This window comes from Dipodomys merriami, unplaced genomic scaffold (assembly GCF_024711535.1).
Source record: "Dipodomys merriami isolate MVZ:Mamm:240054 unplaced genomic scaffold, mDipMer1.0.p SCAF_699, whole genome shotgun sequence".
NCBI classification, from domain to species: Eukaryota; Metazoa; Chordata; class Mammalia; order Rodentia; family Heteromyidae; genus Dipodomys; species Dipodomys merriami.
In genome coordinates, this window is record NW_027206289.1 from 208,960 (window position 1) to 272,335 (window position 63,376).

The window sequence follows — 63,376 nt, forward strand, 5'->3', positions numbered from 1 at the left end:
GGGGCGACAGGGAGAAGCAGAGCAAGGAGTTGGAAAGAGGTGCCAAAAGGAAACCTGGAGCCAGGGCGCTATGGTTTACAACTGTTAGCTTCCTGCTAGGCAGGAAGAGGCTGAGATTTGAGGATCCCAAGCCAGCAGGGGGCAGAAAACTCCATGAAACTCTCATCTCCAATTAAGGAGGAAGTGGAGGTGTGGTTTGATTCCTAGATCTCTGGCCTTGAGTAGAAAAAGCCAAGCAAGAGTACAAAGACCTGAGTTCAAGCCCCAGTCAGTATCAACAGAGAGGGCTAGGAAGGTGGCTCAGTGGTAGAGTGCTTGCCTAGCATGCATGAAGCCCTGAGTTCGATTCCTCAGTACCACATAAACAGAAAAAGCCAGAAATGGCCCTGTGGCTCAAGTGGTAGAGTGCTAGCCTTGAGCAAAAGCAGCTCAGGGACAGTGCCCAGGCCCTGAGTTCAAGCTCCAGGACTGAAGGTGGGGGGCAGAGAGGGGGGAGGAATTCAGGAAAGCAAAGGGCTGTGATGGAATGGGACTTTGCCCAGTTCTGCCTAATCTCCAAAATCTATGATTCATGCCCTGAAGCAGCAAAGTTGTGTTCCTAAATTTGGGGGGAAGGGAGGGCTAATCATGGCCTAACTTCAGCCCTTTGTTCTTCAGGTTTAGAAAGTATCTCTATACACTGAGGTTCATCCCTTCTTCTCTGGACTGGGGATCCACCTCAGTCTCTAGGTCCCTGCATCTCAGATCCTTCCTGCCTTCCCCAGGTGCTGCTTCACTCTGAGCTTCTATGGCCACAGTAGAGCTCTGCTCCTTCTAAACATGTGCAGAAAACCAAGCAGGGTTTGCTTGGGTTTTGTTTCTCCAACCCTCCCCCCCCAAAAAAAAAAAAAAAAACTGGAAAGCAGAATGAAGCTTAGGGCTGGTGATCAGCTCTCTCCTTCTCTGGCCATGACAAATAGACTTCAATAGGGTTGTGGGTGGGAGGGTAAGAGATCAGATCCCATGTCAACCAAAACCTGCTGGTGCTAATATGGTAGAGCACTAGCCGGGATTAGACAAGAAGCCTCTGAGCCTTCCCCCAATAGCTCTGCCCTCCACACCCCACGGCCAGGGCGGCCATCTGCTCCTACTCACTCCCTTGTCGGCAGCTTTGATGCAAGGCTCCGTTATTTGCCCAGGAATTTATAGTCGAAAGGCAGGACAGCAGCTAAATCCCCCAGCCACCAAGTTAAATCAGCCGCTGCGATGGGCCGGAACGAGGGAGCTGTCGGGCTGCAAGCCTACACAGCAGAGCTGGAGAGGAAAACACTTGTCCCCACTCCCTAGGGGAAGTTGCCAATAAATTCCCTCAGGCAGCGATTAGGGCTGGCGGTCTGACCGGATCTTAGTGCTGGTGACAGAGATGACACCACAGTCAGGCAGTGCCCACAGAAGCAGGCAGTGGCCAACAGCTGGGGATGGACCATAAAGAATGGCTCAAAGCACCAGGCTAGGAACAATGGAAAGGAATTGCTTTCCTAAGCTAGAGCTGTAGGAAGCAGCCTGTGTGATGAAGGGGCATGCTCAGCAGAGCCAAAATGCCCAAGTTCTGATTCTGGCTCTGCCACTTCTTTGTGGCCCCAGGCCAGTTACTTGACCTCCCTGTGTAAGATGGTGAGAAGAGCAGTCACCATTCCAGTTATTGTGATGGTTAAATACAATTATGTGCATCAAATATCTAGATCTGTACCTTGACATTATTTTGTTGAGGTTAAGACAGAGAAAGGAAAGCCGGGTACTGGTGGCTCACGCCTGTAAGCCTAGCTACTGAGATCTGAGGATCATGGTTCAAAGCCAGCCCGGGCAGGAAAGTCCATGAGACTCTTATCTCCAATAAACCACCAGAAAACTGTAAGTGGTGCTGTGGCTCAAGTGGTAGAGTGCTCATCTTGAGCTGAAGGAGCTGAGGAACAGTGCCCAGGCCCAGAGTTCAAGCCCCACTACCAATAATAATAATAATAATAAAGATAGAGAAAGGAAAAGGGACCAAATGATCTCTGGGAGAACTGGGGTGGAGTAAGGGGTTGTCAGATGATGTTTTTGTTGTTTATTTTGTGTTGGCATTGAGGCATGAACTCAGGGCCTGGGCATTCTCCCTTAGCCCTTTTCACTCAAGGCTGGTGCTCTACCACCGGAGCCACACCTCTGCTTCCAGATATTTCCTAGTTAATTGGAGAGGGGTTTCATGGACTTTCCTGCCAAGGCTGACTTTGAAACTTCAGTCTTCAGATCTCAACCTCCATAGAAGCCAGGATCATAGGTAAGAGTCACCAACACCAGTCTCTAGATAATGTTTTTAAAGAAAGAGGGAGGGGCTGGGAATGTGGCTTAGTGATAGAGTGCTTGCTTAGCATGCAGGAAGCTCTGGGTTTGATTTTCAGTATCACATAAGGAGAAAAACCAGAGGTAGTGCTGTGTGTGGCTCAAGTGGTAGAGTCCTAGCCTTGAGCAAAAGAAGGAAAGAGGCTCAGGGATATTGCCCAGGCCCTGAGTTCAAGCCCCAGGACAAAAGGGAGGGAGGAAGGAAGGAAGGAAGGAAGGAAGGAAGGAAGGAAGGAAGGAAGGAAGGAAGGAAGGAAGGAAGGAAGGAAGGAAGGAAGGAAGGGAGAGAGGGAGGGAGGGAGGGAGGGAAGGAGGGAGGGAGGGAGGGAGGGAGAAATGGATAATAGTCCCCTACATTTTCTTGTCCCAAGGTAGATTTATGCTAAAGCATTCAGAAAGTTAATTTCTCTAAGCCTTAATCACCTCATCTGTAAAATGGTCCTAGTAAAACGCACCTTATGGCTGTTGAGAGAACTGTAGGAGACTCCACACAGATAAAGTGGGTGGTTCCTCTTCTATAGCTGGTAACTGAGACATTTCAGTCCTGCTATTAGTACTAAGCCCTCTGAATCCCAGCAATGTGGCCAATGGGGAGGGTAGCAGGGTCTGCCATTGCCAAAGGCAAGAAGCTAGAGAAGGGGAGGCAGCAAGGGTGAAGGCCATGTGGAGCAGCAGAGAGAATGCACAAGGAGAAAGAGAGCCAAGGAAAAAAACCTAAAAGGAAGATAGAAGCAGTCAGAAAGAGAAGGGAGACTTGTAGCCTGAAAGAGAGAAAAGGAGATGGAGCAGAGAGAAGGGAAGGGGAGGAGAGAGGGGAGAAATAAAGGAGGAACCCTCAGGGATGGCAAAGAAGGGGAGATACAAATCGAGGGGGGAACAAGAGGAGGAAAGAAAGGTGGAACAGGAATCAGGGAGGAAATGGGAAGGGAGAAGGAAACCCAGGAGGGCCTTGGGGAATGTGCTAGGAAGTGGCTAGGAGAGGAAGGGGTACGGATGGGAAGACGAAGGAGGAAAAGCAGTGAGCAGAGTGGAATGCCTCCACTGCCCCCTTTCCCAGGGTTTGTCTTCAGCTTTGCTTCCCCCTGGCCTCCCTCCTGCCAGCCTCCACCTCCACATCGTGACTGCCCAAGGGGATAGAAGGCAGCAGGAACAGCGAGGGGCCTGGACTGCATTTCCCAGAGGATGATAGAGGAGGAAGGAAATCGTCCCCAAAGCAGAACAGAACCCTGGGGTCTCGGCCATCCCCCTCCACCCACCGCCAGCCTCAGAACAGCTTCCATTTCTTTCCTTAGTATGAAGACAGGACCGTGGCTGAAAGGGCTCCAAGAGAAGAATCTTCACAGCAGCTGAAACAGCATGGCGCAGCCCACAGCGGGTTCCATTAGCCCCAGCCTCACAGCAACACTTGTAAAATGCATAGTCTCAACCCTATTTATCAGTTATCATCAAACAGTACAGGATGCTACTATAGGGTCTGTGGGTAGGACAGGAGGGGGAAACTGGGAGAGAGCAAGGGAAGTGGTGACATTGTCCAAAAAGGCATGTACTCTACCTGACTTATGTAAGTGCAACCCCGCTGTACATCATCTTTGTAATAACAAAATTAAAAAAAAATTACACGATGCCTATTCCCTGCCAAGCACTGCGCATGGAGTAAGTCTCCAGTTCTTGACAACAGTCCTTTTATCCCCACTGAATAGATGACAGAGGCCTAGGGTGGCACATATGTTAGATCTCATGCCCTTTCCTTTCAGCTTCTTCTCTCTAGTCTCACCTTATCTTGTTTTGGCCCTCTACCTACTGTTGAGTCTTCTTGTGTGCTCCCTTCTTATCATGCCCCTGACCAAACTTCAAGTTGGCTTTTTGTTACCTTCCCAGGCTTCCTACTGCATGTGAACAGCAGCTCCCTTACGCTCCGGGGTCAACAAGAAGGTGGCAGCCTGTTGCAGTGTGCTATGGTAGTATCTTCAGAGCTGCTGTCTTTCCCACTTTCCTCCCTAAAAGATACATAAGACACTGAGAAAATGACCCATTAAAACACCCATGAAAAACCAAATGCTGATGGTTCATACCTGTAATTCAACCTACTCAGGAGGCCGAAGTCTGAGGCTAAGATTTGAAGTCAGTCAGGGCTGAAAAAGTCTGTGAGAATCTAAATCCAATTAACCAGAAAAAAAAAACAAAAAACAAAAAACAAAAAACCTGGAGTGGGGTATGATTCAAGTGGTAGAATGCTAGCTGTGATGAAAAAAGGGTAAGCAATGGGCTGGGAATGTAGCCTAGTGGTAGAGTGCTTGCCTAGCATGCATGAAGCCCTGGGTTCAATTCCTCGGTACCACATAAACAGAAAAGGCCAGAAGTGGCACTGTGGCTTAAGTGGTAGAGCATTAGCCTTGAGCAAAAAAAGAAGCTCAGTGGGCCCAGTAGCTCACGCCTGTAATCCTAGCTACTCAGGAAGCTGAGATCTGAGGATCACGGTTCAAAGCCAGCCCAGGCAGGAAACTCTGTGAGACTCTTATCTCCAATAAACCACTAGAAAACGGGAAGTGGCGCTGTGGCTCAAGCGGTAGAGCGCTCGTCTTGAGCTGAAGAGCGCAGGGTCAGCACCCAAGCCCAGAGTTCAAGCCCCACGACTGACAAAAAAAAAACAGGGACAGTACCCAGACCCTGAGTTCAAGCCCCAGGACTGGCAAAAAAAAAGAAGAGAAAAAGGGTAAGCAAGAGCATGAGGCCCTAAATTCAATCCACAGTACCAGCACTAGAAAAGAGGAATAAAGAAGGAAGAAGAAATGATTTGCTGGAGCTGGAGGACAGCCCCAGGCAGAGTTAGCTAGTCTCTGTCTCAAAAACAAGAGTTAGGGGTGTGGCTCAAGTAACAGAGCTCTGGCTTTATCTAGTGCTAGGCCCAGGGTTCATTCCAGAAAGGGAAAGTGGGGAGGAGGGGAATGAGAAACCTAATCAACAACAAGACATATAGTCTTTTCACTCTAAATAAGCTCAAGATTTTTTTTTTTTTTTTTTTGGGTCCGGTCGTGGGGCCTGAACTCTGGGCCTGGGCGCTGTCCCTCAGCTCTTCAACTCAAGGCTAGAGCTCTACCTCTTGAGCCACAGCGCCACTTCCGGCTTTTTTTCTTTTTGCTTATGTGGTGCTGGCGAATTGAACCCAGGGCCTCATGCATGCAAGGCAAGCGCTCTACCACTGAGCCACCTTCCCAGCCCCCAAGCTCAAGATTTTGCCTGAGATGTGCAGAGCTCCTTTGCTGCAGAATTGGAAGGCCACTGATTTAAAAGAACTTCAAAGCAGTAAAAACTGTAAAGAGGCAGAAGTCAGAAGACCTGGGAGAGAAAAGTCCTCTACAAATTTCCCCAGCCCCAGGTTCCTCTCTGAACCTAGGGACCGAATCTAAGGTGTCAGGATCCATTATCAGGATCCGTTTCTTGTCCCCAAGTCATTCATCCCTCATCCCACTCCTGAATGGCCTCTTTGGGACTTGCCTCTGCATGCCAGTCAGCACATCCACCTCCTCCTTGCTACTCCTGGCTGCTTCTGCTCATTAGCACATCAGCATAGGGATCAGCAGCAACCAACATAAATCAAATGAAAATAATAATCCCATGCCTTCCCACAGAAACAAAATCTGCCTTCCCTGTTGGCACAATTCAGGCCTGCAGGAGAAATGAGGACCAGCAAGCGTGATCTCAGGCACAGGGAAGAGGGAACACACTGGAAGTCAGGCAATAGGGCCTTATCAGGAAAAACCACAGACTTCCAAGCCAGCCTTCCTCCTACAAGGGCCCTTTTGCTGGGTGCCTGTAGCTTACACCTATAATACTACCTAGGAGGCTGAGATATGAGGATCCAGGTTCAAAGCCAGCCTGGATAGGAAAATCCATCAAATTCTTATCTGCAATTAACTAGTAAAGACTGCTTCCTCCAACTAGCATTCAAATACCTTAATCTGGCCGGGCGCTGGTGGCTCATGCCTGTAATCCTAGCTACTCAGGAGGCTGAGATCTGAGGATCGAAGTTCAAAGCCAGCCGGGGCAAGAGAGACCGTGAGACTCCTATTTCCAATAAACCACCAGAAAACCGGAAGTGGCACTGTAGCTCAAGTGGTAGAGCGCTGGCCTTGAGCTGAAGAGCTGAGGGACAGCGCCCAAGCCCAGAGTTCAAGCCCCACAACCGACCAAAAAAAAAAAAAAAAAAAAAACACCTTAATCTGGACCCATGATGGCTCTCACAAGTTCTTCTCTCCCTTTGGCTAAAAGAACAGGCCCTCAACTTCCCTGCCTCCTGTCCACTTTGCCTCACATGCCCTTCCCCTGTTTCCAGAACCCCACATACTTGGTGCTTTCTCAGCCTCCTCCAAGTCCACAGTTAAGTCCCTGCTTCTCACAAGCAAGTTGTCTCCCTCTCCGTTAGAAAGACCTCCCGGCTCCTGTTCACCTTGGTACCTGGTACTGAAAGCTAATCCAGGGAATTCTTATGGAATTGAATAAAAACCCCAAACCTGCTCTCTGCCAGGCTTTCTCTTTGTGAGTCACAGGGTTTCTGGGAGTAAAGAGGCCAGTTAGGGGCAGACCTAGAGCCCTAGGGAGGGAGGCTGCCAGGAGAGAAGCTGTACTTCTAAGCTTCCTAAGATCAAGCTGGGGGCTTTTGGGAGTCTTTGGTGGCCTCCTTGGACCTGCTTTTTCCTTTGATTCCTCTTTTCCAGTTTTAGATTGCCATTACTACTTCCTGGGAGACACTGCCTCTTAGAGCCTTGTTCCTCAAAATGTAATAAGAACCAGTAGCTTGGGCATCTGTTACAAATGCAAATTCTCAGACACATCCCAGACCTATTCAACCCAACCCCCAGTTTAACTAGAACCCCGGGTGACTTGTGAACACATTAATGTTGAAGGCAGTAACCTAAAGAGCCAGACAGGCTGACCAGGAACCCAAGAGGAAAGCTGAATGCCTAAGAGATTGATGGACTGACTGACTGATTGATTGATGACTGATTGATTTTTGTTGTTGGTTGTCAGGAGGCTTGAACTCAGGTCCTGGGTGCTGTCACTGAGTTCTTGAGCTCAAGGCTAGTTCTCTACTACTTTAAGCCACAGCACCACTTCCAGTTTTCTGGTGGTTAAGTGGAGATATGAGTCTCACGGACTTTCCTACTCAGGCTGGCTTTGAACGGCAATCCTCAAATCTCAGCCTTCTGATTGTAGGTGTGAGCCTGTGCCCGGCTTTATTCTTTTATTCATTTGATAACTATTGAATAATCACTTCATAGGTACATAATAATGAATGTTGGAGATTAAATGATGAACACTTTGGACCAAGTGGTCCAGGTTAGAAAGGATAAGATCACTGTTCCCATCTGGTAGTCCAACCCAGCCTAGCAACCCAGAGTAAGAGAGAAGGGCTAAGAACAAGTTTGTTTGGCTGGAGAAACTCTCAAGGCCCTCAGGCTGGTAAGAGATCCCAGCACCCAGCTAGTGGTTCACACTTGTAAGCCAGCTACTCAGGAGGCAGAAATAGAACAATCATGAATTCTAAGCCAACATTGGCAAACATATGGGCAAGACCCTATCTCAAAAACAAATAGACAAAAAGGGCTGACATAATTCAAATGGTTATGTGCAAGATCCTGAGTCCATACAATCCCTGGTTATGTTGTTGTTTTTAAACATCTCATAGAATCAGTGGAAAGATACTCCACCACTTGAGTCACATCTACACTTCTGGCTTCCTTCTGGTTAATTGGAGGTTTTTTTTTTTTTTTTTAATCTCTTGGTTTTGTCCCCCTAGGCTAGCTTTGAACCTCAGATCTCAGCCTCCTGAGTAGCTAGGATTACAGGCATAAACCACCAGGGACCCAGCTTTAGTCTTATTTTTGATTCCTCTGTTTCACATTTCCATCTGAACTACTGGGCCAGACATAATGGTATAGACCTTAAATCTCGGCACTGAGAAGATTGAGGCAGAAGAATTTCCAATTCGAGGCCAACCTGGACTACATAGCAACATCCTGCCTAAAAATTAATTAATTAAAAGATTTAGAACCTCAGCAAGACCTTTGACTGTCTCTGTAAGGAATATACATCCACAGTGTTTAATGACCACATCTTCCATTTCCACTGCAGCCAGGGGCCCAAGCCCCCATCATCTTTTACCTGCTGCAGCAACAGGCCCCTAGCTAGTCTCTCTTCTTTGCCCTCTCAGTACAGCAGTAAGAATCTTCTGTGAAAATACAAGGCAGATTACATCACCCCTGCTCTAACCCTCCCATGACTCCCTGCTATACTCAGACTAGAAGCGAAAGCTTTACTGTGACTTTTTAATCTCTCTGTGATCACTTACTCTTCCCTATTCTGTCCACTCCAGCCATATCAGCCTCACTGCTATTCTCCCCCCCATACACACACACACACACACACACACACACACACACACACACACACACACACACACACACACACACACACGCTCAGCCTTTGCCCTTGCTGATCTCACTGCTGGGAAAGCTTTTTCCCCTAAATCTGCAAGAGCATGCAGCATCTGGTGAATAGCAGACTCCATATGTTGGGGGTCTGAGCTGGGAGGAGAAAGGATAAGGAGACAATGGAGTCAAGTCCCACACAAGACACAAAATGGACCCAGGCACCAGTGGCTAGCAACTCAGGAGGCTGAGATCTGAGGATCAAGGATTGAAGCCAGCCCAAACACTCCATGAGACTCACCTTCAATTCACTAGCAAAAAGCTTGAAGTGGAGGTGGTATAGTGCCAGCCTTGAACAGAAGAGCCAAGCAAGAATGTGAAGCCTCAGAACCAGCACACAACAAAATGAAAAAACACAAAAAGGCCAATGTTTGCTTCTGCCTTCCTCAGGCACTGGCTTCAGGTGTTCTGAGGGTCTCCTTGTGGGGACTTGGCCTGTTGTGGTTCTTTGGGAAATGCCAGTATCCTATCCTCCTAACTCCAGAAGAGCCTCCACCCTATAGGATTACATCCTAATATCCTCAAGACCTCCAGACAGGAACCACCTCACTCCCTTGATGCTGGACCCAGAAGGGAAGACAGGGTTTTTTCCATCATCCACTCATGACATATTTATCTCCTCTGATCCTGAGTCCATCTGGAGATGGTGATAGTGATAAGTCTACCTCCTTAGTCTATGTCTGTGCCCTCTCCTTCCTCAGCCTTTCCCTGCGGTGCCCACTCTGAAGGCCTGGGCCCCTGATGCAGGGATGCAGGGAGGGGAAGGCTAAGCATGGAGAGCTGCTAGTGGATGATAGAGCTTTTATGAGGGGCAGAGTTTAAGAGTGGAGGATGCAGAAGGCCAGAGATGGAGAAACTGCAGCACCAGAAAGAAAAGAGAAGAAAAGAAGGAAGGCAGGCAGGCAGGAAGGCAGGAAGGAAGGCAGGAAGGAAGGAAGGAAGGAAGGAAGGAAGGAAGGGAGGAAGGAAGGAAGGGAGGAAGGAGTCTTGATGACACGGTGATCCAGATGGAAACTAGGATGGCATGGATCAGAAGAAAAAGAGGGGGTAGGGGGAAGGAGGGAGGGAGTCAAAGTCTGAATGAGGCCCCAACAGCAGGAGAGAAGCAAAGGCCGACAGATGGCAGGAGCCAGAGATGTGCACCGCAAGAGAGTTGGACACCCAGGGAGGGAGACAGACAGACAGATGGACAGACAGAAGGACAGAAAGACCCAAAGACGGAAGCAAAGAGAGACATCGAAGCAGGCCTTCCCCCGCCCCCCGCCCCCCTCCCACACACACCCCTAGAGGGAGGGAGGGAGGGAGGGAAGGACAGGGAGGGAGAAACCCAGAGGCAGAGCGGGCGCTGGCACCGCGGAGCAGAAGGCAGCGGAGGGGCGGGGAGCGCGGGGAGCCGGGCGGGCGGGCGGGCGCAGCGGAGCGGGCGGGCACCGGGAGCGGGCGGGCTCGTAAAAGCCGCGCCGAGCGGGGAGGAAAATTGCCGCCGGAATCGCTGAGCTCCACAAAACGCCGCCCGCGCGGGCCGCCGCCGCGCCCGCCGCAATCTCCAGCCTCATCGCCGCGCGGGCTGGTTATGCATTTAAATGTTATTTAATTGGATTGCGGAGGAGCTGGGGGCCAGAGCGGCCCCCGCCCCCGCCCCGCACACGCTCCCCACGCACGTCTGTTTTCCAAGTCACAGATTGCAGCAACCTCCCCCCCAACACCCTCCCCCTCCACACCCCCACGGCTCCCCCCCTCCCTTCCACTCGTCCTCCCTCCCCAGCGGGGCCAGAGGACACTCGAAAAGACAAAACAATCCTCCGCCAAGAGGGCCCCAACTCACAGGCCACAGAATAACGCCACCCCCACACAAAGACCCAGCGCACACACTCACACAAGGTTACACTCAATTACACAATGTCCATCTGGAAGACTACAAACCGCAGACCAAAAAGATCCCGTGGATCGCAGAAGCGCACAAACGCAGCTCACACACTGCGGGGCCCTAGGTGGTCCGCCACCCTCACCGCGGGAGTGGTTCTTACCCAGTGCACCTGCCAAGCCCCTACAAAACCAGGCTGACTCCAGGGCTGCTGACTTGGTGACCTTCCTAAGGTCATGCCTTCCCCAAAGCTAGGTCAGGCGCAAAGCCCACATTCGTGCCCTTCACCACAGTCCCTCTGCTCTGAGGTTTCCCCGGGGCCTGAGGGCAAGACCTTTTGGTTCAGTGACATCTCAGTCTTCCTTCTCCCAGGCCACAAGAAAAGTAGCACCATGGATAAACAAGTTCCCAAAAACGGGAGAAACAAAACTTAGGCAACCGGTAGGTTTGGGGGTAGACACCAGAAAGGCCTTCCTAAGAAGACAGAAAGCCCGAGATCCAGAGGGCTTCTCCCCCCCCCCCCCCCCATCAATGGCAACAGGAGACTTTTTTTTTTTCAACCTGTATGAGGAGTTAGCATCATCAAGGTAGGTGGAAGGACAGAATGACCTGGCGAAGCACATCCTGCACTCATTCCTCCTAGTAGGCAGGAAACTGCTGGCCTGATGATTAGGGTCAAGCTTCTTCAATTAATGAAAATGGAAATGGCAGCCCAGCTTGGCACAGGCCACCACCAAGGACTGTTCTGGGCTCTGGGCCATTCCCTATGCAAGCAGGGACCAGAGACTGACGTCAGGCCTCGGATCTTGCAGCAGGACACAGAAGCAGCAGAATAGGAAAGCAGATGTGCAGGAAACTTTGATTGCAGTTTGTTTTTGTGACCCCAAATACATGATCATTCAGTAAACTTGGGTGTGGGCAAGGCTGGCATTCAGGGGGGGAAAGCCAAGCCAGGCATTGGTGGCACACACCTGTCTAATCCTAGCTACTCAGGAGGCTGAGATTGGAGGGTCACAGTTGAAAGCCAGCCCAGGCAGGAAAAGTCCAGAAGTGGAGGTGTGGCTCAAGTGGTAGAGCACCAGCCTTGAGCAAAAGAGGCTCCGAGCTCAAGCCCTAGTACTCATACCAGAGACCACCCAACGATTAATTCAAGACTCTATCTTCCTTCAGAGATGAGGAACCTTTTTTCTGCTAAGGGCTATTTGGCCATATGAAACTATCAGTACAGGCAGACAACACAAGGCGGCCTAGAATGTAACAATCTCATCATGTACCAAATGGGCCTCATATACCCTTAGGCCAAACATTCCCCACCCCTGCTGAGCCATCACTACCCTCTACCTCTCAGAATGTCAGAAGCTCCACCATCCCAAGCACTGCCTTGCTGGCATCTACTCTGTGTGTGTGTGTGTGTGTGTGTGTGTGTTTGTGTGTTCAGGTGGGACTTTTAAATCCCCATCACTCTAAACAAGAACCTGAATCATTATCACATGGAAAAAGCTGTAAGCTTTGGAGAAACACATGTTCCTAGACAAGCACATGGGTGATGCTCTCCCAAAGCAGATTTGTGTGTTGCTGGTATGTTCCTGATGAACAGCTGCTTTGCACCAGGTGAAATGTTATGTACACAGTAAGGAAAGGAAAATAATAGCGCTTTCCTGGCCTCAGGGCCCTCTGAGTAGGGAAGGCTTAACCTTGGCTACACAATGTAGCAGAGAGTCAGTGAAGACAAACCAGGAACTATATCAGACCTCTCATCGAAGTCTCTAGAAGTGAGCAGAGACTGATGCATTTACCTAGACCTCCCAGGTGAACTCTGATTCCATACAAGGTTGCGAGCCACTGACCTCTGAACTGTGCTGGCTCACAGAGATTCAGCAATAACAGCAGCATTCCACCACTATGTTCCCCCAGGAGCCTCTAGCCCTGTGTGGCTAGTGAACTGAGGGACTGGATTTTACTTCATTTTAACTGACTTACATGACCACACACATGACCAGTGGCTACTGTATTGAACAATAAAATTCTATTCCCAGCCTGGCACTGGTGGCTCATAACTGTAATCTCAGCTACTTAAGAGGCCGAGATCTGAGGATCGTGGTTTGAATCCAGCCGAGGCAGGAAAGTCCATGAGACTCTTATCTACAGTTAAGCACCAAAAAAAGCCAGAAGTGTAATAGTGACTCAACTGGAAGAGTGCTCAGAGGACAGTGCCTAGGCCCTAAGTTCAAACCCCAGGACCAACAAAAATAAATGAGTAAAATTGTATTCCCAATTTGCATCACTCTCACAACACTAGTCGTGGTGGAAGCGCCTATCCTTTGGCTCAGGAAGAAACAATGAGCCTCTTCTCCTAAGGCCACTCTGGTTTGCTAGAAGAAACCACTCCAGAAAGAACTGGTGAAAGCCAGTCTGCTGAGACTCAGTCTGGTTAGTCAGTGAAGTTGCTACATCAGCTCCCAACTCTGCAGACTAGGGAAAAAGGCACCTTAAGTCCCCTATCTTGTTAATGCTGGTAATGGGGGAAGAACAGAAGAAGAAAAAAGCTGTGAGACATGACTTTAAAAGCTTGTTATAAACTGAATTATGTCTCCCAAAATTCATATGTTTAAGTGCCAATTATGACTATTTGGAGAACAGGCCTTTAAAGAGCCAATTAAGATGAAATGAGGTCATCAGGGTGGGGCTGGGATCCAATGGCTGGTGTCCTTCTAAGAATGGAGAGGGACGCCAGGGAGCTGCCCAAGGAGAAAAAGCAGCTGGAGACACACAGAGAAAGCAGCTCCTGAACACAAGCCATGAAGAGACCTTCAGAGAAAGCTAACCCATTTCTTTTCATAAGTTGCCGAGCCTGTAGTATTTTTGTTCTGTTTTGCCAGTCCTGGGGCTTGAACTCTAGGTTTAGGCACTGTCCCTGAGCGTCTTTTGTTCAAGGCTAGCCCTCTACCACTTGAGCCACAGAGCCATTTCTGGCTTTTTCTGTGTATGTGGTACTTAGGAATCAAACCCAGGGCTTTATGCATGCTAGGCAAGCCCTCTACCACTACGCCACATTCCCAGCCTGTACTATTGTTGTCATGATAGCCCTGGCAATATAAAACAGTGACCTGGGAAAAAGGCCCAGGATCCTAACTAGCCTCTTCCCAACACGTCACACTCCAGGGAACTGAAAGCAACAGCCCTACTGGAGGTCAGACTGCCTTGCCTAGGCCTTCAAGCCAGCCTGGTCTCCACAACGCAAGTTCTTCTAAGTCCTACACAAGTCAACCTTCACCATCTGATTCTCACCCACCCTCTAGGCTTTTCTCCAGAACCCACTGCTTTACTTCCTCAGCCAAATATATAAGGAACAACAGCCTCTACCTCTGTTAGCTATTCCACATGACCACTTGGTATCGGTGCATTCTTTGTAAGCTCAAAGGGTTAGTCCCCAATAACATCATCCTCAACTCAAACGGCACTTGCAAATTTGGGGATCCCATGCCACCTGTACTTCTAACCAACTGGCTATAAATTCAAGAGGTTTCATAACCTCTGAGGTTCAGTAATTTGCTAGAGACACACAGAACTCAGGAAAACACTGCACTTATTACTACCGTTTTATAACAAAGAATACAAATCAGGGACTTGAGATGTAGCTCAGTGGAATAGCACGTGCGTAGCATACACAAGGCCCTGGGTTTTATCCCTAACATTAAAAGAAGAAAAAGACATCTTCAGAATATAAATCAGAGCTGGATGCCAGTGGCTCACGCCTGTAATCCTAGATATTCATGAGGCTGAGATCTGAGGATCACAATTCAAAGCCAGCCTGGGTAGGAAAGTGCATGAGACTCTTACCTCCAATTAATCATCAAAAAGCTGGAGATGGAGCTGTGGCTCAAGTCCTTCCTCAACCAAGAAAACTCAGGGACAAAGTCAGGCTCTGAATTCAAGCCCTAGCACCAGGAAAAGGAAATAAAAAATCTGGGAATATTCTAAACATACAGATCTGTGTTTTGTGTATGTGTATGTGTGTTTTGTTTTTGCCAGTCTTGAGGCTTGAACTGAGGGCCTGGGCACTGTCTCTGAGCTTCTTTTGCTCAAGGCTAGCACTCTACTACTTGAGCCACAGTGACACTTCTGGCTTTTTCTGTTTATGTGGTACTGAGGAATCAAACCCAGGGCTTCATGCAGGCTAGGCAAGGATTTTACCACTAAGCCACATTCCCATCCCCTAGCCTCCCCCCACCTTTTTTTTTTTTTTTTTTTTAACAGAACTCAGGTTTAATTTCACACTTGATTGGTTTCTTTGCTTGCCTGGTGCTCTATCACTTGAGTTACCTTTTGGCTAGCCTTTCCCCTTTTCTTTTGCCAGTACCAGGGTTTGAACTCGAAGGGGTGTGGTCTCCCATTCTTTCTCAGCTGGTCCTCTACTGCTTGAACCATGCCTCCAGCTCTGATTTTGGCTAGTTGGAGTCTTGTGGATTTTTCTGCCAGAGGTGGCACTGAACCTCAGTCCTCTGCCTGCTCAGTACCTAGGATTAGCTAGGTCTCAGTACCTGACTTTTACTGATTATTTTGGAGACAGAATCTCCATGTGACTCAACTCAGTCTCTAGCCACGCTCCCTTCCCAGGAGATCAGACTACAATACTCATCTGAAAGTCCCAACTCTTGATAGCATATGGTTGGTCTTTCTGGCATAACCAGCCCCTGTCCAGTATCACTCACTCACATCTTAGCATAAATTCAGGTTCTGTCTGTGATTAAATCTCTATATAAACTGGTGTGGTCTAAGATCAGATCTCAACACTTAATCCTGGTATGGTTTTGAGGGGACCACCACAAATAACAAGAACACATATCACTTGGGAAACCCTAGAGATTTAATTGACCAGTCAGGAACTGAGAACAAAGGCAAGTCAAGCTTTTTATTATACAGAGGGGGAGGAGGAATTAAACTAGAAGAATTTTAATTTTGAGACAGCTGTAAATGACTGATCTCAGGCTATCTGGAAACTATGTGTTCCTCATTATGGTGCTCTCAAGACTTTTTCTGGATTGGGCATGGGAGTTCACACCTGTAATACCAGCTGCTTGGGAGGCAGAGATAGGAGGATCCCCATTCAAGTCCATTCCTGGCAGAAAGTTACTAAGACATCCATCTCAACCAATAACCCAAGCATGGTGGGGCATGCCAGGGTTCCTAGCTACATGGGAGCCCATAAGTAGGAGGATCAGGGACTGAGGGCAGTTTCAGACAAAACCAAGAGACCCTACCTGTAAAGAAAAAAAATTGAGGGGCATGGCTCAAGTGGTAAAGCATCTGCCCTAAGTTCAAACCCAGGACCACTTCCAACTTGGCTCACTTTTCCCAGTCAAGGGCACCCAACCAGTCATTCAGGAAAATTTAAAAAGACAAACCAGACTCCCACCCACCCCATTGACTATTCCCTGTGGATCCCTGTGGTGCTAAAAACGGCTGGGCAGGACTCTACCAAGAGCTTCAGAAAGACAGGGAGACAGTACCAACATAGAGGTTTGAGAGCTTTTAATGTTTATACTGAAGAGAAAAAAATCACAGGTTGAGTTTTTTTTATAAAGTCATTGGTCCATCTCTGGCAAGAACCTGCCCCTCACTGAGGCCACAGGTAGAAGCCCAGGCTTGCCCTCAGCAGGTCTTCGGAGAAGAGAGGGGCTTTGCTTGTAGTGTGGTAACTCCACAACCCGGAGGCAAGAAAGCATGAACAGCATGTAGTGAGCACCCATACGCCAAAGAAGGCACCTGCAAGTGTTACCTCGGCTAATCCACACCCCAGCCCCAGGCAGGAGGTATCCCCTTTGTATAGAGGACCCTGAGGCCTAGTGGTTGGTCAACTTATCCAGCAAGAAGTTCACAAGCCTCTTAAAAAGAAAAGGAAGACAGGCTTTCTTTTTTTTTTTTTTTTTTTTTTTGGCCACTCCTGGGGCTTGAACTCAAGGCTAGTACTCTTACCACTTGAGCCACAGTGCCACTTCACTTCTAACTTTTTCTGTGATGAATTGGAGAGAGGAGTCTCACAGACTTTCCTGCCCCAGCTGGCTTAAACCGTGATCCTCAGATCTCAGCTTCCTGAGTAGCTAGGATTATAGGCGAGTGCCTGTAATCTGTCTGAGCCAGCTCAGACACTTCTTTTTACTCATAGTTCACACCTGTAATCTGAGGATCACCCTGTAGTCAGCCTGAGCAGAAAAGTTCATGAGGTTCGTATCTCCAATCGTCCAGCAAAAAGCCAGAAGCAGAGCTGTGGTTCAAGTCATAGGGTACCATCACTGAATGAAAAAGCTAAGGGACAGCAGCACTCGGGCCCTGAGTTTAGGTTCCAGTACTGGCACAAAAAAAATAGAAAAGTTCTCAAGTCTCAAAAGCTAAATAAAAATCAAGGTCTTTTGAGTTTCCTACTCTGCCATCCTGTGATCCAGCTTCTGTCTCCCATAGGAAACTTATTCTTTATATCACGTCCCTGAGGAAAAGGCATAACTGATGGAAGGATTCTGGCAGGATCTTTCTTCTTGGGAAGAGTGGGGGTAAAGGAGGCTGAATTTCATCAGTGCATATATACCTTTAGGTGTGTATGTTAGTACCACACTAGCCCCATTAATATGTACAATTAGTATTCATCATGAGCAGGGTATGCGGCTCAGTGGTAGAGCTAGTGTGCATGAGGCTGTGAATTCAAATCATAGTGAGCATACACGCACACAGTGTCAATAAAAACAAAGCAAGCTAGAGGTCGGTGGCTCATACCTGTAATCCTAGCTACTCAGGAGCTGAGATCTGTGGATCAAGGTCTGAAGCCAGCCTGGGCAGGAAAGTCCATGAGACTCTTATCTCCAATTAACTACCAAAAAGCTGGAACTGGAGCTATGGCTCAAGTGGTAGAGTGCTAGCCTTCAGCAAAAAAGGCTCAGGGACAGTGCCCAGGCCCTGAGTTCAAGCCCCAGGACTGGTGCACGCACACACACATGTGCACACACGCACACAAAGATTTTTAAAAGGTTTTTTTCTCTGAAACAGCAAATATGGCCTTGGAAGTCCCTATCAAGGACTCTCAGTTTTGTAGAGGCTTCAAAGGGAACAAGGAAGTTGGGCAGTACGCACACAGACCATGTCTGCTGATACACTGTGGATTAACCACTGGAAGATGAAGGGCAATGCTCAGAGCAAGGCCAGCAGGAGTAACTGCCCACTACCCACCAGGCCATTAGACATTGCCTTGGCATGTCAGAGGACAGTGAGACAGACCAAAGAACAAGTCTCCTGGCTACAGAGTCTAGGTGTGTGTGCTCGTTTGCCTGTGCAAAACTGACTGAGGGGTCTTGAACGTGGACCACGGTTCACCTCAGGAGCATTCACTTAGTTAGCAGAGGCAGCAGCCCCAGTTCATCGAGTCTTTCCTTGGCTGCCACCTCCCAGCCCTTGTTGGCCTGTGGACTTCTGGGAGAGGGATGCAGGAGCCCCTCCACCCGGACCTCTGGCATCAGGCCTGCCAGAGCCCGCCGCGCCCGCTGCTCTGCCAGCCGCCCCACTCCCACCACCAGCCGCACCCTCAGCAGCTGCACCTGCCGGCAGAGGGCTGTGTCACAGAGGCCCAGGAGCTGTTCCCGCTGCTTGGCAGGCAGCTCAGCTGGAGTGAGGTTCCGGCCGCTGGGAGCCAGGAAGAGCAGTGGACACAGATTGTGGACGAAGCAGTGATGGAAGAAGATGTCAGGCTCTACACAGAGGTTCCGGAAAAAGCCCCAGAATCGGGCACCGCTCACCTCTGACTGGGGACATTCCAGTCCCAGCACTGGTCGCTTAGGATGCTCTTGAGGAGGGGTCAGCACAGCCCCCCCAATGCCCAACCAGTCCCGGACCACATTCACTTCCCCAAAGGGTACCTGCAGGGAAGGAGAGAAACAAAAGGAGCTTTAAACAGGAGACTGAGGCCCAGGCTCCAGACCAACTGATCCCTCTCCACCTTCCATGACGAGCTGGCCTGGACTCCCATCCAGCCTCACTTCACCCCACGTGTGAGACAAGGACTAATCAAACCCTGTGGTTTGATCCTGTCCATTCCTCATGTATTCACTATGGAGTATGGCCCAGAGGAATCTATGTGCTCTACTTCTACCCCGACCAAGCTTTGGAACTAAGTTCATGGAATACACTGAGATATTCGGCCTAAACAGGGCAGGATGGTCAGTACTGGGTAACAGGTGACGAGGTGGAAAGGGAGCCGGGGTTAAAGGAGGCACAAGGGCAGGGCTGTCCACTGTTCTCTGGGTGTCCTTCCAGCCCCAAGCCTCAGGCTGTCATTTCCATCGATCATCATTGATCACCTTTCATCACCCAGTTGGGGTCAATAAAAGCGATTGAGCCTCCAGCCCTGAGGTACCATCCCCTCCCCCAATGCCCAGCACTCCTACTGTGGGGCAGTCACTCACTCTGAGCTATGAAAACCAATCAGGCAGCTCCAATCTGGAGCCTGGGTCTGTTAATGAAGCTCTCCTCACTGACTCAGAGCCCCAGGCTGACAAAAATGCCTGCCTGGTGCACACACCCACCTCTGCCAACTTGTCTTCCTTGAGGATCCCAAAGGCCAGGTCTCTCTCCTGACCTTAGCCAGGCTCTAGGGACGGGGAAGATCCGGCAAGGGAAGGTGAGGATGGGGGATGGCGGAAGGAAGGGCTCTCAGAGGCAATTAGTGGATGGCTCACAGGGGAAATGGAAGTACCATTAATGTGCTTGGTAAACTATGGGCAGAGAGGCTGGGAGAGTGTCTGAGACCACAGGAGCCAGTGTGTGTATTGGGATGGGGTGACGGGGGGCCCACACATGCCCACAGCCAGCCTACCCAAGCATCCACCTTGGAGCCTCCCACCCCACCCACCAGGAGGAGGACAAGACTTTTACCCCAGTCTGAGCCATGCCAAAAGGCCCCGGGTTCATGCCCAGGAAGAGTACTTCTTTGGGGTTCTGGCAGTAGCGAGTCACGTAGTTTCGATGGGGTTCCCACGCATAATCCACTGGATTGTAGATAATGCCCACAGGCTCGGAAAACTGCAGCTGCTTCAGCTGAGCATTGAGCCGAAGCTCCTCCTGCAGGAAGCCCTCAGCCAAGCTTGCAGGGCAGGGTGGGGTATTCAACGGGGCACCTGCAGGCTCAGGATGGGGCCCTGGTGGAAAGGTCTGGGACACATCCATGCTGCTATCACCTGGAAAAAGAGGTAGACCGAATCCCCATCAGCAAGAGGCTCAGAGCTGGGGGGGGGGGGGGGTCGCGGGGAAATCCAGGCTGGCCAAGCCCCTATGGCCATCTCTTGGGCTCAGAAGGGATCCTGGGAAACCAAGCTGGGCACCCACCAGACACCCAAGTATAGTAATCAAGTTCACCTCACTTTTTTTTGAGGGGAGGGGGCTCAAAATCTAGACATGAGAACTGCCTCTTAGCTTTTCACTCAAGGCTGGTGCTCTACCGCTTAAGCCATACCTCAACTTCTGGCTTTTTTTTTTTTTTGGGTCCGGTCGTGGGGCCTGAACTCTGGGCCTGGGCGCTGTCCCTCAGCTCTTCAGCTCAAGGCTAGCGCTCTACCACTTGAGCCATAGCACCACTTCCGGCTTTTTTTCTGCTTATGTGGTGCTGAGGAATCGAACCCAGGGCCTCATGCATGCAAGGCAAGTGCTCTACCACTGAGCCACCTTCCCAGCCCCAACTTCTGGCTTTCTTGTGACTAATTGGAGATAAGAGTCTCACAGGCATTCCTTGCCAGGACTGCTGGGATCCTTCGCGCTCAGCCTCTTGAGGAACTGATTTCCGGGACCGTGATCCACCAGCACCTGGCTCTCACCTCACTTTGTTGTTCACCTCACCACTTCCCAATCTTTCCTCTTCATCTGTCACCTGAGAACAAGCAATAACCACCAAACCTCCAATAACATTCCCAACTTCCTTTCTATCAGGTGTAGGTCTGAGTCACTGGTTCCTGGGCCATGCTGGGCACACAGTACATTTGCTGGTGGCATCCTTTCTGCATAATATCATCCTTAATATGACAAGTCCGGCCAGGATGAGCTGTGTCCTGGAAACCGCTGTGCTGACGAACGAGCTGCAGGTGCACAGCCACTGCCTGGAGACCTGAGAGGGCTAATTATGACAGCCTCCAGGTGGTGAGCAATCGCTCTACGCCAGGCACACCTCATTGATCTCCATAACCACCCCATGAGGTGGCTATTATTGTTCCCATGTTACAAGTGAGGAGATTGAGGCTTAGCAAGATCAAGCAACTTGCCCATGGTCACGTAGTTAACAAGTAATAAAGCTGGGATTTGAACCCACACTCTCTGAGCTTTTAACCACTCACGCCATCTTGCCTTTGATGGTTTGATCAGACACCCCATTGATTCTACAACCCCCGAACCCCAGCCCAGCTTCTTTCCCACATTCAAGAATCCTCAGTGGTAAGCAGGATGATTACCAGACTCTTACCAGCTATGTAACCATGACCAAAGCCTCAGCTTTCCCCATGCAAATACTAATAGTAATAACTACTCCGTAAGGTTATTAGAAGAATGGGATAAGATGCTATGTTTAGATGACGAGATGAAGGGAGAAAGAAGGGGAGAGGAAGAGGGAATAGGAGGCAGTCAGATCCTCCCAGCAAGCCTGACAAACTGTAAAAGCCATTACTTCACAGCACTTCCACACAGACTCAGTGTTCCAAATGACCATTCTGCACATACTTTCAAAATGTCTTTCCTGTTCCAACTCTCAAAACTTAGTGCATGCAATATTGATTCCTACAAAAACAATCAAATACACTCCTGGAGTTAACCACGACATCATCCAGTCTTCACCCAGGACAGCAACTCCCCCTGTCCTCCACACATCCAAATCACACACGTGCTTCAAGAGGCAGCCCAGTCGGGTGCCAGTGGCTCATGCCTGCTATCCTAGCTACTCAAGAGGCTGAGACCTGAGAGTCGAGGTTCAAAGCCAGCCCAGGGCCGGATGCCGGTGGCTCACGCCTGTAATCCTAGCTATCAGGAGGCTGAGAGCTGAGGATCACAGTTCAAAGCCAGCGTGGGCAAGAAAGTCTATGAAACTCTTTATCTCCAATAAACCACTAGAAAACTGGAAGTGGTACTGTGGCTCAAGCGGTAGAGCACTCACCTTGAGCTGAAGAGCCCAGGGAGAGCGCCCAAACCCAGAGTTCAAGTCCCACAACCGATAAAACAAAACAAAACCAGCCCAGGCAAGAAAGTCTGTGAGACTCTTATCTACAATTAACCACCAGAAAACCAGAAGTGGTGCTATGGCTCAAGTGACAGAGTGCTCTCCTTGAGCTGAAAAGCTCAGAAACAGGGCTCAGGCCCAGAGTTCAAGCCCCACAACTGACAAAAAATAAAAAAGAAAGCAAAAAACAAAAAAAAAAAAGCAAAAAACTAAGGAACAGCCAGGCACTAGTGGCTCACGCCTGTAATCCTAGCTATTCAGGAGGCTGAGATCTGAGGGTCACTTTTCAAAGCCAGGCAGGAAAATCCATGACTGTTATCTCCAATTAACCACCAGAAAACTGTTAGTGGTGATGTGGCACAAGTGGTAGAGCGCTTGCCTTGAGCTGAAGAGCTCAGGGACAGCACCCAGGCCCAGAGTTCAAGCCCCATGACAGACAGAAAAAAACAAAAAACAAAAACAGGGAAGGTGGCTCAGTGGTAGAGCACTTGCCTTGCATGCCTGAGGCCCTGTAGAGCACTTGCCTTGCATGCCTGAGGCCCTGGGTTCGATTCCTCAGCACCACATAAGCAAAAAGAAAAAAAGCCGGAAGTGGCTCTGTGGCTCAAGTGGTAGAGCGCTAGCCTTGAGCTGAAGAGCTGAGGGACAGCGCCCAGGCCCAGATTTCAGGTCCCATGACCAGACCCAAAAAAAAAAACTAAGGGACAGACCTCAGGCCCTGAGTTCAGTCTCAGAAGTAACACACACACATAAAGATGCAGCTCAAACCAGTCCCAACAACATCCCCCACCTGGCCCCACATATCAGGACCTGGGTATAAATTATCGCAAAGGCTCTCAAGTTGATTGGTCCCTAGTCTCCAGTTGGTGGCACCATTGAGAGATGATTAGATCATGAGGATGCTAACCCTAACCTCAGCTATTTGGAGCTGGGGGTCTGACTGGAGGACATAGATCCCCAGCGGTCTGTCTTGTAAGAGGATACCTTGTCCCTAACCCTTCCCTCTCCCCTTCGCTTCCCCTCCTCAATCTCTGTGCTTCCTGGTCGTCATGGGGTGAGCAGCTTTGCCCTACCACACCCTCTCCATCTTGTTCTGCCTCACTCAAAACAAGCCTTACAGCCACGGGGCCCATGGGCCACGGGCTAAAAGCTCTGAAACTACGAGCCAGAATAAATCTTTCCTCTCTTGTTTTTCTCAGGTGTCTGTCACAATGATAAAAATGTCACTGGCATGCACACAAGATCTGCTGTGGAGCCAGGTGTCTGGTTTACACAAGGTGATTCAGCTGGTTGAAGGCTAAGAGCCATTGGGTGTCACCATGGTTTTTTTACTGGCTTCTTTGTGAATTCACAACCAGATTCGGGCAAATCAGGGCCCAGGCCCTATTCATTTCTCTCCATATCTTTAAGGTATTAGCTCTTTTTAGGTACTCAGCTCTATCCATCCTTAATCAGCTGCATAAAATTACCTTCCGCCAAGATGCTTCTTTTCCAAGCATATGAGGTAACATGCTACCACTGAGCTACAGTCCCAGCCCCACAAGGAAACATTTGTGACAGGCAACTCTCTACTTTTCCTTTTTTTTTTTTTTGTCGGTCGTGGGGCTTGAACTCTGGACCTGGGCACTGTCCCTCAGCTCTTCAGCTCAAGGCAAGCGCTCTACCACTTGAGCTACAGCGCCACTTCCGGTTTTCTGGTGGTTTATTGGAAATAGGAGTCTCATGGTCTCTCCTGCCTGGGCTGGCTTTGAACCTCGATCCTCAGATCTCAGCCTCCTGAGTAGCTAGGATTACAGGCGTGAGCCACCAGCGCCCGGCTCTACTTTTCCTTTTTATGTTTGCTTTTGGTAGTACTGGAGATTAAAGATCTCACATATGCTAGGCAAATGCCCTACAGTCTTTTTTGTACCAGTCCTGGGGCTTGAACTCAGGGCCTATGCATTCCTGAATTTCTTTTTGCTTAAAGCTAACACTCTACCACTTGAGCCACAGCATCACTTCCGGCTTTTTCGGTTTATGTGGTACTGAAGAATTGAACCCGAGGCTTCCTGCATGCTAGGCAAGCACTCCACCACTAGGCCACATTCCCAGCCCCTTTCTTGGCATTTTAAATTGAAGATAAGAGTCTCAGAGACTTTGCTGCTCAGGTTAGTTTTCAAACCATGATCCTCAGATCTCAGCCTCCTGAGTAGGATTAAAGGCATAAGAAACCGGGGCCTAGAGTCACAGTCTTTTATTTTGATACTGAGTCTTACTAAATTGCACAGGCTGGCCTCACACTTTTAATCCCTTTGCTTCTACATCCCAAATAGCTGGTAATACAGGTACAAACCACTATATCCAACTTCTGTACCCTGAGTTCACTCAAGGTTCAGCGGCTTACCTGGTGATCCGTTTGTTTTCTAGGGTTTGTCGGGCTCTGGGAGTGTTTCTATCACAGCTGGACCTTCCACAGGACAAGCACCATTGTTCTTTCTCCTTCTCAATCTCCAGTTCAGGTCAAAAGTAGCCTCTTCCTCCAGCTGAGACTGCTGTGTAAATACTGACACAACAGCTTGATCCATCAACCTATTCTCTGATCCTAGAAGAAGAAGAAGAAAAATAACAATCTGGTCTTCCCAGATTAAGCTAAGAAGTCTTTAACTGAGCAGTGCAGGGTCACCTGTAGTCATAAGAAAGTGGGAAAGGAAAGTTTGGCAAACTTAGCTGTTCACTGGGACCTTGCTTTGTACTTTTTTTTATGTAGCAGCAACATTAGAGATTCAGCTGCTCCATCTTCAGATTCCTCACAAGTCTATATTGAGTCTCTCTGGTGGTGGACAAAGCAAAGATGAGGGTATGCAAAAGTGGTAAGACTGTTTTCCTGCTCCAGAGTTTTAAGCCTAGTCAGATAGCAAGACATCTCTTAAGGTTCTCTTGAACATGGTATTGAGTTCTCCTCTGTATAAAAGTTACATATTCCACCTGGGGAGGTGGCTTAGTGGTAGAGTGCGTGCCTTGCAAGCATGAAACCCTGGGTTCGATTCCTCAGCACCACATGAGCAGAAAAAGCCTGGAGTGGCGCTTTGGCTCCTAGCCTTGAGCTGAAGAGCTGAGGGACAACACCCAGACCCAGAGTTCAGGCCCCATAACCAACAACAACAAAAAAAAAAAAGTTACATATTCCACAAACCTACCACTAGTTTTACCGTATATTTTTTTTCAGTATTTATGAGACTTACTGTGGCACTCTCCTGATGAATTTCAAATTGTGGCCCAGGCTTTTTTTTTTCTTAATCTATCCTGTAAGATGACAGATAAAACAATTTAGTTGTAATACGGCATAATTTGAGTTTTAAAATCAAAACACTACAGGAGCCCAAAGTAACTTCAATGTTCTTTTTTTTTTTTTTTTTGTCGGTCGTGGGGCTTGAACTCTGGGCCTGGGCGCTGTCCCTCAGCTCTTCAGCTCAAGGCGAGCGCTCTACCACTTGAGCTACAGCGCCACTTCCATAACTTCAATGTTCTATCTAAAGGCACCAGAAGCCAGAGGCTTAAAAAATGTAAGGCTTAGCCGGGCGCTGGTGGCTCACGCCTGTAATCCTAGCTACTCAGGAGGCTGAGATCTGAGGATCGAGATTCAAAGCCAGCCCAGGCAGGAGAGACCGTGAGGCTCCTATCTCCAATAAACCACCAGAAAACCGGAAGTGGCGCTGTAGCTCAAGTGGTAGAGCGCTTGCCTTGAGCTGAAGAGCTGAGGGACAGCGCCCAGGTCCAGAGTTCAAGCCCCACGCTGAAGAGCACAGGGACAGCGCCCAGGTACAGAGTTCAAGCCCCACGGCCGACCAAAAAAAAAAAAATGTAAGGCTTGATGGGTGCCAGTGGCTCAAACATTTGCTAGAAACATTTGCTAGAAAAATTCTATCTGCAAATAACAGCATAAAGCAAGAAGACCGGCTCGAGTCATAGAGAGCTTGTCAAACCAGTGGAAGCCCTGAACTCAAACCCCAGTACTGAAGGAAAAAGAAAAAGAAAACACTTTATAAAATACTGTCAAATAGGGTTAGGAACGTGGCTTAGTGGTAGAGTGCTTGCCTAGCATGCATGAGGCCCTGGGTTTGATTCCTCAGTACCACATAAAGAGCAAAAGCTGGAAGTGGTGCTGTGGCTCAAGTGGTAGAGTGCTAGCCTCGAGTAAAAGAAGCTCGGGGACAGTGCCTAAGTTCTGTGTTCAAGCCCCAGGACTGGCAAAAACAGATAGACAGATAGATAGATAGACAGACAGACAGACAGACAGACAGACAGATAATTTCTGACAATTCAAGGCAATTTATTAGAAATCTAAGACAATATCCATACTCCTGTCCTTTTAAGGAGGAATCCACAGGCACAGTAAAGAATACAAAAACATAAACTTAAAAAGGCCCTCCTGAGCCCGACGCTGGTGGCTCACGCCTATGATCCTGGCTACTCAGGAGGCTGAGATCTGAGGATCGTGGCTGGAGGCCAGTCTGGGCCAGAAAGTCCGTGAGCCGGTCCCTGAGTTCAAGCCCCAGGACCGGCACTCCCGGCTCGGAGGGTCTGGAACCACACGAATCTCCGCCTGCACCTGATTCCATCCCGCAGGCCTTGGAGCTGGTTCTTCGAAACTGGGGCCTGCTCCGAACAGAGCCCGCGAGCCCCACCTTCTCAATACCGGCCCGCACCCCGTCAGCTCCCGGAGGACCCCGTCGCCCCAGTTTCTAGCCTCCAACGCCCTCACCTGGTCCAGCAACACAAGCGGGTTCCGGTTCCGGTTCCTGCGCAAAGGACTCTGGGAGTCGTAGTCTCCATTACTTAGGGAAGGAGATTAGCTGGAAGTGGCCACTTCCGCCGGAAACGCTCCAATCCCCGGAAGGCGCGCTAAATTAGCTGTGTCGCTGCGAGTTGTGGTCTATGCTTGCTGTCCAGACTAAATGAAGTCTTAGCTGGGCGCCGGTGGCTCAGGACTGTAATCCTAACTATTCAGGAGGCTGAGGTCTGAGGATCGAGGTTCGAATCCAGCCCGGGCAGGAACGTCCCAGTTCATACCCCAGAACCAGACAGAACCCCACACATAGTAGTTGAGAAGTGAGATGTCACTCTCGTGAATCTTAAAGTTTATGCAGCGCTGTTCCACCGAACCCAGTCCCTGACCCAGCTGAAGGTATGGACAATGGCTAACGGCTTCCCTAGCCCTCCTGCTGTCGCAGGTACCGGACTAGTGCAACTCTGCGGGTGCCATTTCTGACATCTCTTGGACAGCTAACATCCTTCGGATACTGTCCACGCCTTCCACAGCTTTGCCCTTTGGACTGGTCTCCCTCTTCTGCACTGCTGTCTGCCTTACTGACTCCTATATTGGGGTTCTCCAGAGAAATAGGGTCCAAAAGTTCTATCTATCTATCCATCCATCCATCCATCTATCTATCGACCTACCTACCTACCTACCTAGCTATCTATCCATCTGAGGGGATGCATTATGGGAATTGACTCACAGGAGTATGGAAAGCAGAGTTCTCCCAGAGTCCGCAGATCTACTGCCTGTACACTAGAGAACCAAGAGAGTCGTGGATGTGGTTCCGTCTTGAGTTGGATAGGAGGTTTCAGGGAAGTTTGCTGATGTAAATCCCAAAGCCTGAGAGGCCACTAGGATGAATCTTGTAACATCTTTGCACGCAAGAGGGATGAATATCTCAGCTAATAAAGAGGGAAAACTTAAAGTCATGGTGGCACACAACTGTTATCCCAGACCTTGGAAGGCTGAGGCAGGAGGATCATCAGTTCAAGGCCACCTTGGGCTACATAACTAGACCCTGTCTCCAGAACACGCAAGGGGTTAGATGATGCCCACTCCCACGGATGATGGTGAGACTGGCTCAGTCTGCCAATTCAAATGAGAAGCTCTTTCAGAATTACTCTCAGACAAATCCAGAAACAACCTGGATGTCCCTGAGCCCACACAAGTGGACATGTAAACCTATCACACCTCTCATCTTTCCAAACCCTCGCTCTAGAGTTTGCTGTCCAGGGAGCCTTCCCTGAAAAATCCTAACCTACACCTAATTGTCTGATTCCCTGTTTTCCCCATCCCAGTACCATTTTCCAAAGTGGTTCAATTCCTACGTGTGTTGTCCTCTATCTGGATGTTTCTGTGTCCTGACTGTAAGACATTTATTTACTTATTGCCAGTACTGTCCCTTAGCTTTTTTACTAAAATCTGGAACTCTACCACTTGAGACATAGCTCCAGCCTTTTGGTGGTTAATTGTATTTAAGAGTGTGACAGACTTTCCTGCCCCAGCTGGGTATTTTTTGTTATATTTTTACTATATTGAAGTAGTTTTATGAAAGGGTTACATTTGACAATGCATCTTGATGTCATATCCTTCTCTCCCATCCCTGCCAACCCAATCCCTCCATTACCTGACTGTTTTTGAGCAGTGATCTTCATAGCTCAACCTCCTGGGTACCTGGGATTACAGGTGTGAGCCACCAGCAACCAGCTCAGAAGACTTTTATTAGGCTGGAAGCATCCTAAGGCTAGTGTTCTTCTACCCCACCCCCACCCCTGCACACGTGCCTAAGCCCAGTCACAGAAGCAAGGGCTTCCTGTGGGTAATAGGGAAGGAGGCCAGTGAACCCAAGATTAGGGAGGAAAGAGAGAAGGATCCTGTCCCTTTCTCAGGCTTCTGCTCTTCTATCAGCAGACCAAACATTAGTGGGTGCAGCAGGAGCTTCAGGAAGGCTGAGCAGTGACCCCTGACACCAAGGTGAGAAACCACCCCCACCCTTGGAAGAATTCAGAAATGGAATTAATCATCCACCTCATGAAGCCCTGAATTTTAATTTGTACCAGATCTCTTTCCCCCACCATCTTTCTGTATCCTTGCTTATCTCTGCCTAAGTAAAGTTATCTCTAGCTCTAGTCTCTCATATAGCTTTCTCTGTATCTGTATATCTATCTTCCTTTGGGTATATCTCCTCCCTGTCTCTTCTTTCTCTGGAAAGAATGAAATGAGAGTACGCTTGGAGACCAAGCTTAGGCCAATAAAGAATCCAGCCGGGGCAATAAAGTCCATGAGACTCTTACCTCCAACTACCCAGCAAAAAGCAGAAGTGGAGCTGTGGCTCAAGTGGTTGAACACACCTTGAGCATAAAAGCAAGAGGACAATGCCCAGGCCCTGAGTTCAACCCCCAGTACTGGTACCAATAAATACATAAATAAACACATAAATAAATAATACATAGGCCCATCCCTGTGCTACTTGCATGCGCAGTATCATTTCAGAAGCCCCTTCACACCCCAAGTCTACCCATAGCAGGATAATACAAGTTAAATGATTGACAGGCAGAGATCTCATGAGATCTCTATTCCCCTCCCCATAATTTCAACTTCCTGGAAAATTTGAACAACTCCTTCCTATAAGTCTATACACCTCCAGGAAGCTTAGAAACAGAGAATCCAGATATAAAAAGAAATCTAGGCTTTGGCAGTACCTAGCAAATTTTCCCATCCCAAATGGGTGTGGGACCCTCTAGCCTACACTGCTTCTCACCTGGGGAGCCCCTATGGGGGAAAATGGAAATGGGGCACTCTCCTGAAGTGAAGGTACTTAAAACCAGAGCCCAAAGATTTTTCAAGGGATAGGCATGGGAAGTAATACATGGGAAGTCAGCTGCCAGTGGCTCATACCTGAAATCCTTGCTACTCAGGAGATCTGAGGGTCGCATTTCAAGGCCAACCTAAGCAGGAAAGGCCCTGAGACTCTTATCTCCAGTTCACTTCCAGAAAAGTAGAAGTGGAGCTGTGGCTTGAAGTAGTAGAGAACCAGCCTTAAGCGAACCAGCCTTGAGCAGAAAAGCTCAGGGACAACATACAGGCCCTGAGTTCAAGCCCTATGACTGAGCAAAAAGAAAGAAAGAAAGAAAAAGAAAGAAAGTAAGAAAGAAAAGAGGGAGGGAGGGAGAGGTAAGAGAAGAACACACAGGCTTGGATGGGCCCTTCTGACCAGACTTAGCCATTTCTTAGCCGCCTGGCCATCTGGGAAATCATGGTGATAATTTTTGAAAAGAGTCCTGTGAGGCCAGAGAAGAGCCTGGCTGTGGCTTAGGGAAGAGGCTACTCAGTTGGGTCCCCTGGGCTGGGAAGGGGCCTTCTGCTGCCCAGAAGCCTGCTCCTCTGCCTGAGCCCAGTGGGGAAGGGGTTAACCTGCTTACTTGTTTTCCTTAGGTTTCCTTGGGCTGTTAGAGCTGTGTTGGGCCTTGAGCGCCATCTATCGGCCTCTTGAGGTCTTTGCGCTGACTCCAACTGACTCCAGCTCTGACTCCAGCCAGCCGGTCAGCCCCTCCCCTGCCTCCATGCTACTAAGGGAGAAGGGCCTTAGACAGCTGCAGGGCCTCCAGACACAGAAAACAAAGATTGGGTATTAGAGAACATGAGGGCCATGTTTTCTACACCTTGGGTACTAGTTGTCGCCTGTCAGCTCCCTGGGGGACCCCCCATAAGATGGGATCCAGTACACTGGCCTGTCAGCCCAACAAACATTTGAAGAGCACTGGAAACCAAAATACTGGTGGCTCATAGCTGTAATCCTAGCTACTCAGGAGGCTGAGATCTACAGATCGAGGTTCAAAACCAGCTAGATCAGAAAAGTCAGACTTTTTTTAAATCTTAACTACCAAAAAGCTGGGAGTGGAGGTATGGCTCAAGTGGTAGCGTGCTAAACTTGAGCAGAAAAAGCTCATAAACAGTGCCCAGGCCCTGAGTTCAAGCCCCAGTTCCAGCACTTAAAAGGAAAGGAAAGAGGAAGGAAGGAAAGAAGGAAGGAAAGAAGGAAGGGAGGAAGGGAGGGAGGGAGGGAGGGAGGGAGGGAGGTGAGAGAAGGAGAGAGAGAAGGAAAGAAAGTGGAATATTGCAGAAGGAGGCAAGTGGAATCAGGCTGCCAGTATCTGAATTCCAACTCATTCCTTTACCTTGGGTGAATTACCTATTCTCTCCCTAACTCAATTATCTCTACTGTAATATAGGATGATCTTTGTAATCTATGACTCCTCTTGTGATCATGAAATCACTTAATTAGCATAATGCAACGCCTTGCACAGAATTTGTGCTCCCTCAGGGTTAACATTGTTAGGACCACAGTCAGGGACTCAGGCTGATGCTGGACTGAGGACCCAACCCAAGATTTAGGCCATGACACATACACAAATAGAGGACAAAACTGGCCAATACATCTGGAGGTCTGTATGGGGCTAGGTTTGGGGGCAGAAGGCCAGAACTGTGAGGAAAGTGTCATTCAGGTGTCCAGTGTCATCAGGAGATGGAATGGGGGTGGGGGCAGTCAGAGATAGAAGGTACTTGAGGTAGCCTGGGGTGTAGTTCAGTGGTAGAACATGAGGTTAGCATACATCAAGCCCTCGGTTCAACACTCAGCATCCCCCCAAAAATGCACATGTGCTCACACATAAAAATGTGTGTGTGAAGCCGGGTGCTGGTGACTCATGCCTGTAATCGTAGCTACTCAGGAGGCTGAGACCTGAGGATCATGGTTCAAAGCCAGCCCAGGCAAGAAAGGCTATGAAACTCTTATCTCCAATTATCTACTTAAAAAAAAAGAAGTGGAGCTATGTCTCCAAGTGGTAAAGCACTAGCCTTGAGCAAAAAAGCTCAGGAACAGCACCCAGACCCTATGACTGATTAAAAAAAAAAAAGTATATGTGGGGAAAAAAAATGTGTATCTGTGTGAATGGAAGGTATTAAGGAAGAGGTATTCAGGAGCTGATGATCATTGGGCACAGTGGCACATGTCTATAATTGCAGTATCAGGAGTTCAAAGCCAACCTGAGCTACATAGTGAAACCCTGTCTCAAAAAAAAAAAAAAAAAAAAAAACCAAGCTGGGCATTAGTGGCTCACATCTGTAATCCTAATCTCCTCAGGAGGCTGAGATCTGAGGATCTCAGAGAAAGCAGAAAAATCAATGAGACTCCGAACTCCAATTAACTAGCAAAAAGCCAGAAGTGGCTAGGCGCTGGTGGCTCACACCTGTAATCCTAACTACTCAAGAAGCTGAGATCTGAGGATTACAGTTCAAAGCCAGCCTGGGCAAAAAAGTCAGTGAGACTCATCTCCAATAAACCACTAGAAAACCAGAAGTGGCACTATGGCTCAAGAGGTAGAGCACTTGCCTTGAGCTGAAGAGCACAGGGACAGTGACCAAGCCCAGAGTTCAAGCTCTACAACCGACAAAACAAACAAAAAAGCCAGAAGTGGAGATGTGGCTCAAATGGTAAAGTACCAGCCTTGAGCAAAGAAGCCAAGTAGAGTATGAAGCCCTGAGTTCAAGCCTCACACGCAAGCATGCATGCCCTTGTGCAACACACACAGTTTTAAGGTTCTATTAGAGGCAAAATGATGTACCACAACCTCATCCCAAGTCCTACCCTAGGCCAAGAGGAGGGGGACACACAGTGTGTGGAGCTACTTGAAGATCCCACTTGCCCCATTCCCTCTCCCTGCCAGAACCGGAGATCCAGGAAGGCTAAGCTTCAAGTTCATGTGGGGATTGTGTGTGTGTGTGTGTGTGTGTGTGTGTGTGTGTGTGTGTGTGTGTGTGTACATGTGCCAGTACTGGAGCTTGAACTCAGGCACTGTCCTTGATCTTGTTTGCTCAAGGTTGGAGCTCTACCACTTGAATCATAGCGCCACTTCTGCCTTTTTCTTTTGCTAGTCCTGGGGCTTGAACTCAGGGCTTGGGTGCTGTCCCTGAGCCTCTTTGTACTCAAAGCTAGTGATCTACCACTTGAGCCACAGCACAGCTTCTGGCTTTTTCTGAGCAGTATACTGTAGATAAGAGTCTCTTGGACTTTCCTGCCTGGGCTGGCTTTGAACTGCAAACCTCAGATCTCAGCATCCTGAGTAGCTAGAATTATAGGTGTGAGCCATTGACACCTTGCTTCCACATTTGGTGGTTGTTGTTGTTTTTCTGAACATGCTCTGCCACATCCCTGTGTCTCTTCCCTTTGTCTGCCTTCCGGAGAGATGGATCGGTAGACTCCTTGTCCAAAAGGGGAGAAGACAGACATAGGAGGGAGCCTGGGGCCCCACTACTCGAACCTCCGCCCCAGGGCCACACAGTCCAGCTGTCTAGACACCCCAGGCCTGGAAACAGGTGACAGCTCCTCCATCTGTCCAGCCCAGGTGTCCTCTATCTCCTGGGGCTGACTCTGGGTCCAGAGGAGAGCAGGCCCAGGTGGGATGGGCTGATTTGCATGGCTTACTTGGGAAGCAATTATCGGAGGAGCTGTCAGCTCCACGCAGCTTTCTCTTCACTAATCGGATTTCACTGCAGCCCGTGGCTTGGGGCGCCGGGGGAAGGGGGCTGAGTAATTTGGCTTGATGCAGTGGTGGGAAATGTCCAGGCCAGGAGGCTAGACAATCTGTCTGCGTAGTGTTAGAGTTGTCCAGTCCAATTATCCTGAGGGGCCCACCCAGACATCAGACAGACAGACAGACAGACAGCCCTCTTAGAACTGCCTCTCCTTCCCACCCACCCTTCCCGGCTCAGCTCCACCTCCCAGCTGGGACGGTGGCCCTCTCCATCATGTCTGCAGGCTACACCTCCCAGAACAGTGATGAGGAACAAGGATGCGGTACGTCCCCATGGCCGTCCGTCCACATCGGGAGCTATCTTGACAGATGACCTCGTCCTTTTCCTCCTCCTTTTGTGACAGTCCTGGAGCTTGGACTCAGGGCCCAGGCGCTGTCTCTGAGCTCTTCAGCTCAAGGCTAGCGCTCTACCGCTTGAGACACCGTTCCACTCAGCTTTTGGGTGGTTCATTGGAGATTAGAGTCTCATGGACTTTCCTGCTGGATTTCACTTGCGATGCTCAGATCTGAGGACTTGGGCTATGAACTGAGCTTCTTGAAGATGAGGACCAATCCTCGGTCACTGCATCCCAACTCACAGGATAGCCCTGCACCCCTGGCTGCACCACAAACATCTGTCCGACTGAATGAATGATGTAGCTCTTGCCCGCTTCCTTCTGGCCTCTAGGCCACAGCTAAGCCACAGGCTTATCCTTCCAGTCCCTTTGCCAGCTGACCACCACTTCCCACCTCTCGGATGCTCCAAAGCATCCTTGCCTGCCTATACACAACAGACCCTGTTATCTCTGTTCCGGAACATTCTTCCCCATCCCTCTCCACCACTGAACACACATCCTACCTTCTCCCTGAGGCCCCAGTGAAATGGCACGTCCCTTCAAAGCGATCCTGGTCTTCCCTTTGTCTGTCCTTCCCTGTGACCCTTGTCACCCACCGCCAAGGGTTTCATTTATTGCTGAATTGCCTTACGGCCTTAGGTGTTCAGGAAGTACCTGTGGAAGGCTGGGGTAGATGGAGTTCAGTAGTAGAGCACTTGTGAAGCCCTGGGTTCTATCCCCTACTTGGCAGATAGATAGATAGATAGATAGATAGATAGATAGATAGATAGATAGATAGATAGATAGATAGATAGATAGATAGATAGATAGATAGATAGATAGATAATAAAAAGATATGCAAGGCTGGGTGCTGGTGGCTTATGCTTGTCATCCTAGCTACTCAGGAGGCTGAGATCTGAGGATCATGGTTCAAAGCCAGTCCCTGGGGCAGGCAGGAAAGCCCATGAGCAGTTTCTCATCTAACCTACTCAGGGTCTGTCTCTCTACCTCGCCAAGCCTCTTCCACTGTGACCCCCGTTAGTTCAGGCTCACAGCCCTCTCCCCACCCCATCTGTGCACTGTCAGCCAGGACCAACCGTTCTTTGATTGGTACCCTGCCCCCCCGGGGGCGTGGCCTCCCCTGCCCCCGCCCCCCACCTCCAGGGCCTAGACAACCAGACCCAATGGGGCTGTGGGACCCTTGAGCTCTCCCCCTGAGGTGGGGGAGAGTGGGGGGGACCGAGGGGGACCACGTATAATGAAGAAACAAGCTAGCAGGCCCAGACCTGGATGCAGATCAGGCCCCAATGCTCCCAGACCAAGAAGAGCATGGTTGTGCTGTGGAGCCAGAGAGAATCCTGGGCTCGTTTGCATGTCATTTGCATTCGATTTACGTGTGATCAATTTCATGTTCAAATGCACCCATCCTCCCTCCCTCCACGCCCCCCCCCTCACCTCCCACCCACCCTACCCTCCCTCCGCCCCCCCCCACTTCTCCCTAACCCCCTCCCCTCCTCTTTCTTCCTCTCAGGGTCCCCAGGCCCTGCCCATCAGCAGGCAGCATCCTGGGGTCTCCCCCACCCTGGCTGTCCCCCCTCCCTCCTGCCCGGAGCTGAGCAGGCGCAGCAGACAGGCCGTGCGCCTCTCGGCAAATCCCAGCCCCATTCAGCCCGGTGATTAATGGCGCTGCCCTCCCCATGAACCTGCCTTTAATACTGAGGAAGTTATGAAACCGCTATACATCAGGAGCCCGCTCCCGCCTCCCCCGCACCCCAGCCCCCTCTTCAAAATCTCATTTGGGATCCGGCCTCCTGGGCCCACCCCTCCTCGGGCCTGAGCCGGGGAGCCCCCCCCCCCCCTGCCCTCCCCGGTGGGGACCCACATCTCATTTTCCCTTCCTCTTCTCCCCCTGCTCCACCCTCTCCCTCCCTCCCCCTGCCTCTCCCCCCCCCCCCCCACGGCTACATCTCCGGACCCATTTAGAATTGCTGACATTTTATCTGCATTACATACATCACTCCGTCGTCCCCGGCAGACATCTCTCATGGATTGAGGGGTGGGGGGGGGGAGCAAGGGGTGGGGTGGTCCTGAGCTTGGGAAGATGGTGGGCAAACAGCGGAGGTGTGGAGCAAGCTCTTCCCTCCACATCCCTTCTCCCCCAGCTACCTGACTGAAAGGCTGTACAGGTGTTGAGCAGGACACACAAGGATGGTACCCTGACCTTGGGCAGGCCCCTGAGCTTTACTTACTGCAGACTCAGGAAGGTCATGCTGTCCCCTCCTGCCTCTTCTAGTGAATCCGCTCTCCTCTTTCCCACCTCTTCCTCTAGGGGGAAGTCCTTCTGAATGTCTAACCACTGCGCGTCCTGCTGCAGCCATGTTCCTCTTGCTTTGTTCTTTGAAGACTGAAGGATGGTTAATACCCTTCAAATGCACTAAGTCCTTTGTCACCATGGCTGAGCAAAGATAAATCAAGTCACCTGCCCACACTCCAGGATTTTGCCAGCAGGATAGAAGACAGAGGAAGGGGCCACCTCTAGAAAGGAAATGGACAGAGACGCACATGGGGGAGGAGGGAAAAGCCAGAACCCGTCCAGGTCCAGACGGCAGGGAGGGACGTGGGGTTCCCAGGGCAGTCTTCTCTCCGCTGAGTGCAGTGCCCGATGTCCACGATCTAGACCCACAGACAGCAGAAGAGAGAAAACAGGGATGCAAGGACGACGGCCAAACAAAGAACAAACAAACAAAGAGCCAGACAGACAAAGGGACTGGCCAGGGACAGGCCGACAGGCCGGGGAGCTGGTGGAGGCCGAGGCCTGCCGCGTGGACACATGAAGGGCTCTGGCTCTCGGGGCTCTTGGGGCTGGGTGGAAGCCTCCCGCCCTGGGTCTGGGTCTCCTGGGTGGTTTGTGTTTGTTTCCTCTTGTTCTTTCTTTTGCTGCCTGCATCTGCATCTTTCCATTTTCCTGGAAAAAAAAAAACAAACCTCCATTTTCCTTGGGCCTCTCCCTTCGGGGTCCCTCGCCCTTCATCCCCATCCCCAGCATCCCCCCTGACGCAGGTGATTTCAGACCCTGGGGAGGGGAGGGGGCAGGGGAGGGGAACGCAGACACTTCCTGGTCTGACAGGAATGCACCCAGGACAGGAGAAGGCATAAGGGCAGATCTGTGTTCCAGGCTTGTCCAGGCTGAGCCGGAGGCTGGAGGGGCCTCGGTGGGGAAGGCAGAGGGGACAGGGCCCCTTTTCCCTTCCTGTGGCCCAACCTAGGCAGGACAGACCTCCAGCAGTGAGCATGGGGGTGTGGTTCGTTTGCATGTCATTTGCATGTCATTTGCATGTCTGGATCCCACCCCTCCCATTTGATGCTGTCTGGTTCCCCAGTGACTTTGGGTTCAGAGGCATGGTGAGGAGGAGGTTCACACAGGGGTGCCCACACACAGCTCCTGACCCCCCCATACACACGTTACACCCCTGCCCTGGCCAGCAGCCCAGGAGCCAGCCAGCCCCACCCCTGCAGAGGCCATTCACTCTCCAGCCTTGCACCCCACCCTGAGGGCTCCCTTCCTGTCCCCCACCTTCTCAGTGTGGCTCAGTCTTAGCCTTAGGGCTAGTCTTGGAGGCCCACCTCTTCCAAGAGGCCCAGCTTGGTCCTCCAGGGACCAGAGGGACCCACAGCCTCTCCTGGTGATGAAATGCACCTTGGGAAACGCCACGGCCCCTCCCCCACGCATCTGTCTTAAGAAGCCCATATTTAGAGAGGGATCCGCTGAGAGCCCGGCCCTGGTGGCTCACACCTGTAATCTCAGGAGGCCGAGATCTGAGGCTCGAGGTTCAAAGCCAGCCCAGGCAGAAAAGTCCATGAGATTCTTAATTCCAAATAACTAGCAAAAAGCTGGAAGTCGCTAGGCACCAATGGCTCACATCTATCATCCTAGCAACTCTTGAGGCTGAGATCTAAGGATCATGGTTTGAAGCCAGACCAGGCAGGGAAGTCCATGAGGCTCTTAGCTCCAATTAAGCACAAAAAAACCAGAAGTGGAGCTGTGGCTCAAGTGGTCTTGAGGGAAAAGCCAAATGATAGTGTAGGGTCTTGAGTTCAAGTCCAACTGGTGGTGTGTGCGTGTGCACGCATGCGTGTATGTGTGTGTACACACACACACATACATGTACCCGTGTCAGCTGAGGTCCAGGGTGAGTCTGTATGTTCCTAGGCCAGAAAACAGCCAGCTACCTGGGGTGGGGGAATGTGAGGGTCCTGTTCCACCCCCTTCACTCCCCTCACACGCATTTAGCAGGGATGATGCAGTTCTGTCTGACCCCTCTGGTGTGCTCAGCAGGATGGTCCTGAGACATTCTTGCTCAAATTCTCTGTCACTCAGGGGCTGTGACTCCAGGCAGCTCTCTGGGCTGGGCCACACAGAACTACGAGTAGTCCCCGCCACCCCCTTGCCCCTCTTAAACAGAGGCTTTGCCTGTGGTGGGCCCTGTGCCCAGACTGCCTGTCTCTCCCCCTTTAGGAGCCGGCTAAACTCCATCCAGTTCATCCCTCAAAACCCATCTGGCTATCCCCTCCCGGCATGCCCTGTGGCGGCCTTCCCTGCCCCCCAAGCTCAGGCAGGAATTTGTCCTTGCTTGCACAGCTGCTTTCTTTGGTTCTTCTTTGGGGAGCCACCGTGTACTGCTGAGCTCTCCCCCCACACACACACACACACGGCCACTCAGAGGTGCAGGCTGGTGCTGTTTAGGTGAACCAGCCCAGACTGACCTGGAACTAGTGATCCTCCTGCGTCTGTCTCTGGAATGCTGGGATTACAGGCAGATACCACCAAATGGGCTTAGACCAGAATGTACCACATTCCTTACCATTGCACTAGACACCTAGTGAATGAATGGATGGACGGAGAGGAGAAGGCGTGGGAACAGAGGACACAACAACCAGGGTGGAAGGGCAGAGCACAAGGAAACAAAGGAATGACTAGAGGTGGAGTGGGGGGAAGTGGGGAGGTGGGGAAGGGAGGGAAGAGCAGCCTTGCAGAGATCCCGCCCTGGGCTTCCGCCTCTGTTTTTCCATCTGGGAAATGACTGCAGTGCCCCTTCTCCAGGAACCTGCGTGTGGCTCAGCACGTTGAAGAAGCTACTCCACACTGTCACCTTGGTGTCAAGTCAATGTTGCCCCTTATGACCTCTCAGGGGGAGGGGAGCTTGTGGATCATAGAGGAACTCCCACAGAAACACATGGCTTCCTGTGGCCAGCCCTGCCTCGGTTATCCCAAACCCAATAGCTCATGCTGCTCTCCATGCGGAAGTCCTTCCTGAGGTCTAACTTACATCTTTCCTGATGCTGCCTTTCCAGTGCCTAGCAGCAACAGGAGAGCAGAATGTGGTCAGGAGATGAGGGAGAGAGCAAGTGCCTCATTGTATGCCTTCGGCAGGGATAGTGGTGAAGAAAAGAAATAGCCCTGTATCTCCCCTGTCCAGTAACGGTAAAAACAGAGGGCAGGCAACTGGAAGGTCTTCCTGACAGAGGAGAGGAATTCCGGGATGGGACTGTGAAGGCCGTCTGTGCCCTGTCCGGGAGTCTTCCTGGCTGGTAGAGGCCCCTCCTTCCCCACCTCCGTGGCAGAAGGATGACCAGGCTTCCAGAAAAGCTCAGTGTGCTGGCATGGCTGGGAATCCTGGCAGCTCCAGCTCCAGGGAGAAAAATCCTGGTTCCAGGGCCCCCTTGTGGACATCCTGGGGAAGGACAGGCAGGTGGTCCTACCTCACACCAGCCAAGCAGAGGAGGGGGCCCAGCCCCACCTGGTCTGAGGGCAGCAGTGCCCAGCACTCAGTGGCCAGACTTAGAGCCACAGGGCTGAGAGGGCGTACTGGGAAGGACAACACAGGTGCACCTCATTTAGCTCTTGTGTGTGAGTCCTGAGGCTTGAACTCAGAGCCTGGACACTGTTCCTTAGCTTCTCTACTCAAAGCTGGTGCTCTACCGCTTGAATCACAGCTCTATTTAGGGATTTGGGGTGATTAATTGGAGACAAGAGACTGCCCCACTGGTTGGCTTCAACCCTCAGTCCTCCAATCTCAGCCTTCTGAGTAGCTAGAATTACAAGGGTGAGCCACTGGCACCCAGCAGTTTCCCCATGCAGATCTGAACCTACTACTGTTCCTAGCCAGGAGGCCTCAGTTTCCCCGAGTCAGGGATCCCACGGGGACTTTTCTGCCCAGGCTGGCTTCAAATTAAGAGCCTGGCCCTGAGACTCCTATCTCCAAATAACCACCAGAAAACTAGAAGTGAAGCTGTGGCTCGAAGTGTAGAGCACTAGCCTTGAGCAAAAGAGCTCAGAGGTAGCTCCTACGCCCCGAGTTCAAGCCCCAAAACTGACAAAAACAAGTCACCCTTACTTTATGGGAGCTGGGATCTACAGATTGTGGTAGGTTTTTGTTGTTGTTGTTGTTGTTCATTTTTGTTTTTGCCAGACCTGGGGCTTAAACTCGGGGCCTGGTCTCTGTCCCTGAGCTTCTTTTGCTCAAGGCTAGTGCTATACCGCTTGAGCCACAGCACTGCTTCTGGCTTTTTCTATTTAATTGGTACTGAGAATCAAATCCAGGGCTTCATGAATGCTAGGTAAGCACTCTACCACTAAGCCACATTCCCAGCCCAGAGAGTTTTTTTTTTTAATTTACATTTCTTTTTTAATATATATTTTTTATTGTAAAGACACTGTACAGAGGGGTTACAGTTACATGAGTAAGGTAATGAGTACATTTCCTATTGTTATCCCCTCTTTTGTTTTTCCCCTACCATCCCTTCCCTCCCCATCTCCCCCCACAAAGTTGTAAAGTTAATTTTCAACATAGTGTTTTATACATCTCATTATTACAGTGAGTCAGCACTTTGTTATTTCCCTTCCCCTCCCCAAATTAGAAAAATAGAAAAATGTATATATAAGATGCAGGGCACCGGAATCAAATATACTGAGAAAAGGGGTTATACTATTGGGGGGAACATACAAAAGAAACAAAAAAAATTACATATTACATTATAAGTACATTAAAAACATAGAGTTTTAAGGATGGAATACAATCATGTTCTGTATTGGACACTACAAGTAGGTTTTTTGGTTGTTGCTGGGTGTGTGTGTGTGTGTGTGTGTGTGTGTGTGTGTGTGTGTGTGTACCAGTCCTGATGCTTGAACTCAGGACCTGGGCACTGCTGAGTTTTTTTGCCCAACACTGGTGATCTACCACTTGAGCCACAGCTCCACTTCCCTTCCAACTTTTTTTTTTGTCAGTTGTGGGGTTTGAACTCTGGGCCTGGGAGCTAGCTGTTCCTCAGCTCTTCAGCTCAAGGCAAATGTTCTACCACTTAGGCCACAGTGCCATTTCTGGTTTTCTGGTAGTTAATTAGAAATAAGAGTCTCGTGGACATTCCTGCCTGGGCTGGCTTTGAACCGTGATCCTCAGATCTCAGCCTCTTGAGTAGCTAGGATTACAGGCGTGAGTCACCACAAGCCTAGGAGATGCCGGGGTTTGAATCCAGGGCCTCATACATTCAAAGCATGCACTCTACCACTGAGCTACATCCCTGGGACAAGATTCTTTATTGTATAGGTCAGGGGTCCAGAACTGGTCAAGGGAGGGACTCTGGGTGGTTCTCCGAGGCACTGTGAGTTCTACCCACTCTAACCCCATCACTCAAGATCCCCTGGGAGGAGCCCCTAGAGGAAAAACAGAGAGGCCCCCAACAGACAGCCCAGCTCTCCCACCAATGCCTTCCTACAGGTGTGGTCAGCAAGGTGGTTGCACAAAGGTGGCTGGCTGGGAACCCCCAGGAAAGCATGTGAAACCAGGGCAGCCTCAGGGCTCTGTGCAGCCTCCACCATGTCAGGGCCTCCCGGGACTTCTGTGGGCACAAACATCGCCTTTGCCAGCTAGCCCCAGGGGCAGGGTGGGGACAGAGAGCATGGGGGGGTGGGGGGAATTCTGGGACAAACCACAGAGACACCTAGGTGTGTCCACACCCACCCCCCCACAGACCCCGCTCAGATCTCTGCACAGATGGCATTCCTGGCTCCTCCATGAGCCAGTGCTGCACAAATGGGGGAAGACACCCCAATGGTGAAGGGACAAGGGCAAAGCCACAAGCCCCAGCCCAACAGCCCAGCAGCCATGGGCACCAGGAACCTGTATGGGTTGTGTCTCCTCTGCCAACAGTTATACTGAGCTCATGGCACAAAGGCCCAACACAGGGTGTGGAGTGGGTAGTGAAGGAGAACTAGGAAGTGAGAGACAGTGAGAGAGACAGTGTCCCTTTAATCTGATTCCTCCAGCAACTGGGATCCAGGAGACTTTGGTTCCTAGCTTTTCCTTGATCTCCTTGGGCCCCACCAGGGGCCTGGAGAGACTCAGGATCTGGCCCTGTGGGGTGCTCACTTTGGTGAACAGCTGGTCCACGCCTCCTTTGGGTAAGTGTGCCAGCCTGTGGACTCTCGCCCATTTACAGGGAAGTGTGAGGGCCAGCAGACCCCTGGAGGCCTGGCTGTGTGTGTCTGATGGAAAGATCATGGGTAATGGGTGCTCCAGTGAAGGCCAGAGAACAACACGAACACTGCACCTGGTGCAGAAGTGCCATTCTGGAGCTCCCATTCTGTCTGGGTCCAGTGGGACACCCCTCTCCCTCACCTGAATGGCCCACCTTCCTGCTTGAGGCCCTCTGGGTAAGTGGTCCCCTCCATCAGCCTGAGGGGTGTCTGTCCTGCAGGGAGCCAGGAGGGCAGAGATGGAGGGTAGGGCAGATCAGAGCGAGCTGGACAGGGGAGAGGAGCTGGCCATGCAAACTGGTCAGTGGCCATGCAAAGTCACACCTGGGATTCTCAGTCCAGACAGGCTGGGAAGAGGTGCCCTAGAGCCAAGCCGGGAAGAAGAGAGGTGGGCTTAGAGTCCTGACAGCAAGAAGCAAAGAGTATAGGAAAGAAGGAGGAGAGAAGCCCAGACTCTGTGTGTGTGTGTGTGTGTGTGTGTGTGTGTGTGTGTGTGTGTGTGTGTGTGTGTGTGTGTGCTGCTCCTGCTTCACTGTACCCCAGCCCTGGCTCTTCTGGTACCTCCACTTCCAAACCCAGGCTCCTAAAGCACTTGGCACAGTGCTGGGCACAGTGCTGGGTACATGGTAAATGAGTGTCAAGGCTATGGACATACCACTGTGTGGGACCCACACACTGGGTGCTGGGTGCTGGGTGCTTGGCTAGGGTGGTACCTGGTCACCTGCTGCCCACATGAGCCCCAGCAGGACCCTTGACCTTTCCGCCTGTGGGAGATGCTCAGGTGTGGAGTTAGAGTTGTCAGATACTCCCTGGTTGTGTGGTCAAGGATACAGTGACCAAATGATTTGATGTGCTGGTGGCTCACACCTGAAATCTTAGCTACTCAAGAGGCTGAGATCTGAGGTTTGAAGGTGGATGCCAGCCCAGGCAGACTGGATCTGCAGTGAGACTTTTTAAAAATTATTATTATTATTATTAAGCTTTAAAAAGTTGCATTAAGGAGTTACCAGTTAAGGAGTTAAGCAGTTTATGAATACAATATATCGTGAGCAATGTCCCCCCTTTCAACATTCTCCCTTCCCTGTTCTTTATTTAATTTTGTAGGCTATACACTGAATTTTTCGTTGGTCCTGGGGCTTGAACTCAGAGCCTGGGAGCTGTTCCTGAGCTCTTTTGCTCCTGGCTAGCACTCCACCCACTCTGAGCCACAGTGCCACTTCCCTACATTGAATTCCTGACTGTCTTCTCCCCCTCCCACTTCCCCTCTTCATTCATCTCCCTTTTTCCCCTGGATCCCACCCCACCCCTTCCAAGCACCTGCTTTCTGGTGCTCACTTTGTTGAACTTTGTGCAGTGAGACTCCTATCTCCAATTAACCAGAAAAAAAAAAGCCCGAACTGGAAGTATGGCTCAAGTGGTAGAACACCAGCCTTGAGCAAAGAAGCATGAGCCCCTGAATTCAAGCCCCAGTATTGGCATGCATGCATGCATGGGTACACACACACACACACACACACACACACACACACACACACACACACATACAATCTGATGCAAATGGCAATAATCTCTATATAAATTCTGGCTACAATGATAGCAATAATAAGATTTTCTACTGGTACCATTACAAGTGCCCCCAACGCCAGGCTTCTCAGTAGTATAGACGGTGCATATCCTCCATGACACTTCTCAGCTGGGCCATGACAAGGCTGTGGCAGGGACGCCAGCAGAGGGCAGGTAAGCGCATCTAAGAGCCCAGCCCAGTGGTGGGGAACCAGGCACCTTTTCTGAGACCTAAGTTTCCCACAAATGGCGCGCACACACACACACACACCTGGTTCACACGGATGCAGACATGCAGCAGTCAGGGCTCTGGAATAGGCTCCGAAATCTGCACCCCAACTTGCTGTGCAGGAAAACAAGAGCTTGTCCTCTCTGGGCCTCAGCGGCCTCCTGTGAGGATAAGATTATTTCCCACAGACCAGAAGATGCTGATTTGGTGGCTGAGTGCATTCTAAAACAAAACTATCTCTGCACTTATGACAGCGTGGGTGAAGATGGCGTAGAGGGCTCCCCATCCACCTCACCCTCACACATACATAGGACCACGGACAAGAGCCAGGCCCTCAGGCATTAACCTGGCCTTGCCTGCTGCAGACACACAAGCCCTGGGCTTGCCTCTTTCCCCTGCTTGGCCCTTTTCTCCCCAAAGCCAGGTGAGTTGGCAAGCCCTTTTCCTGTGCAGCCCAGGCCAGGCATCTGCTGCCCCCTGCTGGCTAAAGCAAGCATTTCTGTCTTGCAGAACTAGGCGTAGGAAACTGGCCCGGTGGAGGAGGATTGTGGGTATCCCAGAACACAGCAAAGACCATAAGGAAGGAGAAGAAAGTCCATTAGCTGAACAGGATCCCTCTGCAGGAACGAAGCCAGAAACACCCTGAGATGTATTAAATTAACAGAACTTAGTACATGTAGGACACTATCTTAAGAAAACACCTCCATCTATCCTGAGACAGTCTGTAAGTTACTGAATCACCACGTGTGCACGTACACACAGGTGTGTGTGTGTGTGTGTGTGTGTGCACACGCACATGCAACGGTACTGGGGCTTGAACTCAGAGCCTGGGCAAAGCTTTTTTCCTAAGCTTTTTTCCACTCAAGGATGACACTCCATTAACTGAGCCACAACTCCATTTGTGGCTTTTTGGTGATTAGTTGGAAATAAGAGTTTCACAACTTTCCTGCACCAGTTGGATTTGAACTGTGATCCTCAGATCTCAGCCTTACAAGTACTAGGATTAAAGGTGTGAGTCATTGGCACCAGATGAGTCACCATTAATGATGGGAGGGGGCGGAAAAGGCAGAGAAAATCCAAGTCACCATGCTTCCCTCCCCCTTGAAGAGGCTGAGAGGAAGGGGCTGACTCAATTTACCCAAAATTCCCAAAAGGACCAAAGAAGGAGGGGGAGGGAGGGAGAAGGAAGGGAGCAGCAGGAGGGACTGGAAGAGGGAGGGAAGGAAGGCGGGCTCCCCTTTGACCTCTGGGCCCCAAAGATGCTATCAGGCCAGACCCTCCCGGAAAATCCTTCCTGGAACCCTCCACATTCCAGCCTCCCCGGGTTTGTTTTACAGCCTCGGGTGCAGGCCCGACACTGTTTATGACAGCCCCATTCTCCAGCCCTTGTCTCCTGGCCCCAAAGGCATCTGGCCAGGCTGAGGAAGGCTTGTGGGGGCAGGGTTCCCTGCCCAGCCCCTCCTTTGAACCCTGCTGGGCTCCGGAAGGAGAGGGCTGGGTGCAGCGTGGAGGGCCCTTCCAGACTCCCCACTGTGTGCCTGGGGAGGGGAGGCAGACCTCCACCCCCCACACACACATACACACAACCCCTCTCCTGCCCCAAACAGGGGCCACCCAGCAACACACCTCTGAGTCTCTCCACCTCTACTAGTTCCTGCTATGTGACCTTGGGCACAGGACCTCTGGTGACTGAACCTATCTTAGCCTCAGTTTACCTTCCAGGGAAATGGACATCATGATTCCTTTTGAGATTTGGACCTATTAGGCACTAATTGCCTCAACTCATAGCCAATATCATTTTAGCTATTACAAAGTTGGTAAAAAAAAAAAAATGCCAAGAACCACAGAAATGGTGGGACAAAGGGTAAACAAATACACCAGACACGATGTGGGAAATGAACTCCACAAACTGTGGGTGGGTACGGGAGAGAGCAAGGGAAGGGGTGACATGATCCAAAAACATAATGTACCCATTTACCGGACTTCTGTGATGTGACTAACCCTTCTGCACAGCACCTCAATAACCATTTTTAAAAAGTTTTTAGATTAAAAAATGTTTAAAGACAATGCCAAGAATTTAGCGACCCCATTTAGTGGTCCTAGAAATGTTTCCCTAATTCTTCCCCCCAAGGCCTTGCCCACATGGCACGCTTCCTCCCTCACCCCCCTGCAACTGGAAAGTGGCACCCTGACCCCTCAACCTCACCACCCTTCTGCCTGGGCTTGTGTGTGTGTTGCTCCCTTCTGGCAGTGATGGAGAACTGCATGCACCGCAGCCTGGGGCCACCTGGGAATCCAGGCTTGGAAGGGGAGGTGGGGGAGGAGGGGAGGGGAGGAAGGGAAGGAAGTGGAGGGGAGGGGAGGAGGGAAGGGAGCAGGGTCCTCTCTGTGTCTCAGGTGTCAGAGAACAGACAGTGGCTCTAAGAGGGTCTAGTGACATTTTGGAGTAGGAGTCTTCAGGAAAAGCTTGGGCGGATTGGGCAAGTAGAAGAGATGAAGAGGGAACCTCTGGAAAGGATTGAGGACATGCCGGGTGTGGTTACCAGGCCTTCCCAGAGCCCTCCAGCCTGACAAAGGCCATGGAGGATGGAGCGCATGGAGATGCAAGAATGCCTGTCACACCCCTGGATGTGTAGGAAAAAGGGGCCACCAGGGATGGGGTGGTACCCCACATACATGGAGGGTAAAGGACAATGAGTCTCTCTGAGGACAAAGTCAAGGCTCTGCAGAACCCTGGACAACACCGGGAACCTGGCCAAAGAGGAGAGCCCCAGACCGTGCTCAGAAGCCAGAGCCTGGGCCCCTCACTCTCTCGCCTGCCTGCACCCCGCCCCCCCACCCCAAACCCCTACAGAAAGGGCCAGAGTTGGACTGAAGAGGAAGTGCTTGTCTTTGTGGTTGACATGGAGATGATGGAATCATGACTATGTCACCCTGAGGTGCTGAGCACTGTGAATCACAGCCCCTTCCCTCCAGCCCCCCACCCTAGCTGGGCAGGCAACCGCTTAGAGGAGGTTCTGGATGATTCCAGAAGAGATGAGACTTTGGGTGCAAGCACTCTCTCTCTCTCTCTCTCTCTCTCTCTCTCTCTCTCTCTCTCTCTCTCTCTCTCTCTCTCTCTCTCTCCCTCCCTCTTTTTCTCCCTCCCTCTCTCCTCTGTGTGTGTGTGTGTGTGTGTGTGTGTATGTGTCTGTCTGTCTGTCTGCCTGTCTGTCTATCTCTCACTTCCTTCCTTCCTTCTTCCTGCTTTCTGCAGGTACTGCAGCTTGGATGCTGTCCCTTAGCTTTTTTGCTCAAGGATGGTACTCTACCACTTGAGCCACAAGCTCTACTTCTGGCTTTTTGGGGGGATTCACTGGTGATAAGTCTCATGAACCGTCCTGGCTGAGCTGACTTTGATCTCAGCCTGCTTAGCAGCTAGGATTACAGGCGTGAGGCTCCAGTGCTGCCTGCTAGGTCTTTCTTGAAAGCTCCTGGTCAAACAGGCCTTGAGCAATACCCTGGGCTGCGCAATGTGATCCCAGGCCCTCAGATCCTCAGTGAGGTCTGCTCTGCTCCTCCCTTTCCCATCACCTGCCCAATTGACCCCCCACACACACACACACCACCCTCCCCAGCTGTCAAGAATTCCAAACAAGAGGCTGGGTCCCAGGCCCATGTTTATCTCATGACAAACTCAGTTGGGCCAGAAGCTGCCCCTGCCTCTGACCCCCTGCCCTGCCCCCAGGACTCTGCTCAGAAGATACACTGAACAGAGGTCCCCTGCCTCCCTGAGCCCACTGCTGGTTGTGGCCCGGCAGTTCAGAGGGTCCGTGCTCCCCAACAGCCTGAGCTGGGGCTAGAGCTGCCTATACTCCTCCTCCTCCCAGCTATCCTCCTGCTTGAACCCCCTAGGCCCAGGAGTTGAAGCCCACACATACCCCCTCCTGACCCTCAGTCCCTCTTCAGCCCTCCATCTCCCAGAGCTTCAGGGGCCCGGCTCTAGACCAGGCCTCCCTCCCTGCACTGCCAGAGCAAGTCCTAGAGAATGCCAGGGCCTGCAGGGGAAGACAGTAAACAAACGGCATGGGAGAGGAACTGGACATCCCAAAATGGAGCAGATCACAAGCAGGTCATAAACAAAGCAGGACCTACTGTAAATAAAGAGTGAGCTTGCCTTAAACAGAAATGGGCCCTGGGCACTGGAGCTGGGGTGGTTAAAAACAGGACCCCTGACCCCTCCTGTGTGTGCACGGGAAGGAAGGGGTTCTGGGAACACCTGGCCCAGGGGAAAGAGGCCAAGGAAGAACATCCCCACCAGAGCCAAGGCCTGCTGCCCTCTGAAAGGCACCAGGGACCTGAGTACCTGTACAATGACTTCCTGGGTCAAAGGCTCATGGATCTGGGAGCTGGTGGCTCACACCTGTAATCCCAGCTACTCAGAAGCTAGGATCTGAGGATCCTGGTTTGAAGCCAGTCTGCGTAGAAGTCTGAAAGACTCTTATCTCCAATTAACCAGCAAGAAGCTGCAAGTGGAGTTGTGGCTCAAGTGGTAGAATGCCAGCAAGAAAAAAAAAAAAGCTAAGAGCCCAGACCCTGAGTTCAAGTCCCAGTACCAACACAAAAGAGGAAGGGAAGAGGAGGAGGACAAAGAGGAGGAAGGAGAGGAGAAGAAAAGAAAGAGGAGGAGGAAGAGAAGAGGAGGGGAAGGAGGAGGAGGAGAAGTTGTTGCAGGAGAGAGTCCTTGGAGGTTTGGGGGTTTAGAAAGGGTCAGCATGAGGGGCTGGAAAGGTGGCTCAGTGGTAGAGCGCTTGCCTTGCATGCATGAGGCCCTGGGTTTGATTCCTCAGCACCACATAAGCAAAAAGAAAAAGCCGGAAGTGGTGCTGTGGCTCAAGGGGTAGAGCACTAGCCTTGAGCTGAAGAGCTGAGGGACAGTGCCCAGGCCCAGAGTTCAGGCCCCACGACCGGACCCCCCCAAAAAAAAGAAAAGGTCAGCATGAGTCCCCAGCAGGGCCATTGAGATAAACTCTGAATCCAGGAAAGACAGAGTTCCAAGTCTTTCCCTCCTTCCTGTCTTCTTGCTGTGGCTCACCTTGCTCTTCTGCCTTGTTGCGTCATCCTCTCCTGCGTCTCCTGGTCTCTGCTGGTATCTGCATCTTCCCAGAGCGTCGGGTTCAAAGGCACCATCTGGAGTCCATTGCAGCGTTGCTTTCAAGGATCACTGGAGCACACTGCAGTCAGGCAGACGCCGGGCACACACAGGACTGCACCACTCTCTCCCTTCCCTCCCTATCCAACCCTACATTGTTCCTGCGTACACACAGACTTCTGCACACATGCATGCACACACATACACGTATGCATGCACATGTGTGTAATATGCATGTGTACGTGCACACACACACATGCACCCCCAATTGTTCTCCTTTCTCTTGCCTTCATCTGAAGTAAGACGTTAGGAGGGAAGGATGAACTTAGTACCTGATTTGCAAAAACATCCAGGTGTACCCCACCATGCTCCAAGGCTCTGTATGAGGGTAAGGGGAGACAGGGGGACCCAGAAATCTTCCAAATCTTCCTAGAACCTGGAGAACAGATGGATACTGCCAGACCTTACAGCCATGACCTGCTCCCCACTGCCCCCCCCAACGTAATTACTATTCATAGGGCACAGCTGGGTGATTAATGATCTGATTAATAATTACTCAGGCTAATAAAATAATTAATTAATTTGGCAAGCCATTATTTATCTGTTCATCTTCAGCCTGAAACTCTGCAACCAGGAGTTTGGGAATCTCCCCTCCAGGCCCTTTCAGAAATACTCTCATTAAGGGGAGAAGGAGGGGGGGGCGGCAGTGGGTGGGGGAGGGGCTTTGTCATCCAGAGACTTCTCCCAGGTGAAGAGGACAGGGCCTGAAGGCTGAGAACTCCAACCCAAGGACCTAGGCCACATGCCAGGGCCACCTCTGTGCTCACCTGGGAAGGGAGCTAAAAGGCTGTGTGCATTTTGGGGTGGGAGAGCTTAGTCCACCCCCCCCATACATGCACCCAGGTTTGGGGAATTCTTGAATGTGTTCTCTCCAGCAAATGATTGATGACACCATTTTCAACAAATGATCTTTATCTTGCCTCTTGTCTCCCAAATTTATGATTTTGCCCCCAAGCCCCAGGCTAGACAGACAAGGTCTAGATGAATTCTGGGGAGGGGGAATGGGCTAATTTGGGGTGAGGCCCAAGATGCAGTAGGGAGACTTCAGGACCCTTCAGGGTGAAGATGCCTCTCCCTAGCGTCTGTTTCTGGGCTCTGCACTGGACTTAAGATTTGGGTCCCCAGAACCCAATCTAAGCAGCCCCTCCCAGGAGGAAAGGCCTCCAGTAGTAAGCAGAAACAGGGGGCAGCTGATCTCCTGGAAAGTGTGGAAGGGTTTTTTTGGGGGGAAGGGGGGAGACAACAGCCTACCCCAGTATGGGAGGTAGAAGATGCTAGCTTATCCTGTTGGGTTTTAAAACAGGCAGAGACATCTCTGTCATATTCTAGGCTGCTGGTTGGATCTGAGTCAGAGCTTGCCAGATCTGGGGTGCTCATGTAATAACTCTTTAATCTTAGCCACTTAGAAGAGTCAGATCTGGGAAAATGAGGTTTGAAGCCAGTCAGGGCAGAAGAGCTAGAGAAACTCTATCTACAAATTAACCAACAAAAAGCCAGATGCAAGTGGTCAGAGCACCAGCCTAGCAAATGTGAGGTCCTGAGTTCAAACCTCAGTACCACAATAAATAAATAAAGGGGCTGGGAAGGTGGCAGAGTAGTGGTAGAATGTTTGCCTTGCATGCATGAGGCCCTGGATTTGATTCCTCAGCACCACATAAGCAGAAGTGGTGCTGTAGCACACGTGGTAAAACAGTCACCTTGAGCTGAAGAGCTGAGGGACAGTGCTCCAGGCCCAGAGTTCAGGCCCCACAACCGACAAAAAGAATTTAAAAATTAAAAAATGAATAAAAATAGCCTCATGCAGAAGCACTGAGAGCCTGATGTAACTGTGAGTAGGGCCAGGAGATGGCCTGGTAAGACCCAGACTCAGGCTTGGCCAAATCCCAAAGGACCTAAGTGGGTGGAGCATTGTGGATCCTTTCCTACAGGCAATGGAGGGCTGGGGGAGGGGGTATTAGGAGGGTGGCCTTCACTGATTTATGTCTTAGGTGGTTCTAAGCCAGGTGTGGTGATTCATGCTTGCAACCTATAATCACAGCTCTTGGGAGACTGAGGCAGGGGAATGGACTATGAGACCAGCTTGAGCTACAAGGTGAGATACTGTCAGCAAAAAAAAAAAAAAGAAAAAGAAAAAAGACAGACAGACAAGCATCAGTGGCTCACATCTGTAATCTTAGCTACTCAGGGGCTGAGGATCTGAGCATCACAGTTTGAAATCAGCCTGTGAGGGAAAAAAAAAAAAGAAGTGGAGCTGTGTGGTTCAAGCCTGGAGCACAAAAGCTCAGGGACAGGGGCTGGGAAGGTGGCTCAGTGGTAGAGCGCTTGCCTTGCATGCATGAGGCTCTGGGTTCAATTCCTCAGTACCACATAAGCAGAAAAAGCCAGAAGTGGCGCTGTGGCTCAAGTGGTAGAGTGCTAGCCTTGAGCTGAAGAGCTGAGGGACAGCGCCCAGGCCCAGAGTTCAGGCCCCACGACTGGCAAAAAAAAAAAATAATAAAGCTCAGGGACAGAACCTAGGCCCTGAGTTCAAGGCCATATAAACACTAACACACACAAAGTTCTATTAAATGAAGTGGGGAGGAAATGAATGGTCAAGGGCACCTCTGGGCATGCAGGCCGAGACAACCTAATCATATTAGATCTCAAGCCTCCCCAGGTGCATGGCATGGCGAGCCCCGCCACACCTCCCCTCCCCGCAGTCCAGTGGAGATGCTGAGCCGGGTAGGGCGCGTTCTCGCAGGAGTTCTGAAACTGAGAGGACTCGGAGCCAGGCCTGGTTCCGCCCAGGCCCAGCTTCAGCAGCGGGGTGAGGCCAAGGCCAGAAGAACCTGCCGAAGCCCTCGGGGGAGGGGCCTCGCGGCGCTGCCCGCCGTGGCCAGCAGAGGGCGCGCGGGAGACTGGCCGCACCTGGAGGAGCGCTAGGCGCGGGAAGGCGGTGGGGTGCTGGGGGAACGCGCGCCCTCTGCCGGACATCAGCTGGGAAGCCCCGACTCCGGCCTGCGAGAGCGGGGGACCCCAATCTACTAGGTTGCACCCAGAATTCCCGAGGCAGCTGGGATCCCGACCTGGGCGCAGTTCTTGGGGTCCTCTGTCTTAGCTTGCTTTCGTGCCATCACGGACCTCAACTTGCACACGCGGGATCTGCGTGCTGTGCACGCCCGCCTCAGACATACAAACGCGTGCAAGATGGGCCTGAGTTCCTCCCCACTGCACGAGTGGGGAAACTGAGGCTCTGGACCCGGGTCTCCCGGCCAGTCCTGCAAAGGCCTTCGCCTGCAGCTGTACTTGTTGGTAATTAGAAGGTCGTCCTCTAGCCCAGCTCCCGTGGCTCACGCCTGTAATCCTAGTTACTCAGGAGGCTGAGATCTGGAGATCGCGGTTCAAAGCCAGCCGGGGCAGGAAAGTCCCCGAGACTCTTATCTCCAATTAACCACCAAAAGGGTGGAGTGGAGCTGTGGTTCAAGCCGCAGAGTGAGGGGGCGGGGAGCTCAGGGACAGCGCCCCGACCCTGAGTTCAAGCCCCAGGACGGGCACAAAAAGAACATGTGATCCCTGCTTATCAGGCGGCCTGGCGGAGAGATGGTGCGCCCAGAGCGCACGGCGCAGGTAAGGCCTGGGACTCCCAGCCGGGCCCGCAGGCTCCGCTCCAGCGGCGGCCCGCCCCGTCCGGGTGGGGGAGGGCCCTGCAGGCCCCGGGCTTGGGGGCCGGGCCGCGGGCCACCCAGGTGCCCGGTGGGCGGTCAGAGCCAGGAGCCCCTGGTGGCCGCCCCTCGGGGCCGCGGCTGCTTCCGCGGGGGAAGGGCTGGAAGGGCTGCCGTCTCTACCTGAGCGGCCTCCCACACCGGGCTGCAAGCTTCCGTGTGAACGGGGTTTCAGGTTACCGGCTTGTCAGCCCCCGGGGGAACCACGGCCATCGTCACCGGTCTGCCCCCGCACCCCACCCCGGCCTCCAGGCCTGACTGCAGATCTGCCCACCATCCCTGCCGCTTCAGCTGCAGCGAACCCTAACCGGCTCCTCCAGCCTCACAGCATGAAGTTGGGGGCCGGCCTTCATTCTCCTCCGCGATCACATCCCAGCTCTTTCGTGACTTCTCCTGCGTGGGGTCGGGCGAGGGTTCCCCATCTTCGGCTGCCCTCTGGCGTCGGGGCAATACAAGGCTACTTGGGTTTCTGATCGGCTCTCTCCAAACACTTCACCATCATCTCCCCAATTTCCCCTTCCACCCTCACCGCGGAGCCCGTGGATAGCCTCAGTTTCCCCGACAAGGAACTGATGATGTTTCGGTGACTCCCCGCTCCAGCCCCCCCTCCAGCCTCCACCCCCCCGGTCGGCCGTGCCGCGCCCCCGCCCCAGCGCTGCGGCCCGCAGCGCGCGAAGGCCGCCATTCTTAGCGCAAGGCGGACCCCGTGTGGCCATGGCCGGGAGCGCGGGCCGAGGAAAAGGGACCGGAGCCGGGAGGCGCACCCCCCCTACCCACCACCCCGCCTAGTCCTGGTCGTATCCCCCGGGGGTCCTGACATAGTTAGCGGTGCTCAGGGACCCTTCCGCCCCCCTCGCAGACTCAAGACCCCCAAATGGGAACTCTGAGAACAGTTGTCTCCCTGAACTACAAAGGAGAAGAAGAAAAGACACAGCAGCAATGGGGACTGCGGTTAGACTTCTGAAAGGACTTTTCCCGACTCCGGATGGAAGGCAGGAAGACGACAGATTGCAATCGTAGAGGAGCGAAGCCAGAAGCCTGCAGACCCACTCTAGCCTCGGGGAGAGTCGCGTCCCACCCTGCGCGCCTTCCTGCGCGGGAAGGGAGCTTTGCCGGGGGCTCTGCCATCCCCGGCCCTGCACCTTCCGCGGAGGGGGAGGGACCGAGGACGTGGGGGAGCCGGGAGCGAACCTCTTGGATGGTTACAGCCCTGATGATGGGAAGATGCACCCCCTCCCCGTGGGGCGCCGGGGAGCAGCGACCAGGCTGCGCCCCTCCCCCGCGCCTTCTGGCAGCCGGCGGCCCGAGCCCGGGCCGTGTGATTTGCATGCATTTGCATCCCCAGCTGCGCACCGCTGCATTCGGCTCCGGGCCATCAATTCGTGGCGGGGGCTCTCAGTTGGGTCGGCGCCTCTGCTTCAGCAGTTCGCGCCCCGGGTGCTCCCCGAGCAGCCTCGAGGCCCTCCCCTCCTCACAGGCCCCTCCAGATCATGCCACCTTCCTGGCCGTCTGCCGTGGGTCGCACAGCGCTGCAGGCCGCAGGCACGAAACCCTGACGTTCCCGGGGACCACCTGCAGGAGATGCCCCCTCTCATCCCTGCTCTCAGTGTTTCCTAGATGTGCTTGCCCTGCCTGGGTCCGGGGGCTGGGGGGAGGGGGGGGCTTCTGGTCGGATTTTCCTGCAGGATTGGCACAGAAGTAGCTCCCCGGATTGCCTTGCTAAACAATTCCCTTGGCCAAGGGGTTGCTGGCTCATGCCTGTCATCCCAGCTACTCAGAATGCCGAGGTCAACCAACTGGGGCAGGAAAGTCCTTGGTACTTTTATTTCTAATTAACCACGCTGGAAGTGGAGATGTGGCTCAAGTGATAGAGCACTAGTCTTGAAGGAAAAGCTAAAGGTCAGCTCCCAGACCCTGAGTTCAAGCCCTAGAACCTTCCCCCCCAACACACACACACACACACACACACACACACACAAATATAATCAAGGGCAACCTCCTAGCCAAGGACACCTCTCACTCTCTAGGCCTTTCTCAGGCATCCTGACTAGGCTCAGGCAAAAAGACCTTCTATCACAAGAAATCAAAAGTAGAGGCTGGGAAGGTGGCTCAGTGGTAGAGCACTTGCCTTGCATGCCTGAGGCCCTGGGTTCAATTCCTCAGCACCACATAAGCAAAAAGAAAAAAGCCAGAAGTGGTGCTGTGGCTCAAGTGGTAGAGCATTAGCCTTGAGCTGAAGAGCTGAGGGACAGCGCCCAGGCCCAGAGTTCAGGCCCCACGACTGGACCCCCCCCCAAAAAAAAAGAAATCAAAAGTAGAGCTGGAGTTCAAGGGGTCAGAGGGCCAGCCTTGTGTGAAAAAGTCAAGGTAGAGTATGAGGCCCTGAGTTCAAGCCCCAGTACTGGCTCCAAAACAAAGAAAAAAAGAAAAGTCTAAGTTCACACTTCACAGAACACCACACACACTGATTTGGTCAGACTTGTGAACTGTGTTCCACTTGCAACCATTGAGCCGGAGGCCCAGACTTGGAAACCCTGGAAGAGTAAATAAATGAGCAAAGTCCTGATTCTTCCAGGCACCAGAGCCATGACACAGACAGCTCCCTGCCAGTCCCAGGCTGCTTTCCTGTCCAACTCTGACCACATAGGAGCATCCCTCCCCCCCACACCTTTGGGGTCCTCATTTATCTGTCCCAGGGATCACAAGGCCGTGAGGAGTACAGGAATGCAAAACTAACACAGATCACTGAGAGTTAAGAGGCCTCAATTCCGTCTGCTGCAATGGCTCAGCTCATGCTTATAATCCTAGCCACTCAGGAAGAAGCGATCCAGAAAATGGTGGTTCCAGGCTAGCCAGGCAAAGCAATTCATAAGACCTCATCTCAACTAAAAAAAAAAGGGGGGGGGCACAGTGGTGTATCCATCTTCCCAGTTATACGGGCAAGCCTGCTTGGGCATCAATACAAGACACTGTCTCAAAAAAATAAGCAGAAGCCAGGTGCTGGTGGCTCACGCCTGTAATCTTAGCTACTCAGGAGGCAGAGATCTGAGGATTGCAGCTGCAAGCCAGCCTGGGCAGGAATGTGAGACTCATCTCCAATTAACCACCAGAAAAGTGCAAGGGGGTTGTCTCTCAAAGTGGTAAAGTGCTAGCCTTGAGCACAAAAAGCCCAGGCCCTGAGTTCATGCCCCATGATTGACAAAAAGAAAGACAAAGAAAGAAGGGAAGAAAGAAAGAAAGAAAGAAAGAAAGAAAGAAAGAAAGAAAGAAAGAAAGAAAGAAAGAAAGAAAGAAAGAAAAAAAAGTGTGCAATGAAATTGCTTAGTGTGGCCAAAAAGTGCTGGATTCCTTGAGACTTTGGTAGATGACATGAATGCTGTTCATGCCCAGTCACCCATGGGGAGCAGAGCCATTCCTCTCACAATCTGGGTCAGAAGGCTCAAGGCATTTTACCAGGGCACAGTGGGGCAGGCAGGGACAGCAAGGACACACTGGGTACCACCTGCTTTGGTCTTGGATGCAGTTTCCACAGTGGCTACCAGGGGGCAGCACAAACCCCAAAATCAACTCAGGCTGCCTAACCGTGCTAGAGGCCAGGGCTCTCTCTCCCTCCAGTGTCCTTCTGGATGCCTTTTTCCTGTCTGCCTGCCTTCCCTTCAGGAAAGATGCACACACCATCACACACGCACACACACACACACGCACACGCACACACACACACACACACACACACACACACACACACACACACACACACACACGGCCTCCCATCTTCTCTTGTGGTTTTGTGTGCCTTGGCTTGGTGTTGGGCAAGCGTCCTGGCTTCCTCACTGCTCAGCATGCCTCCTATCCTGACCACAGTCCCCCAGCCCCCTGTGTGGACATTCAGAGATTGAGAGGAACAATCAAAGCCTTTGGGAACAGAAGAGTCCTGGGGGTCAGCAGACTGCGGGGGGGGGGGGGGGGAGGAGGAATGCTCCGTTCAGCCTCTAACAGCTTGGGCTGGACACTGCATCCATTTGGGTTCCTCTGAGTTATGGATACAACTGCACGCACTGCTTCACCTCACTCTGAGCCTGTCTGGTTAAATGCTATTCCCTCCAACTCCACCCAAGCCTCCACCTACCCCTGTCCAAGCCAGAGCCCCCAGTACCCACCATCAAGAGACAGTATAGGGCCCACACTCACAACTACAAAGTCCCAGCAAGCATCTTACCTTACAGAAGACTGGAATTGGTGCTCATGCGTGGAGGATTCACTGGGCTACCTCTGACACTGGCATCCCCAGCTTTCTGCCCTCATCCCATGGACAGGGGAGCCTGGTGACCATGCCTATGCTCCCTACCTTTCTGTTTTGGCAAAGGTACCTAAAAGGAATCTAGGTAACTTCCCTGGCCTCCTCTCAGAGGTGCCTCCTTCCCTCCCTGACCAGACCTCAACTCATCCTTTTTAAAAACAATAACAGCAGAACAAAGCTGGAGGCATCATATAACCTGATTACAGAGTATACCACAGAGCTACAGTGATCAAAGGGTCAAGGCATAAAAATAGACACATTAACCTTGAACAAAATAGAGAGTTCAGAAATCAACCCATTCATTTATGGATGGTCCATTTAGATTTTTATTTTGTTTTGTTTAGAAAGTGGTCAAAAATAGAAAAAAATATAACAGGATGCCAGGGCCCGGTGACTCATGCCTATAATCCTAGTTACTTAGGAGGTTGAGCTCTGAGGATGATTTGGAGCCAGCCCAAGGAAGAAACATCCATGCAACTATTATCTCCAATAAGATAGAATGTCAGTCTTGAGCAAAAAAGACAAGAGAAAGTCTGAGGAAGGAAGGAAGGAAGGAAGGAAGGAAGGAAGGAAGGAAGGAAGGAAGGAAGGAAGGAAGGAAGGAAGGAAGGAAGGAAGGAAGAAGGAAGGAAGGAAGGAAGGAAGGAAGGAAGGAAGGAAGGAAGGAAGGAAGGGAGGGAGGGAGGGAGGAAAAGCAAAGCATCAGAAAAAGGATAGGCTCTTCATAAAGAGCACTGGGAAAACTGGGTGTCCATATGAAGAAGAATGAAATTGAACTCTTACCTATGTACAACCATAAGCCAGACCTTGCGAAAAGAGACTCCCATCTCCACCAATAGTTGAGTGGCGATATGAGCCTGTCATCCCAGTTAGCAGAAAGCTTAAATGGTGGTCCAGGCTGGCCTTAGACACTAACAGGAGACCCAAAATAACGAAAGCAACAAGGTCTGGGAGTGAAGTTCAAGAGGTAGAGCACCCACCTAGCAAGCATAAGGCCCATTTTTTTAAAAAGTGGGAAAAAAAAAAAGGAAAGAAAAAGAAAGAAGCCAGATGTTTGTGCTTAACTATCCAGGAGGCTAAGATCTGACAATCTTGGTTTGAGATAAGCCTGAAATTTTCATCTTGAATTAGCCAGAAGAAAAGCTGGGAGTGGAGGTGTGGCTTAAGGGGTAGATTGCCAGCCTTAAGTAGAAAAAGAAGCTAAGCCAGAACCCCAAACCCTGAGGTTAAGCCCATATAAGTGAGCACACGTGCATGCGTGAGAGACAGAGATAGAGAGACACAGAGAGAGACAGAGAAAGACACAGAGAGACACAGGAGGCTGAGATCTGAGGCTCTGGGTTCAAAGCCCACCTCCACAGACAAACAGTGATTGCTCTCCCTTTCAGGAAGAATCTACAACCAAACTCAGGAACACCAGCACAGAACACGGCTAGGGAAGCTGAAGGATGGGAGAGGGGAGGTGATTGGAGAACACAGAATTTCCTATCAGGCCAGAAGAACTTGAGGGTGATGAATATGGTAATTTGCTTGATTTAGTCACTCCACACTGTATACATGTATCACTTTGTACCCCATAAATATAATTACAATTTGTCACTACAGGTTTTTTTTTTAAATAATACATTGTGCCGTAGAACTAACTTTAAATGTTAAGAAAAAAGCACAGAACATCACACACACTAAATAAATATAGAGATTTGTCTCCAATGGACCAAATCTCATCAAGCATACAAAAGTAAAAATAGGTACTATATCAACATGATAGGATTATGGTTTATCCTTTTATCAATTTTTTGTTGTGATTATAATAGAAAGAGTAAAATATTTCACAAAATGAATGGAAGTGTTAGTCAACATTTGAAGTGAGTTCCCTCAGGAAACTGATATCCAAAGAGGATTAATTTAAGTGGTATTTGAGATCACACAGCTGGTAGAATGAGAAAGCCAGACTTGAATTGCTTGCCTGCCTGCCTGCTTTCCTTCCTTCCTTCCTTCCTCCTTCCTTCCTTCCTTCCTTCCTTCCTTCCTTCCTTCCTTCCTTCCTTCCTTCCCTCCTTCCCTCCCTCCCTCCCTCCCTCCCTCCCTTCCTTCCTTCTTTCCTTCTTTTTTCCCTCTTTCTCTTTTTCTCATTCATTCATTCTTTCTCTTTCTTTTGTGCTTGAACTCAGGGCTTCACCCTCTTTTCTAGCTTTTTCCACTCAAGGATGGTGCTCTACCACTTGAGTCACACCTAAATGTCTAGTTTTTTGGTGGTTAGTTGGAGATAAAAGACTCATGGACTTTTCTGCCCAGGCTGGCTTAGAACCACAATCCTAGCTAGGATCACAGGAGTGTGCCACAATCCCCAGCATCTCTAATGAGGACTGGGGGGGGGGGGTATCTGTACCTGCAGCCCTCTGTACTGTCAACTGCTCCACCCTTATCTCCCCATTTATTTCCTTGGACCTGTTTGAGGTCTAAGGGATGAGGGAAGAAAGTATTGGCATTCCAGGCCTTCTAGTCCCCCCCCTCCCCAACTCCCCTACTAGGATGAAAATTGAAGTCATTCTGGCTGCAAAGGCTATTGTAACTCAGAACACATGAGGGGGATGCTAAGTTGATACATTGCCCAGAGCTCTTCAGAAGTACAGTTGCAGCTGGCTGCGTCTGTCAGGGAGAAGTCACTGCCTTGAGGCAGAGGATGCACAGCATGGCTTCAGCCTCAGGGTCCGGAGGCCCCTTCCCACAGCTTCCACACCCTCACACCTGTGTTCTGACACAAAGACTCCCCACACTTCATCCGTTTTCCCAAGTCTCTCATCTCTGCCCTTTCTCATTTCATTCCAGCCTTCTATTTTTTGTTTCAAGAACAACCAATCCTCCTTTTTAATTTTTTTCCCTCTCCCTCTCACCTCCTCTTCAAGCTGGTAACTGAGTTCCCAACACCCAGATCTTTCATTTAAACTATATACCATCTTCTCTGCTTTGAGTGAAAGGTGAAAGAAAGCCCAGGTGCTGGTGGCTCACACCTGTAATCCTAGCTACTCAGAAGGCTGAGATCTGAGGATCTTGGTTCAAAGCCAGCCAGGAAGAAAAGTCCATGAGACTGTTATCAATTAACCATGAAAAAGCTGGACATGGAGGTGTGGCTCAAGTGACAGAGTTCTAGCCTTGAGCAGAAAAAGCAAAAGCTAAGAGAAAGTGAGAGGAGAGGAGGGAGGAGGAGGAGGGAGAAGGGGGAAGAAGAGGAAGCAGCGGCAGATACCTGTAATTCCAGCTGGGGCTTAAGGATTATGAATTTGAGGCCTGCCTGGTCTATGTAATGGGAGGGGGAATAAAAGCAGAAATAAGGTTTAGCTAGACACTAAAGGTCTGTGATTTTCAGTTTTATGGTAATATTCCAGGTTCAAACATCCCCAAAGGGCTTATGAAATTCTCAAAACTGATTAGGTTTTGTTTTGCTTTTCTGTGCTGGCGATGAAGCGCAGGGTCTCACACATGCTATGCTAGTGTTCTACTGGCACATTAGGCCTCTAGTCCTGCAACTGTTTTTTTTTTAATTTTTTATTGTAAAGATACTATACAGAGGGTTACAGTTACATGAGCAAAGTAATGAGTACACTTCCTATTGAGCATTGTTACCCCCTCCATTGTTTTCCCCCTACCATCCCTTCCCTCCCTACCTTCCCCGAGGTTCTTTTTTTTTTTTTTTAATTGTGATTAAGTGATTACAAAATCCTGCAACTGTTTTTTGAGGTTAAGAACCCCAATGTTATGCATTATTGCTAAATGAGAAGGACTAAGGATGGAAAGATCCTCAAATTTCCAGAGGGAAAAGATTGCACCTTACCTCTTTCCCACAGATCCAAAGAAGGGGAAAACAATCTATATGTTTCTTCCACCCCGTGTGTGTGTGTGTGTGTGTGTGTGTGTGTGTGTGTGTGTGTGTGTGTGTGTGTGTGTGTGTGTGTGTGTGTGTGAGAGAGAGAGAGAGAGAGAGAGAGAGAGAGAGAGAGAGAGAGAGAGCCTGGGTGCTATCTCGTAGCTTCATTCTATTCATGGCTAGTGCTCTACCAATTGAGCCATAGCTCCACTGTTGGCTTTTTGGTGGTTCACTGGAGATAAGAGTTTCATGAACTTTTCTGTTCAGGCTGGCTTTGAACCCCTCAGATCTGGCTCCTGAGAAGCTAGGATTATAAGCATGAGCCACCAGCACCCAGTAATCTATACTTTTCCTCAATCTTTTTCTCTCTGACATTTAAGTAAAAGCACAGATAACTGGGCACTGGTAGCTCACACCTGTAATCCTAGCCACTCAGGAAGCTGAAGTTTGAGGATTGTGGTTTGAAGCCAGCCCAGGCAGGAAAAATCATGAGATCTTATTTCCAGTTAGCCACAAAACCTAACCAAACCAAACCAAACCAAAAAACAGAAGTAGAGGTGGAGCTGTGACTCAAAGTGGTAGAGAACTAGATGGCAAAAGAGCTCAGGGACAGAGCCCAGGCCCTGAGTTCAAGCTCAACTGCCCCCGCTGCCCCCGCTGTGCTTTAAAAAAAAAAAAGCACAGATAATAAAAACAAACTCAGTACCCCAGAAAGGACTAGGAGCAAGAGAAGGAAGCAGAAAGAAGAGAAAGGGGGGGGGGACATACCAGGCCTGCTGGTCTAGAAGCAGAAGAGAAGTGGCTACCAGATACCTGGGGCAGCAGGGCCCCCCACTCCCAAGGCTGCCTTCCCCTGTGGGGCATAGGTGCAAGCTCCCAGGCTCCTTCTTCATGTCTCAGCTAGACTCATCGCAGGGAGTAACAAGGCAGGAACAAGGCCATGTGACAGAGGACACAGGAACAATCAGGCCCAGGTCCCTCTGAGCTGGCAGGGCTCGCTTGCCCCCTGTGGCGCTGTGTGGGTTTTGGAAATTGTGTGAAAGAATAACCCACCCCATTCCTCCAGGCAAAGAAGAGCTCCGGTTCACCTGCTGCCTGCTTGCTGCAGATGTGGAAGCGGAATTTCGTTAGCTGCAGCAGCTGTGGCTGATACGGCTGCTCCCCATGGGCTTCCTTCTCCAGAAGGCTGCAGATTGAAGGAGAAAGAAAAGGAAGGGGCACAAAAATAATCCCAAACTTATCATGGCAACAACCCCCAAATTTAGATTTATCGGCCCATTCAATTCCCTACATCTCTCCCTCCTTTCCTGGCTCATAACCAAATGAAGAGAGAAGGAGAGGAGAGGAGAGGCTGACGGCCCAGGCATCTTCAGCCTCCTGAATCTAGAAGCGATGCACCTGTTTCCAGAGGCAATGTGGGGTAGGGAAGAGCTCATAAAAGAGTCCCAGATTGCTGCAAGAAGGATAATAATTTGATGGGCTGAAATTAAATGTCCAAATGGAAGGCTGCTTATGGAATTTAAAGGGGATGAAGCGGACAGGGGGTGGAGAGACACAAGGGGGGAAAAAAGAACAAAGAACAAGAGAAACACACCACACGGTAGACAAAGGAGAGACAGCAGAACAAAAATCAACAAAGCAGCAACGCAAATAGAGACACAAGCTGAGGGGAGGGAGGCAGCACCTGGAAAGCAAGATGTTCCAGCTGCAGAGGGGAGGGGAAGGGGAGCTGGAGAGCAATGTGGGAGGGAAGGGCGGGAGCCACAGAGATAAGAGCCAGCCCCTTCTCTTCAGACTTCAAGCAGGTGAGCAGGCAGAGTTTTCTCAATGGCTCCTTGTTCCCCAGTCCCCCACCCCGCCCCCACCTCTGATGAACAGAACCACAGTGCCTATGTAGCATGTACACACACACACACACACACACACACACACACACACACACGCACGCACACACCAGATGGCATCAGCTTGTCTCTCCCTAGCCAAAACTCAAACATATAGGTCACTCTTAGGCTTGGGTAGCACCATCCTGCATGTGTCCACAGGCTACACTGGGCTTCCCTTGCATGTAATATGTCAAATAACCCATAAGCATAGGGCTCCCACTTCCTTCTAAAGGGCAGAGGCTGCCTGGGGGCTGCTGGCTCTAACCGGACGGGTTAGATCTGTGTGCAGTGATCCAGCAGAGCGCATACTCCACACCATGCTCCTCCATTTCCCCCAGGCTACCAGCACTGCACTGATTTCATTAGCTGGTGAAGACAAAAGGAGAAGCAGAATTGCCCAGTTCTGGACTTTCGTTGCAAGGTTCCTGGGGAGATGAATTATGTGGGTGGAGAGCTCCTC

General features: G+C 50.9%; 1 protein-coding gene and 1 non-coding gene across 6 annotated transcripts; both read right to left on the minus strand.

Moving 5' to 3' along the window:
* Positions 1-16,230: 16,230 nt before the first annotated feature.
* Positions 16,231-35,933, minus strand: Smug1 (single-strand-selective monofunctional uracil-DNA glycosylase 1). 5 transcript variants are annotated; one of them, XM_070006140.1, is made up of 6 exons: positions 26,538-26,680; positions 25,171-25,231; positions 24,333-24,530; positions 20,471-20,617; positions 19,630-19,931; positions 16,231-18,614 (listed from the first exon to the last, which is right to left on the minus strand). In XM_070006140.1, exons 5-6 carry the CDS (start codon positions 19,918-19,920, stop codon positions 18,087-18,089), a joined length of 819 nt encoding a protein of 272 aa, XP_069862241.1. In that variant the 5' UTR covers positions 19,921-19,931; positions 20,471-20,617; positions 24,333-24,530; positions 25,171-25,231; positions 26,538-26,680; the 3' UTR covers positions 16,231-18,086. The 5 variants fall into 5 exon arrangements, with proteins under 5 accessions (XP_069862241.1, XP_069862242.1, XP_069862239.1 ...); XM_070006141.1 differs by lacking the exons at positions 20,471-20,617; positions 26,538-26,680 and adding an exon at positions 35,901-35,933; XM_070006138.1 differs by lacking the exons at positions 20,471-20,617; positions 26,538-26,680 and adding an exon at positions 26,691-26,777.
* Positions 35,934-41,159: 5,226 nt separating this feature from the next.
* Trnas-uga (transfer RNA serine (anticodon UGA)) lies at positions 41,160-41,231 on the minus strand. Its single transcript has one exon. It is a non-coding gene; the product is annotated as a tRNA-Ser (tRNA).
* Positions 41,232-63,376: the final 22,145 nt, after the last annotated feature.

Excerpts from the sequence above, each read along its gene's own strand:
- Smug1 (XM_070006141.1), bottom strand. The coding sequence starts at position 19,920 with ATGGATGTGTCCCAGACCTTTCCACCAGGGCCCCATCCTGAGCCTGCA. Across the intron at positions 18,615-19,629 it reads TTGGCATGGCTCAGACTGGG|GTACCCTTTGGGGAAGTGAA; the intron begins GTAAAAGTCTTG and ends CCTTCCCTGCAG.